The sequence below is a fragment of the Chamaea fasciata genome, unplaced genomic scaffold (genome assembly GCF_029207755.1).
Source record: "Chamaea fasciata isolate MVZ Bird 193981 ecotype frontalis unplaced genomic scaffold, bChaFas1.0.hap1 SCAF_17, whole genome shotgun sequence".
Classification (NCBI taxonomy): Eukaryota; Metazoa; Chordata; class Aves; order Passeriformes; family Sylviidae; genus Chamaea; species Chamaea fasciata.
The window spans coordinates 2,117,193-2,178,567 of record NW_027094102.1 but is presented as its reverse complement, the minus strand read 5'-3'; the positions used below and the strand labels follow the sequence as shown (position 1 = coordinate 2,178,567).

Sequence of the window (61,375 nt, the reverse complement as noted above, 5' to 3'; positions counted from 1 at the left end):
TGTTGTTTTTTGTTGGTTGGGTTTTTTTATGTGGGGTTTTTTGGGTTTCTTTTGGTTTAGTGTTTTTTTGTGTTTTTTGTGTTTTCAGGGTTTTTTTGTCTTTTTTGTTGCTTTTTGTTTGTTGGACTTTTCTTGTGCGTTTTTTTAGGGTTTGTTTTGGTTTGGGTTGGGTTTTTTGTTTGTTTTGTTTTGGGGTTTTTTGTCTTTTTTTGTTTGGGGTTTTGTTTGTTTTGGGTGGGTTTTTTTTGTTTCTTTATTTGTTTTGTTTTTTTGGGGGGAGCTTTTTGGGAGTTTTTTGGGGTTTTTTTGTTTCACGAGCCAGGAGGATTCCCGATTCTCCCTGCGCTGCCTGAAATTCCTGTTTTATTTCTCCCTCGCTGGTGTCACCCCAGGATTTGCCGCTGCAGTGTCTCTCCCCGCCAGGGAGCTGTGCTGGAGGACAGCGCTGCTCAGGGAACTCGGGAATTCTCCCGGAATAAACCTTTTTCCTCGCAGCAATGCAGAATTTGCTGAGCAATCCGGCGGGGTCACGGAGCTCGGGTGAGTTCAGAAAGAGGGGAAGGGACAACCACAGCTCCCGTCGGATATTCCAGGGGCAGCAATTAAACGATATCAAATCCCCATCCCTCACTAAGATTAATATTTCCTCCCCGGAGCTGCAGAGCTTTGATCCCTTCGGTGGAGCAGGGATATCCATCCTTGCCTCTCCACTCGGCAGAAGTTTAGCAAATCATGTTTTTGTTTTGTTTTGTTTTGTTTTTCCAGGGAGAAAAATTGGCTCCAGCTGTCCTAATCCTGCAGCGACCTGAAGGGTCTCTCCTGTGCTGGAGAGGAGCTTTAACCCTGTGCTGCAGGAATTCCCAGCTGGAATTGCAGGGAGGCTTCTCCCAGGTGAGCAGGGAGTATCAGGACACGGTGCCCCAGGCCATCGATGCCCTTTCTTGGGAAAAGTCCAAAGAAAATAGAAAAATATTCAAAGTTTTCCCTCAGCCCAAAGCCACGAGGGTGGGGAAACAAAGGTTTCAGGCCAGCCCCTGACAGCAGGGACAGTGTGGACATCACTTTATCCGCGTCCAGCTGGCACCAGGGATTTGCCAGGACACCCCTGGCTGGGGGGACTCTGCCAACCCCAGCTCGGAGCAGGCTCAGCCTCCTCGGGACAGGAGAACATCCTACACCTGACCCACGTGGATCCAACACCCCCCAAAAACCATCACCCTGCTGCAGGTCCGTGCTCGTGAACCTGCTGCAACCTCACTAAACTCAATAATTAAATACACAGTTTACAAGAAGAGGGTTGTTTTTTTTTTCTTTTCCACTTCTTTTTGTTTTAAGTAGCTGCAGCTCCTCAAATTGTCCATATTTCAGGCTTGGGAAGGGTGAAGCGCTGACAGGGGAAAGCAGAGCCTGGGGGTTCAAAGCAGAGGAAAGTTGTGAGGCAGGCTGTGCAGAAGCTGCATGAAGGAAGGGAATATTTGACATAGTATTGTTATCATCGCTGCATATTTGATAGAGACTTAAAGTGCTCCTACAGGAGAATAATTGTGGTTCAAATGCCTGTTCCACCCACTGAGGCACCACGTCTACAATAACTCTCTGTCTCAATCCCGACACAGGAACGTTTTTTCTGTTCTAGAAGCTCCCACATGGAGAAATAGCTGGTGTAGAGTCTGTAATTCTCCCCCTTTAAAAATCAAAGAATAGTGGCAGCAGGAACCTGGGGGATTTTTGCGATGGGGGAAGAAGAGACAATCAGATCGGCAGCTCCCTTCCTACATCAACACCGTGACTCACGGTCTGCAGAACCTCTGAGGCTGAAATATCATCTAAAAAGAGCTGCTCAGGCATCTCTGGGAGGCAGAATGAGGGAATGTTTCCCATCGAGCTCCAGCTGGAGCGTGTGAGCCAGAGGCTGCTGCCGCCCCAGCGTGGATCTGCGGGGATTCCTCTGGGTTTGGTGGAGCTGCTGCAGAGCCAGACCACAGGGACGGGCTGCAGCCTCACCCAGGGGCAGCAGGGGAATAATCAGGGATGGTGCTGCTCCCCCAGAGCCCGCACTGCAGCAATTATTCTCCTTTTCATTGCCCAGTCAGGCTGCACTGTGAAACACGAGACAGATCCGGCTATTAATGGGAATTCTGAGGCAGCGGGGAAATCCCACTTGCTGGAAACACAACCCTGGGCAACCACCAGGAGCCACCAGCTGTAAAGAAGCCAGGTCCAATAAAGCTCAGAACTTAAGCAGAACCAGTTTTTGCCTGGAGCCCCGAGGCAGGTTTTCAGGTTTGCAGGAACACGGGTTCAGAGGTGTTTTCCTTTTCCAGTTCCAAGCAGCACCTGCTCCCCCGAGAGGAGGGTGTTCGTGGTGCTGGGGTGATGGGGATGGCTTCACCTCTGCACCAGCTTCCCAGCTCATGTCTGTCCCAAGGATTCTGGATTTTGCCGTGGGTATCAGGGCTTTAGGAGTGCCGGCACCTTGCTTTGGGGCGTGTCAGATGTGGAAGCCCCAGCTGTGTAACAGCATCAGTCACTGCACTGCCTCGGGTGTTTTGGAAACTCACTCTGAGGAGGCTGAACCGGCAGTGTGGCCCTCAGAGTGTTTGAGGGGTGCAGTTCCATGTGAAGAACCAAACCCTGAGGATGTCAGAGGCCCAGGGGCTGGATCCGGCATTCAGGTGGCTCCCACAGCTCTCCCTGATGGATCCAGGATCCATCAATCCATGCAAATGTTTGGGCTCTCCCACCTGACAGAATCCCTGACTCACTCCATCCATCCATCCATCCATCCATCCCCTTGGGAGTGAACCATCAGAGCTGAGTCAAAACCTCATTTCTGTTTTGTTCCAAACTCTCGGAACTCCACTGTTGTTAGAGCACAGGAAATGAAGGACACGCACACAGTTGGTCGTTTGGGCAAAAAGAGGGAAGTTTATTTTTTGACTTCGATTTATATAGGTCCTGGACAATGACCAGGGATTGGAGGATTAGGTTGTCACCTCTCTGACCCCACTGGTTAAGCTAGAAGTTGATCAATTGTTTTTCCTCCAGAGAGGAATGATAAACAAAAAAAAAAAAAAAAAAAAAAAAAAAAAGAACAGTTTTTCAAACATCACTTTTGTTTACATGATAATCTGTGAAAACTCCACTGCAAAAAGGCAAACGTCAGAAGGCTGAGAAAAGATCAGGGCGACACTCCACTGGAGTTTTGCCTGATTTTGCTTTTCTGCTCGGCTGCTCTCCTGCAGGTTCCTTCTGCCCTCCCATTCTCGTGCTGCCAGAGGGGGTTTTGCTGCTCGTTCCCTCGTGCTCTGCTCAACGAACCACGGCAGCAGCAGCCAGATGGAAACCCTCACCTCAAAGCCACACATCAGCCCCTCTCCAGACCACGTGTGGCAAAAAGCAGCTGCAAATATAGACCAGGAGTCATCTGCTCCTCGCCCGTCAGTGTTTGAATGCTCTTGGCTCTCGTTCTGGACAGTAATAAAAGAAGCCGGTTAATCATTGATAATTGTTGGGAGCTCTGTGCCGTTAATGAACAGGAAGTTTTGTGCAGCTGTCAGATGCATGAGCTGAGCATTTCCTGCAGGGGAGGAAGATTTATTTGGTGACAGCTTCATTGGAGATTTTTAGAAAGGAAAAAAAAAAAAAAAAAAGCGTTTTGAGTGCTGAAAAATCATGAAAGCAACACGGTTTCCTGTGCTTTGGAGAAGATTTTTCGTGGCTGCCACCCAGCTAAATAAATCCCAGTTTGGCAACACAAAACTCACCGTGTGCCCCTCTGGCCTGTCCTTGATGAAAACATGGGATGGCTTTGGAATTACTGGAAAAGAATATTAAAGAGTTGAAAGACACCTGAAAGAACGGTTGGTTCATTGGTTCCTTCCACACAACTGGGAAAAATTAATCAGGATAAAGCTCACTGGGATGGCTCAGCTCAAGGAAAAGCCTTTTCTTGAGGAAAAGGAGCACAGTTATTCTTGTATTCACAGGTGAAGGAGACGATAATCCAAATTACTTCCTTCATGATGAATATTAAGGTCTTAAGGGTGAATTTGAAGATATTTTAGGAGCAAATAGATCCACGGAAGGCAAAATATGGTGTAAACTTATAGTGAATTTAATGACCTTCTCTTACAGAAATGAAGCGTTTCTGGAGTTAATATTTACAGCTTGCATTTCTAAACTGCGTCACGATAATTTTTTTAACGAAAAAATAAAAATAAAGAAGACAATTAGTCCAGCATTACTGCCTGAGTGAGGGGTTTCACAGCCAGGCTGGGATTCTGTGCCTCAGCCCAGGGATAAATTCTGTTCCCAGCCCCACATGAACAATCAGAGGCCATTCCTGGATCAGATTCTGTCTCTGCATGGAATTTTGTGACTCAACTCGTGGGATATCACCTGAGCTTGCAGCAGACAGGGATTTACACCAAGGAGAAGATGAGAAAGGTGCTTTACCCAGGGCTGAAGGAATCAGGATCTCCCCTCCCTTCCCACCTGCTGAGGTGCTGGATGCAGATTCCTGCTCCTCGCCATCCTCCCTGGACACACCTGCCACCCTCCACAGCCAGCACAGCCCCGGTGACAAATCTGTTTTCCTTTCCTTGTCATGGTTAATAACAGATTTATCCCCAAACCCATAAAGCAACCCCGAAACAAAAGTGGCAGCAGGATGATGATGCAAGGAAGTCAGTGAGGAAACAGATCCTGGGCATTGTGATGGTGCTCCTTCCAAACTGAAACGCTGGGAATTTTTTTTTGTTTCCTTGGTATTTTGCCTGTGGAAATTTCACTTTGCAAAGGCGGGTTTTATTGGCTGTGAAAACGGAGGACACGAAGCTCTCCCTGCTGCAGACACCCCCGGTGCCAGCGTGGGCGCCGTGACTCACCTGAGGGAGCAGCAAATCGTGACAATGCCTTCCAAAATATCAGCACTTAGTCAGTCTGCACACTTTGCAGGGGGATTAGGAGCCACGTTGACAACAGCAAACAGTCGAGCCAGCAAAAAACAACTTCGGGGGGTTTCTGGATTTTGGGGAAAGTCTGCGTTGGGAAGGGGGTTGTGGGTGTCCAGCACGATGTCACCATTCCCTGAGCAGTGTGGGGAGGGGCTGTCCCAGAGCCGGGGATCCGCAAGTGCCTTGGAGCAGGTTTGGGTGGCCAGAGAACAGAAAACTCCTGGAGAGGGCCGGGGAGGGGCATGGGGCTGCTCCACCCTGGCTGTGTTTGCGCCCAGTGTTTGTGAGCACTCCCTGGGCTGATTGTGGGGCAGAGCAGGGACAGGGACAGGGACAGAGGCAGAGCTGTCAGGGCTGGGTGAGCAGCACCTCACCTGGACCAGCTCCAGCATCCAGAGGCTGTCCCAGCCCCTCTCCCCCAGGTAACTCCTTCATATCCTTCCCACCCTTCCCATCCTTCCCCTCCTTCCCCCCTAATGTGCCGCTCTGCTGTGGCCGGTTTGGCTCTTCCTGGGTTTTCCTTTGGCAAAAGCATTTTTTTTTTTTTTTTGCGTTTGCTTTTTCACTTTTTGCCGCTCTGCTCCAGCTGTCCTGCCCGCGCTCTCCTGCTCGAGGATCCTGGGAGCTCCTGCGAGTCTCGTTTTCCTCGTTTGGGCTTTCAAGGCCCTGCTGTGCCTTTCCCCCCGCAGCGCCCCGGCTTTTCCTGCGGGAGGACAGCAGGATGGGCAGCACAGCTCCATGGCAGAGCCTTTCCCCCGGCCAACCTGGGGTTGATCGCTCACCTGGTGACATTGTGGCGCTGTGCCCTCCCCGAGAGCCCAGGGCGTGGATGTTTGAACTATTTTGCTTTTCCTACTTGGCTCCAGCGTGGAGTGGCTGAAGGAATTATATCAGACCGTCCCAAGAGCCTTAAGGACTGTAACTCGGCGTGTCCTGCGTGCCCAGCCCCTGCCAGGCTGGATTCGAGGTGCTCTCGGGTGTTCCTTGTTTGCTGTAGGTGACTCATCCCAAACCTTCCTCCTGCTGTCCCTGGTGTGCCCAGTGCTCCTCCTCAGGGCTCGGAGCCACCTGGCCCTGCTCTGCTCAGCCCCAGCACGTGTCCCAGAGCCTCTCTCTCCCTGCGGGACACGGCGGAGCTGCGCTCAAGGTAAGCACAATTACAACTTCTGAACCCTGCGCTGGGATCGGCCTTTTCTTCGCTCCACGTCCAGCAGAGCTGAAAATTCCGGTTTTTTTCCACCCGGACACGGCCGTGTCCTCCGGCCCAGCCGGGTTCCCAGGGCAGGGAAGTGGGTTGTTGTCTCTCTGATGTTTGAACACAACATATGGTGAGTTTTAGTGGGGAGTTTATTGTGGGTTTTGGCATTGATGGACAAGGGTGGTTGCAATATTCCAGGCTGGTCAATACATCAGGGAGGTGAGGCGTGGCTGCCTTTAGCAGTACACAGCAGATCAGGGATTTTGCTGTCATTTTCTCTCCGATTTTCAAAGCTTTTACCATTCTGCCAGGACCAAACCAATGATTTCTGAGAGAGTGAAAAAGGAGGATTTTCCCAAGCCTTGAACTTGGCATGCTACAGTTCACGTAACATTAAAACCAATTAAAAATACATTTCTTTTCCTTTTGAATTATTCTCTGTGTTACAATGGCAGCATAATTTGGGAGAGGGATTGTTTCAGAGCTGTGGGAGCTGGTAGTTCATGTTCCTTTTGGAACCAGCCAGGCTGGATTCCAGCTGGCCTGAGGAGCCCCCCACCAGGACAATATCCTTGGGACTTGGTGAAAAACCTGTACCTAGAAAAGAAGCTTAGGGACAGGAATTACTGCAGCTCCTCCTGGCTTTTAAGGGCTTTCCTCTCATCTTGAAGAATGTTCTTGTATCAGAATCATCTCTTTTCCCCTCTCTGTCCTCAAAATTTTTCTTCTATAAAAATTGTTGAATTTTCTCTCACAATGTGAGGAAGAATTTCTTGCCAAGAGCCCTGGAAGAGCTCCAGGGAGGGCGTGGATCTCCCTCTCTGGGACATCCCAAAGCCACCTGGATGAGCTCCCGTGTCACCTGCTGCAGGTGGCCCTGCCTGGGCAGGGCTTGGGCTGGGTGATCTCCGGAGAGCCCTTCCAACCCAATTCTCCCTGCAATTCCCTGATTATCTCACTCACAAACACATCGGGGGAGCCCCTTTGTTTCCCAGAAAACCTCTTTGCCCTCGCACTGAGTAGCTTCAGCTTCGTGATGTGATACGTCAGTTGAGGGAAAAATGAGGGAAAAACGGATCTGACCGTACAAACAGAGGTCTGAGCACTCCGGGAAAAGCAAAACCATCCCATGGGAATGGCAGGGCTGGAGCAGTCGGTTTGCAGCGCTCCGGAGTCACGCACGGGGACAATCAGCTGCAGGAGCTGCAGGAGCTGTGCTGGCAGAAGGGCAGAGCTGTGACATCAGCTGGAAACTCTGCCAGCCCCATTCCATTTTCCGTGTTTGTGTCATCGCTGCTGCTGCTGCTGCTGCTCACGTTTGTCTGTAGGTGGCAGCGACCTGTCATTTTTCTTTAAAATCGGGCACAAGTAGCACACACGGATGTTCTCTGTACCATACAGCGGTTTGGGGCTGGGAGCTGACCCTGCCCTCCCATTCCAATCCCAGGGAATGTGATTTATTAAAACTACTATTTCCCTTTTTTTTTTTTTTTTTTTTTTTTTTTCTCTGATGGCAGCAGTTATTTAATTAAAATTTAATATAATTGATTTAAAGGAGGTGTTCTCCCCTATTCTTTGCAGCTTCACCGATTCACGCGGGCAGGAAGCAGAGCAATAATAACTTTGGTGGCTGTGGCGGCTGTGCAGGACATCCCAAAGGATGAGCACAGCTCCAGCCTCCTCTCCTTGGGCACCTCCCTCTCTCCAGGTGTGGCTCGGGGAGAATTTCCTTTTGTTTATTCCCCTTTGTTTATTTGGGTGCTTCAAACAGCAAACACACATTTATATCCTAAGTCAATAGGAACTCCTCTCTTGCCTTGGCTCCGCTTTGCCCTTCCACCGTTTTTCACGGGTGTTCAGCCCCAAGAATTTACACGGCAAGCTCAGAGGGCACATAAACGTATTTTAAATGAAGGGGAAGAGAAGAGAAGAGAAGAGAAGAGAAGAGAAGAGAAGAGAAGAGAAGAGAAGAGAAGAGAAGAGAAGAGAAGAGAAGAGAAGAGAAGAGAAGAGAAGAGAAGAGAAGAGAAGAGAAGAGAAGAGAAGAGAAGAGAAGAGAAGAGAAGAGAAGAGAAGAGAAGAGAAGAGAAGAGAAGAGAAGAGAAGAGAAGAGACCTCCTAAATTGATTGGAAATTAAGAGGAAAAGAAAAGTAAAACAAACCAACCCCGCAGAAGATTTATGTGAATTTGTACTCAGGCTGCAGTTCAGGCTTTCCATGTGCGATCCCTTTCCACGCTGCCTCTTCTCCTTCTCTCTGCCTTTCATTAAAGACAAACCCAACGAAACCACACGAGCTGTTGTGATTTATGCCCACATTTCAGCCGGGTTCTGCTGCTCCCTCCTGAGCCCCGAGGGATTCTGCAGGTGGAACTGTTTGCCTCCACAAACCAGAAAAGTTTCTTAGTTTGTGCTGGTTTTGGGGAGCAGCAGCGAGCCCTGAGCACGATGGGTTTGTGTCAGACCGCTCGGGGCAGGTGCCTTGGGAAGGCAGGAGGGATTTTAAGGGTTTGGGAAGGCAGGAGGGATTTTAGGGGTTTGGGAAGGCAGGAGGGATTTTAGGGGTTTGGGAAGGCAGGAGGGATTTTAGGGGTTTGGGAAGGCAGGAGGGATTTTAAGGGTTTGGGAAGGCAGGAGGGATTTTAGGGGTTTGGGAAGGCAGGAGGGATTTTAAGGGTTTGGGAAGGCAGGAGGGATTTTAGGGGTTTTAACAGCCTGTCCCCTTTGCCCGTCTCGTATTGATGACAGAGAAAAGGTTATTTGGGGTTTTTTCTCTTCTCCACGTCCCCAGGAGTTATGGGGAACACCCCGGGCGTGCCAGAGGAAGCTGAGGATGACAACACCTGCACAGTGAAGAGTTACCAGGTGAGCAGCCCCACTCCCACCTCCCCTGGCTGCTGCCAGCGCAATCCCCTGACGTCCTAAAAACTCTTCGTTATTCCAGCCCCTCTCCGAGTCTCCTGATGGGATTAAAAATGGATCGGTGGTGTTTGTTCAGAGCCCTCCCCCGGCAGTGAATGGTGAAGGTAAGGTCTAGGAAGGGGGTTGGAAATATTTATTGTACTGAAGGCAAAATAAATATCAATGCCCAGCTTTGAAATAAGGGATGAACACGCTCCAGCTCTTACTTGTAAGTGTGGAAAGTTTAAACAGAACAAAAAGGAAAAGAGGGAATCCTTTCCAAAGTTCTCTGGACGCTGGTGAATAGTTCTGGGGATTTGGTTCTTCCCTGGCCCCCAAAAAGTGGATTTACAGAGGGCAGGGTTTGTGTGGAGCGTCATCAGGCAGGTTTGGTGCTGGGCCCCGCCGGGTTTGTGACAAACCCTGCCCAGGCTCTGCGGGAATTCCTGGGGGAATTCGTGCCTCCCACAACCCTGGGGGAATTGTAGCTGCAAGGAGCCCAAATTCAGGCTCTTGGGAAGGACAAAACGCGGCAGTGCAGGGGGATTCTGGACTCTTTGGGGTTTCTGGGGGACATCAGGAAATAATTTACGAGAAGAGAACCGTTCATGTGTTGGAAAGGGCTAAAAAAATCCCCGTCCTGGCTGCGTGTTCTGATCCACAGGATGATAAAATCTCAGAAAACACCTCTGCTTTTTTTTATACCAACCCGTATTTCTGACCTCTTCAGCAGCAATTTCCAACAACTGCAATTGTAGAAATGTTCATGATAGAATCTTCATCCACCTGAACATTTCCATCTCATTCCCTCTTTCCCGGTCCTGTGTTCTTGAGCAGGGGCGTTGCTTTGACTTGAAAGATACTGAGTAGTTATTTATCAATAATTACATTTTTATAGGGACGTTTTTCTGTCTTGTTTTTAATTTCTCATCAGCAGCATCCCTGTTCCCAGCTCTGAAATTCAGCCACTCTCCTTGTCCCTGCAGCTCCTTTTCTTTTCAGCATAAATAAACCCCAACAATCCCCCTGCAATCGTACAAGGGAAGAAAATACAATTCGATGCTGAGAAAAATACTTTGTGATTTGTTGTTAAGAAGACCCTCTCAGTCAGTCACAGGCGCTTGAAAAATTCTAAATTTGGGTTAAAATAATCCAAGGCCGGTGTGGGGATATGCAGATGGTTCTGATAACAGCTCAGTTCCTGTTCCGTGGCCCAAATTTCCCGGTGCATCCCACCATCAGTCACTCCAGGCAGTTGCCTACCAGCAAAGCCTCCCTCTGTGCGTTTTTTTCTGGTGTAAATCAGCAGAGTTCTGAGGAGGAAATAAAAGCCAGATGATTTACGCTGCCTGAAGACCCAGAAAATACATGGGCATTTCATTCCTCGCGCGTAAAACGGAGCATATGGGACTGCTTTGCTTAAATGGATTACCTAATTAATGTAATTGCTAAATCAGTTTAAGTAGCAAGTTGCAAAATTAGACGTTTCTGTGTTGATGTTTCTTGTATTTTAGCTTTTTTTTCCCCCCATTTGAAAAGCAGTTTAAATCACTGAGATACAATTGAAATCTCCATCTTTGTGCAATGTAATCCAGGTCTTGGAGAAATAAAAGTGATAGAAGTTATTACTATGGAAAACATAGCTCTAAAGTGAAATACTTCAATAAATAGAGGTTTTTTGGGGGCATAAAGTGAGGATTTTGGGGAGAGCCAGAGCTGAAAAAAGGGAACCTTTTTGTCCTTTCAGTAATAAAAGCGCTTGGTGAGCAACAGGTGAAGGGGGGAAGGTCGGAATGAAGTTTTCTGTCTCTGATTTGCATTACACAGAGCAGAAATGCAGCGGGAGGACAAAACGGGAACAACGGGGTGGGAATTCCACGAGGACTGAAACAACGACCCGCTCCTAAAAACAATTACAAAGGAGTTAAAAAGATTACAAAGGAGGAAAGTTGAGCGAAGGTGCAGCTCCTCTGTGCCGGAGGATAAATCCCATCCAGCAAATCCTGCAAGCAGCCAGAACCCAACAGAAATCCCGACTGCAGCAGCTCGGTCTGCCTGTGGGGCCTGAAATGTGAAATATTTCAGGGATGTTTTCAGAGAATGATCATTGCTGTTGTTGCTGCTGGCTCCTCTCCCCCCATCTCCATTAATTTCTGGAAATCTGTAGGTAAACAATGCAAGTTAAATAAGATGATTCTTGGAGAAAAAAAATCCATGGAACAGTGAAGTAAGATGGTGAAAGGATATTAGTGTGTTCTTTATTTTTTATTTTTTTTTAGGGAAGGAAGAATGTTTTATTTTGGATTAGTATTTGCTGCAGAAATTCATCCAGGGCTGTTGTACCCACTGTGCTGCCCTGCACTGCTGGAATTCCTGGTGCCAAATGTCGCCTTGGAGCCCTCGATGGTTTCTTCGGGGCCATGGAAGTATTTTCTCCACGTTTATCTGAAAACCAGGGGAGAAAAAAAAGTGCTGTGTGGCTCTGATTCCATGGCTGAGCAAAATATTTGTTTGTGGCCGCCTTGTAGTCAAGACAAAGGGATGGGATGAGCTTTAAGGTCCCTTCCAACCCAAACCACTCCACGGTTCTGTGATTTTGGATTAACCATCGATCTGCTCTATTTTTTTTTTTATTTCTTAAGTCAAGGAAAAAATGTTGGTCTAATTTGTCAAATTCCAGAAAAAAAACCAAAATCTCCTTGAGTGTGCTCTTACAGAAGAGGGACTTTGTGTGGCCACAAAATTTCCTTTTCAACACACCCTGGTGAAGGGAAGGGGAAAGGCAAATCCGCTGGAGTGTGACTGCCTTTTGTTAAAGAGTTGAAAGGCAAATGCCCGAGCAGGAGCAGCCTGAAATGCAGTCTGGAAATTGTGTATTGATTTTCATTTCAGAGCAGCTTTTAATCTCAGTCACAACAAGCGGCTTTGATCTGCTCAAAGACCCGGCCTAGAATTTGGGGGGGGGGATTTTGCTTATCTTTGCGATTCTGCCCCTGGATTGAGGAATAAATCTGGGGGAAAAATGGCACTGATGCATCTTTAAAAACAAAAATAACACTTTTCACCCAAATACCAGAATTCCAAGGCTTTTCTCCCTCAGTTTACCCAGCCCAGCACTGGTGGTGGGGTCTGTCCTGCCTCTGTGTGAGCAGATTTTCCTTGGAGCAGCTGGAGCTGTCCTGACACAACACACACACACACACACACGCAGCAGAGCCCGTGGCAGTGACATTTGCCAGGGCTTCCATCCCTTCCATGATAATCAGAGATAAAAGGAGCCCCGTGGGTTCCTGAGCTGCTGCTTGTTTAGCTGGTTTTCTTAATTCTGAGCTTCTACCCCTTCTTTTTTATGCTGAAGTCACTTTTCCTGTGGTGCATTTGCTATCTGTTACATAAAGCAGAGGCTCGGCACCTCTTACAATTACTTTCCAGTGGGTATTGTTGATCCTTCCTTTAGCTGCGGAAGAGTTTTTGATTTTTTTGCTTCCTTCCCAAGTTTCCAGCTATAATTAGAAGACCTTTTTTTCAAACATTACTTCAGGAGGCTCAGGAGACTACAGCTGATCCTTAGTGGCTCCAGCTGAGTATCTAAATAGGAGCTGGAGTAGCTGTAATTTTTATTTTTGCTGTGCCTGTCAGGACACTGAGATTGAAACTGGTGCTCATGGAATATCTCAGGAGGGAATTGCTGGCCAAGGATTCCTGCCAGTGGAGTTGCTTCCTTACAGGAACAGCAGAATCCAGGAAAAAAAAACCCAGTAATTCATGCCCAGGAAATGGAAATAAATCCCTTTGCCTGCCAGAACAGGTTGTGCTCAGGAGCTCCGGCCCCTCTGCCCAAAACACAGAGAGGGAGCAAAAGGCGCGTTAAAAATGATCCCAGGGGAGGAGTTGGGAGCCAGGTCCTGGCCGGACCTGCTGATGTTTTGTGGGGTTATCCAGAATCCCTGCGGAGGTGGGAAGCTGGGGGAAATCTGCTGTGAAAAGCCAAGGGGTACCTTTGAAAGCCGGCATCTAAAATTGTTCCGTTTTCCCAATCTCAAAGAATTTCACACTGAAGGTCTGTGCCGTGTGGAAGACGTGTTTCAGTCAGGTTTCTTTGGTATCTGGGGTTTTCTTTCTCTTAAAGGAAAATGTGAAAGGCATAATATTGACTAGACTATTACAATTATAATTCGAAATCATTTCGATTTTGCATTGAAACTGACAATTTTCCCCGTTCCAATTCAGCAAGTCGGTGTGAGCCTGTCAGTTTTCCGCAGTTATAATTAAATAGCTCTGAATTCATCCCTGCAACGTGGTGATGACTGACAGGGAAATCAGATCCATATTCCAGCCCAAGGAGGGAAGAGCAGCTGAAGCTCGGGGGGAGCTGTAAAATTTACCTCTCGACAAGACCCTTTCTTGTTGGGGTTTCACACCACATCATCCATGGCTCTGCCTCCCAGCCACAAAACAGAGCCAAGCAATTTCTTCTGTCTCTTGTTTCCTTCGCCTCGTGCAAAACAGGAGCTGCCTTTTCCTGCCTGTGAATCCCATACCAGGGGTTTTCCCCTCAACCATGTTTAATGAAATCATAAAATGTGATTTTAAATCAAAAGGGGTTTTTGCATCTAAGGTGTGATGGCCACGCGTGCGCGCGTGGAGTGATTCGTGCGAGGTTTGGGGGAGGAAATGTGATTCTGAGCCACAGTTTGTGGGTAAAGAGGAGAAATGTAAAGAGAGATGTAAGGATAAGAAACCTGGCTCGGATGTGATTTATCAGTATTCAAATCAGGCTTAAAATAACCCGCAGGCAAGGGAGGAGTGGAGGTGGGAGCCAGGGAACGGGATCAATCCTGGTGCTTTCCATTCTCTGTGCTTCTTTGGCTTTGACAGAGGAGAGGGTGATACGCTGATGTGTAACCCTCGAGTTTTACTGGGGTAAAACTTTATAAAAGTCTCAGGTTTTACTGGGGTGGTTTTATTTTGCACATCACCGTTTCAATTTGCTCTCCACTGGGCTGAGTAGTGCCAAACGGGGCTGGCAGCTGGCTTTGACACTGCGAGGGGGATGAGCAGAGGGTAAAATTTGCACTGATTTCAGGGCTCAGGGAAGCCAAAATCATCTCTGAGGGATGAGCAGCAGCACTGGGGTTCCCAAGGGTTCTCTTGTACATCTCCAAATTCCCTTTCTCGCTCTGTTCCAGGGGATGCCAGGGCAGGTACTGGCTGGGATGAAGCTGCTGCATTTCTCGGGGATAATTCCCTTTCTCGCTCTGTTCCAGGGGATGTCAAGGGATAACGCTGCTGCATTGCTGAGGGATAATTCCCTTTCTCCCTCTGTTGCAGGGGACGCCAAGGCTCACCGGGATAACGCTGGCGGGGCCATGGCGGGCGGGCAGAGCGGCGGGAGCGCTGCCAGCAGAGCCGTGCCAGCTGCCCGGCCCCGCTCCGTGCTGCCCTTTCCCTGGGCTGTACCAGGGCGTTCCGAGCAGCCAGCGGCGCCTCCAGCCCCCGCAGAGCCCGCTCCTGATGCCACCGGGCTGAACAAAGCCCCGAGTGAGGGCGCGGAGGGGCCCGGGGCAGCTGCGGGGAGCCATAAAACCCTGGGCCAGGCCCCGCTGCAGGACATCGAGCTCGCGGCGACACCTGAGGGACAGGATGCGGCCGCCCCAAAGGCCAAACAAGTGACGACGCTCTTCGACAGGATCTTCAAGGTGGAGAAAGGCAAGGGGAGGACACGAGGTGACCCTCAGGAGGGAAGGCAGGGCTCGGACGTTCCCAACGGGAGCATCGTCGCGGCCGGCGCAGCCAACGGGGTCCCGCTGGGCAAGGCAAGTGCTGCCGTTAAATAAGTATCCGTTAATTTCATTTCCAGTGACGGAGGCTCTTGGGAATGGTGGCAGAGTGGGATAACTCCATGTAGCGGTGGGAATAAATCCCTGTTTCGCTCTAAAATGACCACAGGTAACACCCCAGGGGCGGCTGGACAGAGGTGTGGAGGATGAACCTTGTGGCCAAGCTCTGTCTCATGACTCCATCACCTCCGGTTTAATTTAATTTATAATTCCCTGAAAGGGCTGGGCAACACTGCTCCGATTGCCAGCAGGAACAGCTGCCAGCTGCCAAGGAAAGCAAAAGTACCTGAAATTAAAACTCTTTCTTGTGCTTTAGGACCTTGGAGTTTGACACGGGATGGTTTTCTAAAAGTTCTTCGGTGCGTTTTGTGCCGTGCTTAAAGTAGTCCTACTTCCCGAGCAATGGATGCTGGATACCCCATCTATCGAAACAGGGAAAGGAATATTCCAAAAAAAGGAATATTGTGCAGCAACGATTTTTGTACTCCAGCTTATTCTGATGTTTTAGTCAAGGAAAAGTGGTTCATTGGAAAGGATTTTACAGGATGAGGATGTGATATAAGAAACTGTGGATCTTAACTGAACGAACACTCTGGTCAGAGGAGCTGAAAGTTCATGCGAGTTTAGAGTTTTGCACTTCCTGCTGAGACTGATCTCAGCAAGGGCATTATAAAATTAATTTTTGGGGAATTAACTACGGAAAAAGCCCATCCTCTGAAAGGGAACAATGGTGTAACTCTGAGCTCTGCTGGAGAGGTGGGATGCAGGAATTGGTGATCAAATTGAAACCCTGCCTATTGTCAGGAACAGGAGGGGAAAAACAACGTGTAAATACCATTTTAATAACTGCCTTTATTGGCCAGTTCAGCCTTACAAATAAGATTGTGGTCGCTGATGCCTTGGGTAGTGCTGAACTTAACTCACGAGATACTCACTGCTTACACAGCATTGCAAACTGCCCCAAAACTCTTTTATTTTTCATCTTTGCCTTCTCTATCTTGGACCTTCTCAAATTTGAAGATCACATTTCTTGTGTACATTTACCCGTTGTAATAATTTTCTGAGGGTTCATTTTTAAGAAAAAACCCAAAACAGTCTCATTTTTCAGCCCAGCTTTTCAACACCCCAGATTCCTGCGGATATTTTTGACTGTCGCACACACAACGAGTCTCCCCCGTGCCTTGCAGGAATTGTCTCTTTCCCCACCAAATTCTCTATTCTGCTGTCACTGCAGCGACGCTGCTTTCATTTACAGAGTGGGGAAGGTCACAGCTGGGGCTGTTGAAGGAACGGTGTGAAAGTCTAAGGAAAGAACAGTTTGGAGCAGTTGTAACTAAAATTCAGAGTTGAACTTTGCTGCGAGCAGTCCAGTTGAGAGCTCAGGTGAGGCAGTGCTGTATGAGCATCATCAGGGACAGAAGGGAGCTGAAATCATTCTCCCAGTTCAAACAGGGCAGCACTGCTAACCCAGATCAAGCTTTATCAGATCCATAACACCTGGATTTCTTCTTAATTCCTACTGATTTGCAGCTCTGCTCCTTGGGCCCATCCACATCCTGGAGGTCCCTGCTGGGAATAGCCTGGAAATCCCAGGCCCTGCTGAGCCCTGGGTGGTGTTGGGTCTGTCTGGGGGTGTCTGCAGGATCCCCGGAGCTTTTTGGAACCCAGGAGCATTCCTGAGGGCAGCTCTGGTTATCAAGAATGCCTCTGCATCTCTTAGGTGTGTGCTTAAAGCTGCACCGTGGCAGTCTTTGAGGACTCACAAAATCGAGGTTCACTGTAAATAAATGATAGATCTGGATCAGGGAGAGGAATTTTAACCTTATGCTTGAATTTTTGGGCTGTAAAGACACGGAAAGGAATATATGGTGGGGGCAGAGAGGAGTTAAGCACCTTTTCTGGGGAAAATGCATCAGCTAAACACTGACGTGTTGCCAAATTTAGCTCAATCCCTAAAACAAAGGCTGTGGCTCTGCCTTGCAGCACAGTCGCCTTCTGTTCCCTCTGAAGTTCCAATTCTCCCCTCGGATGGGAGAATGACCAAGCCTAATTTAATTACTGTTACTGCAGTAACTACAAACTGTTACCAAATAATCATACTAAAAATCAAGATATCGCTGCCAACAGCTCCTTTTTCTTCTCTCTCTCTCTCTCTGTGTCTCTTTTTTCTTTTTTTAATCTCTTTGTGGATTATGGCTTGTAGTATCTGCAAATGCTAAAAGCAAAGTTTCCCTGCACTGGGTGCCAAGACAAAACAAACAGCGTTGCTGGTGAGTAAGAGAGAGGCTCCACAGTTGTAGCTTAAGAGCTGCACAAACATTCTGTGTTTGCCGAGCCACTCTTTATTTTTGTGGTCTACAAAACTACATTCAGAGCGCAGCATAATTAAAACAAGGGCAGAATTCATGAATTCATGAAGCATTTACTATGTGAGCCAAAGAAAAGATAAATTATATGCCTGAAATGTTTCACTGAGCCATGATTCATGCAAACAAAAGTGCTGGCAGGAATACATTCTTTTGATATGTTTGGGGTTGTTTTATTTTTTTTTTTCCCCCCTGATGACTGAACTGAAACTACAGTATATATTTAAGGTGTTTATTACCCCCAAATTTAGCTTCTCAAAGGCATGAATTGAACATTTACATGGCATCTATTAACTCCTAATACTGATCTTGTGTTTTTCCGGGGGTTTTCTTTCATTATTTCCCCCCGGGGCTTTGGGCGGGGAGCAGCCACAGAGGCTTTTGTGGTGATCCTGTGGGGCTGTGCGTTCTCTGTGCCCGATTTTCAGGGCTCTTCCTGCAGGAATATTCCCCTGGGAGCACCGGATGGATCAGAGCCACCTCTCCCAGGTCACATTTGAGGGATTCTCTGTGGCCAAGGGAATCACGGAGAGGGATCCTCCAGCAGGGCACGGTCATTTTTAGTGGGGAAAAAATCAGAATAAAAGCGTTCTAAAGAACCTTTCCCTGTGCTGGGTGATTAAAATACCACCACAACTGTTTAATATGGATTTCTTTATGTCACCAGTGGAAGGAATTGACTTTAAATGCTTTAAAACTTCAGAGGGATCAGGAGAGCTGGGTGTGGGGTGGGCAGTGCCAACAGAGCACAGAGAGTTAGAGTGTACATTGAAAAGGGCACATCAAATGGGGCACGCCTGAGCTCTGGAGTTGGAGTTCAGGGATTTGGGGATAGCCCCAGCTCTTAGGATCTGCAGGGGCTTTCTCCTCTTTGTCAGGGAGATGTCCTGGATCAGCCAGAGGTGCTGGAAAGAGCCTTTGTGCAGCTGTCTCCTGAAATGCATCCCAAAGCCAGCGCTTGGGATTGCCTAGAATTAAAAAAAAAAAAAAAAAATAAAAAAAAAAAAAAATTAATCTGTTTATTTTTCTTGATTGCATCCAGCACTAAAGAGTTGGATGGCACCAAGCACTGGGGCTGTGAAGCTGGTTTTGTTTAGCAGCACATCAGCCACCACCTCCTCCTCCTCCTCCTCGTCCTCCTCCTCTCAGATGTCCCTCTAACAGCTGGAGCAGAGCCAGCCTTTCCCATGGCCCCAGAGCTCTGTGGGTGTCCCCCCGGGCCGGCGTGGCCACGCGTGTCCCACACGGGACAGATTGTTCCTGGGGCCGCTCTGGGGCTGGCAGCAGCACCCAGTGCTGGGTGAGAGCCGCCAGCGGCCCGCTGAGCGCTCCGGCACTGCCCTGCTGCTTCCTGGGCCAGCTTGGAGAACTCGGTGGGTGGGGAATTGCACTGAAGTCCCTTCTGGCATTTCGATGGACACATTAACTCCCTGGGCTCTGTTGGCACTGCCCACCCCACAGCCAGCTCTCCTCATCCCTCTGAAGTTTTAGAGCATTTGGAGTCTATTCCTTCCACTGGTGGCATAAAGAAATCCATATTATAAAATTATCGTGCTATTTTAATCACCCAGCACAGGGAAAGGCTCTTTAGAACGCTTTTACTCTGATTTTTCCCACTCAAAGAAGCACTGAGCTCTAATGGGCTCGTTAGGGAAAAACCCTTTGATGTCATTCGGGCCCTCTTTGGTGTCACTCGCTGCTGCACAACACTTGTGTTGAGTTTTCCTGTGCAGGCTCGAGGCAAAGGTGGCCAAAATGGAAAGTAAATTCAGTGTGAGAGGTGCCAAACTCTCCAAAACTGGTTCAAAAAGTGGTTTTGTTGTACCAGACCCTTGTCTGGGTGTCTAAACAGAAAACAAGTATCTTAATATTACCCACCTGTGAGTGCTTGAGCACTGCAAAACCTTTAGGGGCTCTGGGAACTGTAATTCCATGAAGAGAAGAGGCAGCTCCATCTGGCTAAGGGGAATTACTTGGATTTGTTGCCTTTTTCCTTCTTTTAATGCAAGTCGCAATTGTGTAAAATAGATATAGATAGATTTCATTGCTTTTATTTTGATAAAAATGACTCCTGGCGTGGCAGAAAAGAGAATCAGAAGCCACTCCTGTGGGGTGCACTCCGACACGGGGCTGGCAGAGCCCAAAATCTCAACATTTGCTCCCATTTTTCCACAAGCTCAGCCTTGAAAAGAGAAAAGTGGAGTTTGGGACTCGCCCTGTGCTTGTTGTGGCTGAGAACAACGTTCCCCCAGCAGCAGCAAGTGCTGAATGTGTGAGGAACGAGGGCAAGGAGGGGGATAAATGCTGGATTGTTCCGAGCCCGTGGGCTGGGCAGGAATGGTTGGAATTGCTGCTGTGACTCCCGAGCGAGTCACAAAAGTCACTTTCGCATTCCGCCAGCAATCGGGCAAGCTGGCAGCCAGCAAAAATAAACCCCCTTTTATTGTTGTTTTTTTTTTTAGGAGATAGATGAGTGCAGCCAGCAGGAGCCTGGGCAGGACTCTGCAGGTGAACAGGTCCCAGCTGCTGCTGCAGCACCTGGCAGGGCACAGGCACAGCAGGACAGTCCCCAGGCAGCTGCTGCAGGACAGGGCTCAGTCATGAGCTTCCTCAGAACACTGGTAAGTTCTGCCTTGCCTTTCCATCTCCTTGTGGTTCAGTTGCTTCCAAAAATCCACCCGAGGGATTGAAAAAATTGGATAAATAAGGTGGAAATGTCTAAATAAATGTGGAATGTTCTCTGTGCTGGGCACTGGAGGGATGAGTGAGGGGTTGTGAAATGCTCAAGTGAGCACCGCCTGCTCTGCAGACTCCACTTCTGCACGGATACTCACAGATCTTTAACTCTCCCAAAGACTTTCTGCTTGATATTCCTTTTGCAGCACCTCTAAAAGTTCGTTTTTATTAATTGATCAGAAGCTGGAACAGTAAATATTCGATCCAGGCATTTTTCATTTTAGCCGTTACGTTGTTCTCAGGGAATACTTGTATTATAAATTTTCCGTTTGGGGGAAGCAATGCTTGTGTTTTCCCTTTGTGCAAAGAAAAAAAAAACCTGCTGATTTCGAATCTATCTTTTTGATCCTTTAAAAGGCTGGGTTGAGTGACTGCTTTTTTCTCAAATTCTTTTAAGGTCTCGCCAGGCAAAGCTGAAGCCAAAAGTGATTCTGAAGACAAGGTAGGCAGTGCCTCGTTCACTGGTCATTCGGTGTTTTTCAGGGATTTCCTCTTCATTTTGTTGGGTTTTTTCCCCAGCTGATATCATCATTTAAAGTAATTTCTAATCTTTTTCCCCTGGATAAATCGAAAAGAAGGAGACTCAACAGTGCAGTTCTCAATATCATCTGTTACGATCAAAATCTGTTGTGTTTTCTGCAAGCTTGGTGATGATTGGTGACACTTTTGGTTATTTCTCTGACTTGTCCTTGATCTAAAATTTCAGTGAGAACTTTGAGTCCACAAAAATTTCCGTTTGCTCATACAACAGTTTTCCTTGTGCCTTGAAAAAAGTTTATTAAGAAACAAGGAATAAAACCCTAAAAGTGGAAGTGGTTTTTCCATGCAGATATTAGCCAAAATCACAACATTTTTGGGTTTTCTCCTATTTTTTCATTCTTTTATCTTATTCAATGATCAGTCTTTGCAGCAAGCTCGGTGAGTACACGGGGGATTTAATTCTGAATAAGCCTGAAAATTACTCTCAGTAATACTGAATAAAATCATCAAATAGAGCGAAGATCTTCCAAGCTATGCAGAAAATGGAGTTATTAAATCACCCTGGCTCTGGGAGACTTGAAGCTCTTCCCAGAGGTGGTGAACAATCCGGTTTGGATGGAAACAATCCAATTTGGATGGAAACAATTTGGTTTGGATGGAAACAATCCAATTTGGATGGAAACAATTTGGTTTGGATGGAAACAACCCCATTTCCACCCCTGACTCTGTCACCTGTCGCTGTGCCAGGTGACTGCTGCTGCTGCTGTAATTTGGGCTCCAATATTCGGGGTGGGTTTGCTTTGCTGGCACACCTGGCTGGGCAAACAAATCCAGGTGACTTGCAGGATGTGCAAACTCCTTCCAGGAGATTAACTGGGAGTTCTCCTTTACTGGGAATTCCTTTATCTGATATGGCGTTTCATAAAGGGGAAATACGTTTAGGAGGTTGATTTATCAGCTCCCAGGTAGAAAGGCTGCAGATTTTTTGGCTGATAGGAAATAATGGTCTTTTTTTTTTTCTCAAAAAAACCCAACTTGTGACGCTGTTTGACATCACAATGACACAGACTCTGAGTTTCAGAAGGCTGAAATGACTCTTTTATTTTTGGGATGTGTCTCCCTTTTATACTGTTTTACAAAGACCAATCTGATTGGTGACACAAAGACAAAGCTCTTCACTCACATTGGTCAGAGCAGAGGGACATCAAGAATTCCCTCCTAGGAAAAGGAATGAAAAACAAAGTTACAGCTACAAAAACATTTCTCTTGTTTGCAGAATATTCCTTGGGAAAAGAATTTCAGGAAACCAAAACGCCTCAGGCACGGAACCAGGGCTGCAAACTTGTGTGTTTAAGCTTTGCTAAGTTAAGTTTTCCCGAGTGCTGTGGGACTGTTGGGTGGCTGTTGTGCCTTCAAGTCATGGAATATCCTGGAGCTGGAAGGGATCCAAAGGAACCTCCAACCCCTGGCCCTGCACAGACCCCCGACAATCCCAATGAGAGCGTTGTCCCAGCGCTCCTGTGTAGCCGTTGTTTGTGCCTGACGTCTTTTGGTTTCTGAAATTCCATTCCCAGGGAATTTTTTGTAAGCAAGAGACATGTTTTGGTAACAGCAAGAATGCTTACATCCTTTCTCTAGGAGGGACTCGATGTCCCTCTGGTCTGACCAATGTGATTGAAGAGCTTTGTCTTTGTGTCACCGGTGGAATTGGTCTGTGTAAAATGGTATAAAAAGGGAAATGCTTCCCGAGAATGAGTCGCCTTTTCAGCCTTCTGAAGTCTTTGTGTCGTTGTGGTGTACAGCTCCTGGAGTTCTGGAAGGTTTGGAGCAGGGGACAATCTCTGGGGAGTTCCCCAGCACCCTCTGCAGGGGAAGAACCTTCTGTTTTTGTAGGATCAGGCTCTTATCAGCGCTGGCTCCAGCCCTAATCAGCTGCTGGGCCACGTGTGCTGCCGGCAGCCAGGCACACCCTCCTGCCTGTCCCTTTGTCCCTTCTTCTGTCCCAGCCCGGTCACACGGGTCGTTGTAGGACACGGAATAAAGATGAGAGACTCCAAATATTTCAGCAGGCAAAGAGCACAGAAAAAAAAGGCTTTTATTGTGTAATTCTTACTGCCTTTTATAAGGTGTTCCCACACAGACTGAACATGGTTGGTGAACAGGAACGACACCTCTCTGATCCCATGGGTTAAACCAGAGAAACAGCAAAACACCACCTGGAGAAAGATGGTTTGGAGAAAGGAGAGTTGTCTGCCAAGGTTGTTTTGAGAAGAAGCTTCCTTGAGGAATTTTTCCTGGGGAAAACGTTAGCAGCTGCCAGCAGGCTGAAATCTCTCAGGTCCAGAGATATCAGGCCCACACAAACCTCCTCGGGCACTTCCTACAAACCAGGAGGTTCTTTGCACAAGGTCTGCCCCAAATCACTGCCCTGACCCTCCTGTGGCAGACCCTGAGCTGGTCCCGTGTCACTCTGTGTTGGGGAATTGTGAGAATTTTGCAGGGAAAAGGGTCAATTTTGCTGTAAGAATTAGTAAGGGATAATCCTTCATCCTCCTCCGTGCCAGGTAGTCAAAGGCATCTTCCTGCTTTAAAGCCTGAGACCTCGGACGATTAATTAATTAATTTCAAGGACATTAATGCAAGCTTGAAATATTTCAGGCAGTGTATATCATGAATATTCACACTGCCCTTTTCCTAAATAATGCATTATATAAAACGTTTTCAAGTCCCTATTATGCTGCAATAAAAAGACTGAAGGTTCCTCCAAAGATTTCTAAATTTGCCTGGTTTAAAATTATAAATCCTAAATTGTTTCTTCATGGCTCAAAAAGACAGATAGGGTGGGATTTTGGTTTCAGTTTAGTGGATATTTTAGAAGGAAGGTTCCGGTTTAATTTGGAATCAGGTGGATTGCCTTGGCTTTTATTTTGCTGCTCACGTGAAAGAAACTCTGAGGAGAGCTGAGAAATCACTCAGGAAAAAAACAAAACAACACGACTGCTCCAGGGCTAAGAGGGAATATTCTCCTTTAACCCCACGTGTGTGAGTGATGGAATAATGTCTTTGAAGCAAATAAACACCTGCAATAAACACTCACCTGCCCCCGCTGTTGTGCACAAGGTGGAGAAGGGCCCGGGGGGGCAGCCTGGCCCGAAGGCAGCGGCAGAATCCCCCTCCAAAGGAGCCAAGAAAAAGAAGGCAGAGAGCCCCAAGCTGGGCCACAGCACCTTTAGCAAACTCTTTAGGCACAAGGTCGGTGTGAAGCTCCAGGAGGAGCAGAACCCTGAGAAATCACAGCTGGCTGCTGGCGCAGAGAGAGGAGAGATCTTTCCCAACATCTGGCCAGATGTGCAGAGCTCTGGAAATCCCCAAAAACGCATTTCTGTGCCGAGGGGGATGGAAGGCATCCTGAGCTGCAGCATTCCTCTCATTGGGCCCTCTGTGAGCTCCGGGTTCTGCAGCAACTCCTGGAGTAATTCCTATAACAGCTCCTACAACAGTTCCTACAACAGTTCCTATAACAATTCCTGGAATTATTCCTAGAACAGTTCCTAGAACAGTTCCTACAACAATTCCTACAATAACTCCTACAACAATTCCCACAACAATTCCTGTAACAATTCCTGCCCCGGTTACTAACACGGACTAAACCCTCCCTGGTCACTAAAACCCAGAATCAAACCCGAGGTGCTGACAAACAATGAATTGTGCAGAGGTGAAAAGAGCCTGAAACCAGAGAGGTTTGGGGGCTCAGCCCAGCCACGGTTCAGGTTTTCTGTCATTAATGTGCACCAGAACCTGGCTAAAACTGGCATTTTGGGGCATCTGATCCAGCATCTGGAACACGGAATTTCCTGCAGGAATAGGGATTTCTCCCTGCAAGGCAAGAAAATTAATTTATTTTAGTCCCACTTTAGTTTGAAGTAAAAAAAAAGTTTGGGTTTGATGGGTACTTTAAAGTGCTCAAAATGCACAGTCAAGCCAATGGATGTTTCAGAGGATGTGAGCTTTTATATCAAAACTCAGAAATCACCAAAAACTTTTGGTTTCAAACTCTATATTTGGGGATTTCTGCCCTCTCTGGAGATAATCATGGCAGGGAAGCAGAGAACTGCAGCTTTTTAACCCAGAGAATGCAGAAGCAGAGATCCCTCCAGTGGGGGAGGAACATAATTAATATTTAATTCTCCCTCCAGACACCCACGTGGAATTTCTGGTGAGTAGGGGGCTTTATAATCAGGGGCATAGGCCATTCTTTAATACATTTTAAAACCAAAAATGTTCTTTCCACTATCCCATTTCTGAGGAAAAAAAAAAAAAAAGTCATCTGCATATTACTGAAGGAATAATACTCCAAATGAATTAAAGTGTGCAGTTCTTGCCAAAAACTTTAATGTGAGATATCAGCTTCATTTCTTAATAAAATTAAAATATGAATTATTTGTTCATAATGAGTTGAGGCTTCCTGGTAAAAACCAAACCTGCCTGGCATTTCTTAAAGATTCAGTTCCAACAATTAATCTTGCAATAGGTTGCAGTGAGAAAATTCCCTGGAATATTTAATGGAAGTTTAAATATTTTTTTGTCTGGAATGACAGCACTTATCTTGAAGGAATGCAAGAGTAGTAGGTTTTTACATCAGTAAAATCTTTTTTTTTTTAATAAAATATGGCTTCTAAAATAGTTTTTTTCTCATTTCTACATTTATTTTCACAGTTTTCTTTCCACACCCAAAATACAGAAGCAGGAGCTGAGATATCATTTGTGACCTATTAGGAATCAAGGGGAGGGATTAAAATCGTCCAAATAATTTGCTTTTAAGGCTGATTAAAAGTGGGAATTCAACTCAGAGCAGGGATGTGACAGGCAGGCCCTGGAGTTGCCACTTCTAGAAAAACAAAACAAAAAAAAATTGAAAATATAGTTTATATCTTTAAGTTTGCAATGCTTTCCATGCTGTACGAATTGGATGAATAGATAAGCATTTCCTTTATTTGAAATGATCATTTTAATCGATATATTTGTGTTTAAACACTTGGCTGTCTCCTCTGACAGAGCTTTCCCTGCATGTCCAAAATATACTTTGCTGCCTAAATCCAGCTTAGACTGGCTTTGAGTTAACAGAAACGTTGTTTTTCAGCCTCTTGTGTTAAAAAATCCGAACTCTGAAGCAGCTTGTGATGCTTTTCCCATCCATGCATATTTCCCTTCATTCCATGCTAATTTTGAGGTATAACTGCGCTGATTTATGGAATTTTGCCTTGGAAGAGAAGGGTGAATGCCTCACTCCCAGCACTAAGTGCTGAAGCCAGCCTGTGGCATCCTCACCTTTGTTCTCACCTCCCGTTCTGGATGTTGTTTGTCAGAGCTGACCACCAAAAAAAAAAAATTTTTGGCTCCTGCAAAATATCTCAGCTGCCCTGAAAATCTCTCACCTGTTCTGTCCAGAACTTCCCAAAGTGCTGGAACTTGCCAGGCTGCTGGAAGCTGGCCTCAGGCTGTGGCTGGATGTTTTGGGGGTTTTTGAGGTTTTTTACAGCTCAGGTAATTCTTCATCGTGAGCTCTGCTGGGTGAGGGGTGAGGTTTGCAGGGTGACATCCCTGGCCGAGGAGGAATTTAACTGGGTCTCCTCCAGGGTTTGTGGATTCTGATGAAATCAGGAGCCCCATCACCGAATGCTTTTTTACAAAAAAAGAAATCCCACCTCCCTCGTGCCCAAAGATATGAGAGGATGGGTGGAACCAACCTCCAGCACGTGCAGAGCTGCAGCTCCGAGTTCCAAAGGCAGGGCTGTTCCTGGGTTTCCAGGATTTTCTGTTCTCCCTGAGTTTTGGATCCCAGAAATCCAAGCTGGAAGGTGGCGGGAGCACATCCCTGTTGGTGGTGTAGGATTCCCATGGGAAACACCCAGCCCTGGTGTCCCTGAGCACTGCAAGCTGCAGGCACAGAAAAAACTGTTAATTTAATGCCTTTAAATTCTCTTTATTCTCTTTAAATTCTCTCTAATGATTTGCCCGAGCTGAATGGGAATGCAAATATGGCAATACCTATATAAAGACACAGATTTTTAAAGAACAGGTTGAGGGCTACGAGCACAAAGAATGCAGCACCAGGCTGGTGCAGGTACAAGGATGGGACCTGGCATTCCCTCCTCTCTTCCAGGGATCAGTTTCCATGGCTGCAGGAGCCAGGACTTGCACACACATTCACGGAAAAAACCAAATAACTGGTGCCACAGACAATTCGTGGCCTGTGGAGCTGCAGTTGCCTCAGACAGACTCATCTTTGTGTTCTGTTTCCCTGCAGGCTGCGAAAGAAACCCAGCAGACAACCAACACCAAAGTGAGTAGGAGGGGTTGGATTAGCTGTGCAATGCAGGAAAAAAAGGGGAATTCTCGCTGGCGTGTTCAGTCTCTATAAACGTTTGGATTTCTTTATCAGTGTTCTGCGTTTGCTGGATCTTTTCCTTCCTCTGCTCAAGCAGGGATGGAAGGGCAGGGATGCAGCCGAGTGGGGAGAGGTGGTGCTCACCTGCCCCAGGTGATGCCTGAGCACGCTGGATTTGTTCTCCACAACGTCCCTGTCGTTATGAACGCATATTATAAAGTTGGCTTTTGGCAAAAAATATTAGGATGAATCCTGTATGTATCATTGTACTGTATTACGTTTTATTAACGGAGTTTAGAAAAGTGAAGAAGGTGTTTTCCGATTGTGACGTTGTGCAAATAGTAAAAAGGTTTTTTTTTTCTTCATTGTAACATCTAAACTGACCAAACCAGAAGGTGTGGGAGAAGGGTGGTCACCTCGTAACCCTGCACTAAAACTGCTAACTTTCTGGGGTTTTTATCAAAATAACCAAAAAACCTCAAGAGAAAAATTTATAAGACCCGTGTTACCAGAGAGAGTGGAGCCACCCACAAATAAATCTATCAGATGAGATAGTTGGGGATACTTGAAACAGATAAAAACTCAAAAAGGATGCATTAATATCTCTTGAATATGTAAAACAGCAATCCTTAAAACACAGTGAGTAAAAGAAAAGTGTTTTCTAGTGAGGCGCCCCAGCTGCAACTTTTGCATTTCTGTCTCCTAATCGTCTATTTTTAATTTTTATTAAACTTATAAATTTTTCTAAGAGAGCGAAACTCGTTTTTATCGCACCTGTCCTGTTTTGATTCCCAGAGCCCCGAGCAGGCTGCTGTGAGCTGTGCCAAAGCAGACAGAAATGTCCCAAATGTCCCTCCCTCCCAGGAGCCGCCGTCCAAGCAGAACCCGAAGGCGCCCGAGGCCGCGGCGCCTCCGCAGGGAGTGACCAGCGATCCCCCCCGGGAGGCCACCAAGGACAAGGGCCCGGCCACTCCTCTGCCCCTGAGCAAACTCTTCTGGAAAAAGGTACTGGAGCTGGGAAATCGATCCCTGCAGGGGTTGGAGTTAATGCGGCAAACTGGCCAAACCCACTGCGGGCAGCAGTGTGAAGCACCAGGGGCATGAATTTATCTGGGGTATTTTTCTTGGTTTTTATGGGATCAGGAATGTTGTTCTTTCTCAGTTCAACGCTTCTGTTAAATATCCCCCAGACGCCACAGCGATTCTTGGTAAATTAGATTTACTAAGATTTATCATGAATAGAGATAAAGCTCTAAAACCTTGTTTCGTTTCTTTGCTTTAAATGTCTGGAAAGCTGGGATCAGGTGGGTCAGTTCTTACTCAGCAGAAAATGTTCTGTGACTCTGAGTTTGGGGTCTCAGTTAGTTAGGAAGACACATTGTTCCTCAGGTTAAATGATTTTAACCAAATTTAGGGCTAACACAGTTTTTTCCACAATCCTTCTGGGTTTTATAAGCTGGAGTTTATTCATTCTTCATTTCATTTCATGGAAGGGCTGTATGAAGCTTTACGGAGTCACTGGATGTTGACTAATTGCTTTTCTGGGCTTCTCCTCAAGCTGAAATCCCAGAAATTTGTTGCTTCCAAACACCCAGTCAGCTCGAAACTAAAGAAAATGAGGAGAGATGTACAAAAAACCGCCAAAAGACATCAGGTTGGCCTCAAACTCAGCTTGGTTTGAAGATTCTGTGGGGTGTTCTGCAGTGAATTGATCTTTTCCTGGCACACTTAATGCACTGTCCTTTTGCTAGGACAGAGAATCCAAGCACAAATAGGTGGAGAGCTCAGAGTCAGGAGCAGCTTTGCTTTTGAACTCACAAACAGCAACCACAACACTCAGTAGCTCCAGGATTCAGCTCCAGTTTCTCTTTCCAGGCAGTCTCTTAAATATCCATCTTCTGATGAGCTTTCACTTCAAAGCGCAGCTAATGAAGTGCCTGTCAACACGTGGCAGTGAAGGCTGCTGCTCTGCCTGCAGATGAATAAATATGGAAAGGGAAAATGCAAAATTCCTTATTCAGCTTCTCAGCTGGGAGCCACTTTGTATTTGCCCCATTTCCTGATCAGTCTTCACGAGAATTTGCAGAACTGTTACTCAAATATTTGCTGTGCCAGCATTTTTCTTCTTTTTTTTTTAATCTTTTTTTCTTTTTTTTTTTTTTTCAGGAGGAACGCTAATAGGGAATTACAGTGGGCAATTTCCAATATTTGTGTTGGAAAGCTGCTTTGGAGGCCTCGTAGATATCTGATCAGGGCAGGGAAACATGATGCTTCACATTTATCCGATCAAAGCAGGCCAGGCCAGGGTGGAAGGTGATCAAGGCAGCGTTATTCACACTGCTCTGGGATCTGTCTTTACAAGCAAATGTGTTTGCTTTAAAAACTTGAATTTTAAGCAATTCTTGCCATGCAACTGCAGGGAAATCGTGTTCTTTTTGCTGATGTGCACACAGCAAACGGGCTAATTCCTGGGTGAAGCAGAAAATGGAATCCCAGGATGGTTTGGGTTGGAGGGACCTCAAAGCCCATCCAGTCCCATGGCAGGGACACCTCCCTCTGCCCCAGGGTGTCCAAGCCCTGTCCAGGGACACTGCCAGGGATCCAGAACAGCCACAGCCTCTCTGGGAAACTGTGCCGGGCCCTCAGCACCCTCACAGGGAGGAATTTCCTCTGTCTATCCAACCTACATTTCCCCTCTTCCAGTGTGAGGCCATTCCCCCTTGTCCTGGGGAAGAATTTCCTGAAGAAATGTGCAAAAAAATCCCCGATACTTCAAACAACTCAATCCTGAACAGCTGACTGACCCTCATTTAACTGCACAGTACTTTTTGGAGGTTGGCATTTGGTCCCAGGGTGCTTTTGTTGGTTGTGCCACCAATTCCAGTGCAGGGACAAAACTCCTTTGGGATGCAGCAGCGTGATCCCAACCTGCCCCCTGGGAGTGCTGAGGTCCCAGGAGCAGCCATCCCAGGCAGCAGGGGATAAGGAATATTTATTCCCTCATCATTCTTCTCCCCACCCCCAAAAATGTTGTTTCTCCCACAAAAGAGGAGTCAGGAACAAAGTAAAAATCTCTCCTGCTGCTGTAGGGGTCCATGGTGAGTCCCTTTCCTGAACGTGGAGTCGCCTGCAACTCAAAAATACGACACTAAAAGGTGTAATAGAATGCTGAGTAAATGTATTGGATGGCTTCTGTAGGAAGGACTAAATAAATTGGGGTTTTATTTGCTCAGAAAGGGAGATGGCGACAGCACACAGAAAAACCGCTGTCAAGGGGAACAGAGAATATCAGTGCTCACGAGAAAAGTGGCGGAGCCCAAATGAAAGAATGTGGTGATAAATAAGAATAAACAAGAGACAGGACAGGGGGAATGGCTTCAAACTGACACAGAGGAGGTTAAATGGGATATTGGGGAGGAATTCTTCCCTGTGAGGGGGGTGAGGTGCTGACGCAGATTCCCAGAGAAGCTGTGGCTGTCCCATCTCTGGAAGTGTCCAAGGCCAGGTTTCAGCAGTTAATAGTGTCCATAGCGTGTTTTAAATGATCTTAATTCTGCTTTTGAGTGCAAATTCCTGAGTATGATTTTCCTCATATTTACTGGATTTACTTCAGCCTTGTCTCCTCAGGACACGCATTGCTGTGTGTAATTTCATTTTCATTCTTTTCACACTGTAATCAAAGCTGGACTCTTGTGACTGGGAACCAGCAACTCAAGAAAGGTTATTTCTTTCATTTGTATAAACTGGTGGGGTTTTAACACTTATTACTTCTTTTCAGTCGGGATTAATCAAGTTCCTGAAGCAACACGAAGAGCGCAGCGAAGCCGAGGACGCTTTCATGCTCCGTTTGATTGTAAAATTTTAAAAAATCAACCATCTCCTCACGGATAGAGTTCTGAATGTCTTCCCCGCCTTCTTTCCCAACCCCAGAACTCCTCAGAGGAAGCAGAGGCTGTGGGCAATGAGAAGGCAGAGGTGGCTCCCGAGGCCGTGGCTCCCGACAGGGAGGAGAGCAGGAGCGCGGAGAGCGCCGAGGGCAAACCGCGAGGGGCCGAGAGCAAAACGCCCAAGGCAAACCTCAGGAAGTTCTTTAAGCTGGTGAGAGCGGATCTTCCCTCTGGAAATTCAGAGGGCTGGGGGGAGAGGCTGGGGAAACACTTTGTCTGGGAGGGCGCAGGGGTGCTCAGGGATGAGCAGGGCTCACAGGGATGCTCAGGGATGAGCAGGGATGAGGAATGCTCAGGGATGAGGATGCTCAGAGATGCTCAAGGATGAGGAATGCTCAGGGATGCTCAGGGATGCTCAGGGATGAGGGTGCTCAGGGATGCTCAGGGATGCTCAGGGATGCTCAGGGATGCTCGGGGATGAGGGTGCTCAGGGATGCTCAGGGATGCTCAGGGATGCTCAGGGATGCTCAGGGATGCTCAGGGATGCTCAGGGATGAGGGTGCTCAGGGATGCTCAGGGATGCTCAGGGATGCTCAGGGATGCTCAGGGATGAGGGTGCTCAGGGATGCTCAGGGATGCTCAGGGATGCTCAGGGATGCTCAAGGATGCTCAGGGATGAGGGTGCTCAGGGATGCTCAGGGATGAGCGGTTCTCAGGGATGCTCAAGGATGAGGGTGCTCAGGGATGAGGGTGCTCAGGGATGCTCAGGGACGAGTGGTGCTCAGGTCTGCGCGGCTGGGACTTGTCCCCGCCTCCCCCCCCCGCGCATTCCCCGTCCTGCATCTCCCTCTCGCGGCTCCTCCCGGAACGTCCCGAGGGCTCCGGTGGCCCTTTGCCCTCCCAGGCGACCCAGGGAGCTCCAGGGGGCGCGGCACCGAGGATGCTCCGCTTCACAAACCCACCTCCGGTGGGATGCTCCCGGAGGAACCCACCTCCAAACCCGCCTCCAAATCCCTCTCCCGCTGGCCGCGGCCCTGTCAGAGCTCCCTGCGCTGTGTCCTGCCCTGCGCTGGCCCCGGGGAGTTGTATTTTGAGCGGCACAAGTATTTTCTGGCAGTTCATGTGGGTTAGGTGAACTGAAAGGAAAGGAGGCAGTCACTCCTGCGAAGGTCCATCAGGTGGGGAAAAGGAAAGGCAGAAAGTAGAATCTAATCCTGCTTCCCAGAGGAAAATTGTTCCCAAATCATCTGCAGCGCCTGTGCTGCCCTGCTTCCCCACATAATCCAACTTTTAGGCAATAAACAGCATTTAGAATCGAGAATCGCTGTTTTATGTTGTCACAAGTATTCAGGAAAACGTGGCAGGGTCTTGGCTGTGCCCACCCTCCTCCATTTAAAAACATCCCAACCCACCCTGCTCGCTGCAGGGAACTTTTTGGGAAGCCTCGGCCAGCCCGAGCGACCAGAGGCAAGGATAAAAGGTCAGCAGTGCCCTGGAGAGAAATCCTTGGGATTGTTTCATCCTCGTCTCACTGGCAGCAAGGGGGAGCTTTGTCTAGACCTCAAGGTCTTTGTCATTTTTGGTTCAAAATAATAATAACAATAATTAAAAAATAGGAGGTGGATTAGAGAGATTGGCTAATGCAGGGTTATTTTTATCTGAGTTTGGGGTGTTTGTAGGGGAAAAGGTAACACTGAGGGCTGTTAGAGCAGAATTTTGTTCTCTCTAAAGGCATTTGAGGACCTGTAAAACACAAATGCAGAGTAGATCTTATCACAGCCCATCTTCATGCGCTCTGGACCGGGTTTGTCTCCAGCACAGACCGCACTGTGCTTCCTCCCCTCCCGCACAGATAAAGCTCCACGGGCACAAACCCGTGCCAGGCTCAGCAGCGGCACCTCCCAGGGACAGGAATTTCCCCACAAAAGCCATGAATTGTCATGGGGCGGTTTCCTTTTCTCTCCTGCTGCTGCCAGGTAGTGACTGTTGTGGTTTGGTAGGAAAATCAGGCTCGGAGTTGCAGTAAGCCCATCCGTGGGAGCGGGCTGGAGCTGCTGTGCCTCACCTCACAAATGCAGAGTCGCAGCAAACCACAATTCCGCCTGAGATAAATTTAGAACAGAAAGTCACATCCTTTCATTGTTTTCATTGAACTTCTGCAATGAACGATGACATTTGAATTTTGGGCACTCTGAAATCCTGGGCTTTATTTCACGCTTTGCTGCTGAGCTCTGTGCCTCCCGTGGCACCCAGGAGAGCACAGTGAACCCTCCAACACATATTTAAACACAAATCCTCATTCTTGTTGGGGTTTTTTTTTTTTTTTTTTTTTTTTTTTTTTTTGTAGCGCTAATTGTAATTTAAGCTTAACCTAATTCCCACAAAGCTTGTGCTGTTTACTCAGTTTGGTCAAACTGGGGGTTCTCATTTTTAAATCTAGATGGAAACAGGAGATTTTACCTTTAAAAGATATTTCAGAGTCAAGGTTTGCTCTGAGTGACCTTCCAGTGCTGCAGCCTCGGGCTCTGCTTGGATTGTCCTGGCTGGGAAGAGTGGGAATCAAGGAGAATTATTATTTAGAGGTTTAAGGACTGCAGGAACAAACTGGAAAGCAAAGATCAGGAATGAAATGGATGCTGATGACAAAAATATAAAAACATCTCTCTAGAGCTGAGTGGGCTTTAATTATTCACAGCACAGGCACTTAGTTGGGTGGATAAATAGAGAGCAAGTCCCACTAGGTGTTGTAGGACAGATTTGGCTCTGAAAAGCAAGGGAAAGCTCTTCCCTAGAATATTCCAGCAGCAGGGCTGCAACAGTGGGATTTTCAGTGCCTGAAATGATCCCTAGAATGGGAAACCTGCCTGGCAAGAGACAATCCCACAGAACCACAACAAAATCCACCCTGGGGACGGGGATATTTCCAAGGTGCCTTCAGACATCCATTCCTGTGGGTTTCCATCCTGGCTCAATGCCTCAAACAGGACCCTTTGCTATTTTAGTCAGTCAAGGGTGATGGAGGCACCCCCAGCTCAGAAGAGGGAGATGGGCCCAGCCCCAGACCCCACGTAAGTGGATTTTTTTTATTTTTGGCCTGGACTTTTTCACCCTCTGGTGTGGGGTTCTTGTCGCCTCCTCCCACCCAGCTCAGCCCCTTGAAATGTAAAAGTCATTGAGAGAAAAGTGCTGCACTCATTGAGCTTCATCTGTTTGCACATAACTTCTCTGTTTCTTTTAGCTAGTCATAATATTAATATTTTAAAGAGTCAACATCTTTTTTTTTTTTTTTTTTAAAGAAAAAAAAGCTTTTTTCCGGGTGTGTTTCTTTTCTTAAAATAATTAGTGGGTTTATGTTCAGCCTTCTTCCTCTCTCTTGCTGCTTTTTGATGTTCTGCAAGTGCCTTGGCTCAGGCAGTGGAACTAAATACACACAGAATTCTTTTTACTTTGTTGATTTACTTGTCTTCTGAGGAAAGAATCATTTAGGTGGAAACTCTGCAGAAGAGAAATGGAAGTGAGAATGAAAACTGCTCAGTGCAATGTAACAAAAGCCATGAAAATGCTTGTTTCTTGTTCTGGTTTTATTTCTTTCGTTCTGTGTTCATAAAACCCAACCTTTGGGTGTGATATTTGCGTTCCACTCTTCATGGCTTTCAAAATGCTTCAGGAAAAATCGTATTTTCGTCAGAAATACAAATTCTGCTAATTTGAGAGCCAAACCCTCATCTGCTGCAAGAGAAGACATCCAGAAGAATTAACTCTCTGTAATGAGACATAAAACAAGGTTCTGTCTATAGACAGTTTCCTTTAAGAGGAAAACTGAAGTTGCATTCAAAACTGACATTTCAGAATTTCCTTTTTTTTAAATAGCTGTAAAATTGTATCTCCCTCTTCCTCTTTTCACAGTGTCTGATGACACCAAGGTTAAATTTTATGAATTATGTCTCTAAAAACATCCTAAATATAGAAGGGCCTTGTCCTGTGGCACTTAATCCTTATTTCATACAAGACTTTTGTGATCTGGGTAAGACACCAAAAGTTTCAGCCCCAGATCTATTTTATTTTATTTTATTTTATTTTATTTTATTTTATTAAGAAATGAGCAGCCAGCTAATTTATTTTAATGTTTTAATGAGCAGCCAGCTTTCTTCCATTTTTGTAAATCAGTTTGTTGTTCTTCCTCCTTCTCTCCCTTGCCCTGGTGTAAAGTAGAACAGTTTTATTCCACGAAGGAGCCCAAGGAAAACTGGATCTGCTGCTGACTTCTTCCTTTTTTGGGGATTTCTTTGAAAAGATTTCCTTGAAAGGATTTCCTTCATTTATACCATAGTGTCTCTGGAATTCTAGGATTCTTCTCCCCTTCCCATCCCTGCCCCTCCAGAAATTTCAGCACCAAGACCCGCAGAGATCCTGGGCTTAAAAATCAGCCTTGGGCCAAGGCCTCCTGTGAGATAACGTGGAAAACACTGTCCATTTTTCCTTTTTTATTTCAGTGGCACTGCTGATGTTGAGGGAGGCAGAGCAGGAGCAGCTCCCCTTTGGAACAGGGAGCATTAACATCTTTCATTTTTCATTCAGCTCCCTCTGCATTTCCTGAGCTGCTCCCGTCAATATCAAACATGCCAATTTCCTGCCTTTCAAGGCTAATATGAAACACCTCCAAGGGATTATCTGATAGGGTTTGGGTTTTTGGTGGTTTTTTTTTTTTTTTTTTGGCCTGGAAAATGTATTATGAATATTTTTTTAAGGAGTGTTTTGTCTGACTGACATCAAAGGCCCCACCTGCTCTCAGCCACGGGACCGTTCTGCCTTGGCTGTGGCACTGTCTCAGGCACGTGTGGGGAGGAAAACTCTAATTTTACACCCACAGAGCAAAGCCACAGATTCCACCGGGTGTTTCTGAGGCTTCCAGGCTCTCCTGGCTCCTCTGAACTCGGCCGTGCCTGGGCTCAGCCCCAGAGCTGTGGTTTGTAATTTCACCAAAGGATCGTTTCAAAGGTGAGCTGAGGCAAATCACGGGGAGAAAAGTCTCGGGAACTCTGCAGCTCAGAGCTCCCAGGGACAACGTTAATTTGGTTTTTTTGTCAATCCTTGGTGCCCATCCCTGTGCTGGGAGAGCTCCTGCATCCCCTGGGCACTGCAAAGTGGCATTTCCCAGGTGAGGTGACAAGGACGCAGGTGGGGTGTGGGAGGTGTCTGTGCAGCCCCAGCCCACGCCTCTGCCCTCCTCTGACCCTACTGATGGACTGTAACTATATTACAAACTACATTGGATGGACTAGAAAATATAACATGAGCTCTGTTATCAACTGTATTATAAACTCTATTATCAACTGCATAAACTAAAATAAAAAATATAAAATAGGAACTACATATAAAAATATATTTATATATTTTCATATTTAGTATGATATAATATTATTATATTATATATTATTATATATACTATATGGTCGTATATTATATATCATTGTATATTATTATAGTATATTATATATTTATATAGTATATTATTATTCTAATTATATAATATATATTATATATATCATATTATATATAATATATACAGTATATTAGTATATATTTATATATATAATATATTATATATATTATATAGTATTATATATTAATTTATATATCAGTATATATATTAGTACATATATTATTATAGTATTTTTATTATATATTATATCGTATACTGTAGTATATTATATATTTATAATATATATTTTATTTATTATATGTATATTTATATAAAATATAAATATGAACCATAAATCCACTGATCCCCTCCTTCACCTTCTCCTGCACAAGGACAGGCTGCTGACTGGAATTTTTAAGTCTAAGATCAGAGAAATCCAGGTGTGAGGAAATATTTACCCACGTATATCTGTCTCTGGATAAAGAAATCATTCCAAAAACTCATATTTAGTGAGAGTTGAGTCTCCTGGTCAAGCCTGCATGTATTAAATGGGCTCTGTGATTTAAACATGGAACTTTTTTAAGGTCGGGTAGCGAGAAGAGGTGAATAGAGTGGAAAAGGCAAGGAGTAGGATTGTTGCCCCCCCTCATTCTTGTTTCCCCAAAATGAGACAGGCTCGAACATTTTTTTATTTTGGACTCCAAGAGGTATATTTGCATTCTGTTTCTCTGGAGTTTCTGCTTTCAGGGTTTCCTCTGAAATCATGAGATCTAAAAATGTTTTTGTTTGGAATGAAAGCTAAGCCTGGCGTGTGAGCACATAACCCTCAGGCCTCCAGAAGAACACCAAATATTTCAGTACTAATGGTAAAATTCCCAGAGCTGGAAAAATACACAGCATTAAGCTTGGGCCATGGCCCGAGGGCAGATGTGAGTTCCAGCTTTTCAACATGGTAAATTTGTGCTGTTTTAATGATGGTAATAAATAAAGACATATGGTTTGGGTTTTGGGTTTTTTTGTTTTTTCCCCATAAGAAAAAAGAAAATCCTATTTGCAAACAGATTTCCTGGCAAAACCCACCCTCATTTACTGCCTTCCAAACAGTGACAAGTTCATTGTCTGCTCCTTTCGTTGCCAGATACGATTTTTCTTGTGTGAACTTCAAATATATCCTGAACTTCTCTGAGATCCAGAACCTTCCCCTTTACTCTAGACAGGTGCTTTGGTGATTGTGGTTTTCTGGAAGATTTCCTGTCTCTCCTTTTGCACTTGTACATGGAATTTTTCTATGATGTTCTGGCCTTCCGCAGCCAAACCCTGTATTGTTAAATTTTGGGTGGAGTGTTGCTCATTTCAGGGAATTTCAGGGGATTTGTTGCTCATGTCAGGGAATTTGTTTTCATCCTTTGCTTTATGGGGCCTTTTGATTTTTGTCTTCTCTCAGATCTCTTCCCTGCACTTTTTGGGGTGCAAACACTGGGGGTATTTCAGTGGGACTCTCTGTGTGTTCCTCGAGCAGCCCCAGCAGACACATCAGTGAAGTTGCTCCTCTCAGGGATGGTCCCACCTCGCAGTCTTTGCTCACGGAATTCCAGCAGCTCCCTGGGAGCCCTTCCCTGAGCCAACACTGCAGGAGCTCATCCCAACCTCTGCAAAGGAAAACCTGCTGGGGCAGCAGGATTCCTCCCTGCCAGGTGCCCTTTCATTTGTGGGGTTTTTTAAAAAATTTTTACGTCTCTCCTTCTGAACTCTCCCCATTCCCCGCTACAACTAACCCCCGTTTGAAACCCCTGCAGACTCTAAACGCCACGGAGAAGCCTCTTGCCCCATCTGAGAGCGACCCCGGCGGCCAAAGGAGCAAAGAGGGCTCCAGGGACAAGAAAGCCACGGTGGAGCCGGGCAGGCAGAAGGGCAGGGAGCAGCCGGAGCCCCGGGAGCCGCCGGCAGCCGACCCCGACTCCGTCCACAACGGCGGGGACACCAAGGAACCCTCCTACAAGAAGACAGAGAAGAGGCAGTCCCTGGGAGGGTTCTTTAAAGGCCTTGTACGTTCATTTCTCTTCCTTTTTTTTTTTTTTTTAATGTCGTTTTCCAGCTGGTCGAATCAGGCAAGCCCCGTTTTGTATTTTAACACCCCCCCGCAGGGGGAAATGGGCCACTGAGTAACCGAACCAATGCGGTTCCAGCAGAAGCTGTTTATTGTTTGCGTGGCATGGCAGATACAGATTCTAGGCCTGCTGTCCAGGGGGGCACACGCCTCTGGGTTGGCCGGGCTGCTTCTTCAGGAGGCAGGCACACAACCCTCAGGACATCCAGCTGGTCAATGTCCATCCTCACCTTGTGCTTCCCCTATCCAGGGTTTACATTTTTTGCAGACATTTTCTCAAGCTCTCTCTTCTTATTTTTTGATCCTGTTGTTTTCTCAGCAACCTTGATGAACTCCTGAGAGCTCTAACAACAAAACTGCAAGTAGTTTGATAACGTTACTCACAACCAGTTTGGCTCGGGCATCGGAATAGCCCGTTATACAGATAGATTGCTACACCCCCCTCTGCTGGACCCTGATTCCCCTGGGAACGGCACAGAGCAGGAATGCAGATTAGAACACTGCAGCTCCAGCCTCTGCTCCCAGCTGGGCTAAAAATGCTGGGATTTTGGCCACAAACGCTGAAATTTTGGCTACAACTGGAGCCGTTGATGCAAGCATACGGCATCACTGCCTGGCTGCAGGGTTTGAGCACAGATAAGGTTGTTCCTGTGGTAAAAGAGATTAATTTGTAAGCTGTAGCAAATGTATTTAGGGAGTCATTCAAAGATTAGATTAGAAAGAAGAAGAAAGGGGGGGAAAAGATGAATAACATTGTTTCCTGAGCTGGAATAACTCATAGTCCAGTTGTCAGGAGCTGGGAGTGCTCAGCACGTGGAAAGTATTCAGATTTATTCTGATCAGAGTGTGTGCTGCACTGGCCCAGGCTTCTCCTGAGCAAAATCTGGGGGAAAAAAAATACTCCAGCACCTCGATTTTTCTGTGTGTGCACTTTTAAATGCTCTGCCCAAACCATCACTGTCACAAAGCCCTGAGCTGCTGGGACCTGAGCTCCTGAATCCCAGGGCAGAGTTGGAATCTTTTCCGTTTAAAAAAAAAAAAAGGCAGAACAAAGTTCTTTCTGTCACACCGGGCTTGGAAATTCCAGTTCAACGAGAATCATCAGCCAGCCTGATCTTCCTGCTTTAATCAGCCACCACCTTGAAAATGGGTGCAGCAGGAGACTGCAGTGAGCACATAACGTGACCTCTGCTAGATGAGCGCCAAGTGCGGCAAAACGGGAATTCTCTCCTCTCCCGTCTCCCCCCTCCACCCTTTTATGGGAAGAAAGGCAAATTGGATCATTTTATTCCCGCGATCAGTTTAGAAGCGACTTCATCGTGCTCAGACAGGAGCTGGAGCTGGCTGACCCCATCACTCCTGTGATGGGGGAAACCTTTACCTGATGTGGAGGTTTTTAGGGCTTTCTGGGTAAATTTGGAACGAGCAGCTCACGTAGTGTTGGTTGATGGATAAATGATGGATTTGCTTCTACCTGTAAATGGCCAAAGCTTTTTATTTTATTTCTTATATTTATTCTGCTCTAGAGCATCCTCTGCAGTCAACATCAGGGGAAGCAGAAGCAAAACCGCTGCAGCCAGCTGAGCTGCACGAGGTTAAAATCAGTTTTAGATGGGGTTTTTCAGTCGCTCTTTTTCATCCTTAGATCCTCCAAGGTGAAACGTTAGAAGAAGATCAGTGAGGTGGAGCCTAATCAGTGTAAAAACCTCGCTGTCTTTACTTCCCTGGAGGGGACGAGGAAGTCGAGAGAGATCTTTCATTCTCCGTGTGTAACACAGAACGGTCCTAAAGTGGTGACTCAGGGTTCCAGGAAAGGACAATTCACACGTCATCCTGCCCGGTTCCTATCCTAGGGAAAGCACAGAGCCACCTTTGGCTTTGTCACGCTGCATTTTGTGCTCAGCAAGGCACGATTTGGGTTACGAACAGCACCGACACCCCACAGTGGTAGCAGTGACCTCAAACACGGCTTGTGGCTCCGTTTTGCCGAAGTTTTGGCAGCTTCAAGGCCAGCAAAATTAGGTCAAGCACCTTAAACCGGAGCCAAGTTTTTATCAGCTAGTGAAAAATGCAGTTGGTGTAGTTAGAGCTATACATTTCCTTCACCTAAGCTGGATTAGTGTCTTGGAGCGGCTCCAAACCCAGAATTAGGTTTGCAGTGTAAAAAAAGCTTTATCACTCCAACATTGTCGAATACCTGTCATGCATAAAAGTATTTAATGTTCCTTTAACCCAGAGCAGAGCAGCGCTGGCTATAATACACCATTCATCATGCCTGAAGGGCTCTGAGCAGGGTTGCACTGAAGCGTTCAGGGCAGGGAAATTTTAGGGAAAGTTATGCCAAAACTCCAATACTACAGAAGTGCAGCAGCCTGGCTCTGCTAGGTGAGCCCAGACCCTGAAAACCATGGTTTCCATGCCAGGTGAGACAATTATATTAAAATTATCCCCCACGTTTAGGCAGAGTCACAGGCAGGAGTTTTGCGTGGTTCTCGTGATGCAGATGGCGCTCAGAAATCCGCGCATATTAAATAAAGGGCAAACGAGGAGGAGCAGGGGGATGAGATCAGTGGGAAATGTCCGGCAGCAGAAGCCTTGAGACACCTGGCCATTCTGAAATGCTTGGAAACGTTTCTAAAGGTGTCCCCCTCGTTCCCACAGGGCTCCAAAAGGATGTCGGATGCAGAAGTGCAGACAGATCCCGTGTCCATCCTCCCTGCTGGCAAATCCAAGTAGCGCCCGGCCGTGGCTGCTGGAGGGAGGCTCAGCAGCTCTCTGGGAGCTCCTGGCAGCAGAAACGGCTCCTTTTTTTCCTCCCGTGGCTGTCAGAAACGCCTGATGCTGAAGCGAACGCCGGGGTATCACTGCAGGTTGTCACCGGCAGGGTTTGCTCCTCACCTGTAGAAAGCAGCTCTAAAGATTCCCCAAGAAACGTGTTTGAAGTCAGGTGGTGTGTGGATGGTTTGAAGCGTGGAGAAGTCAGGTACGAGGGTGGCAGAGAATTGGATAAATAAATGGCAGAAAAACAAAGTATGTGACCAAGGAGGGCAGCGAGGCGCGGGCGGCCAATCCTCCGCTTTAGAGAGCTCGAAAGCAGCCAGGAAAACCACAAATCCCCCCGGAGAAACGTTCTGCTTCGACGTGAAAACAGCCCAGTCACTTCTGGGGGGGTTTTCGACAGAGCTGAAATTAGAGCTGAACCCTTCGGCCCCCGATAGAACCCGCGGTGATCAAATCCTGCTCCCTGTCCGTTATTAATGGAAATTAAAACGCTAAAATGCAAAGGCTTGACGTGATTGAGGCGGCTCCTGTCTGGGCCGAGCCAGGTGGGATAACAAATTAAAAGCTATTTCAGGTTCTAATAGGACACAAGAGGGCACCCACGTCCCCTAACGCCGGGCTGTGCCTGCCAGCCGGGAATTAATGTTCCTTAGGTCATAGGAAACTTAGTTGTTCGTCCTGATACCTGTTTATATCCGTACTTGGAATTAATCCTAATAAAAGAAACCAAAATCAAAGCTGCCCAGGCAGCTCTCTGCTTCACAAGACTCCTGTAATAACTGTACTTAATAAATTTTACAGAAAATTTAAGTTTTCTGTTGGTTCAGTCCTAGCCTGTACAGGGAACCGTGGGCCTGACGTTTTAATCCACACTGATCTTAATGAAACAATATTGTATATTTCGACATCCTTCTCTTTAAATAAACTAACACCTATCCTTTGAAACAAACAAAAAAAAAATCCGTTGCTGCTTCAATTTTCAGACAAAGTTTGTGGTTTACGTGCCTGTGCTCTGGTGGTTGATGTGACATTGAGGCATAAATCAGCACAGACAAACCTTGCCTGTGGAGGGAAGAGTTGTCATTCTCTCTTTATTTGAGTGAAGATTACACCTGGAATGCCAGGGAGAATTCTGTAAATCCTGCAGGATTCTGTTCCTAACTACTCAGAGAGGACAGAGGTGAAAAGCCCCTGCAGTTCAGTGGGATTTTTGCTCTGGGTTCTGCAAACCCAGAGGTTTGGGGTGCCCGACCAGAACTTGCTGCCGATTCTGTGCACAGAGAGCGCAGAGCAAAAGTTCTTTAGTTATAATTAGTTCTTTAGTTATTATTTAGTAATAATTCTGCTCCCCTCCCTGGCATTTCCATGCCTTACAAAGGAATATCAATCCAAAGGAATATCAATCGCCCCCTGCCATGGCAGGGACACCTTCCCCTATCCCAGGATGTCAGATCTGGCCTGGGACACTTCCAGGGATCCAGAACAGCCACAGCTTCTCTGGGAATTCCATCCCAGCCCCTCCCCACCCCCACAGCCAGGAATTCCTCCCCACAGAGGTTTCTCTGCCCCTCAGGAAGAGCAGGGTCCCAGGGAGGTTCTCCCTCTGTGCCAGGTGTCCATCCCGCTCTGATCCCACTCTGCATTCCCAGGGAGGGCTGCAGAGCCATGAACTCCTCTGAGAGTGCCTGGAAAGCATCAAATCTCCTCCTGCTGACCCTGCCAGAGCTGTGCCCACCCTCTGAGCAGGGAATCTGAGCAGGATCTTGCCCCTTGGAAGTTTAAGATCCTTCCCTTTAGGAGCTGAGTCTGCTCCCAGGGAGCCAGGACCTGACTTCACAGCTCTGCACCCACAGAGAGAGCGTTTGAAGAGCACCCGAATACTTTTTCCAGATGTAAATACAATTTACAGCTGGCTTTAAAGCCACTCAATGCAAGAAAATCCATGGTTTCCTGCCCGGCAGGATGGATGTGACAGGAGATGAACACTGCGGGGACTGAGGCTGGAGGTGGAATAACTCTGAATTCTGTGCAGTCACACGCTCTTTGAGAGTATCAGTGAAAAATCTGGATTTGTGATAGGCTCCACCTCTTCTGGATAACACACCCTGGGCTTTACTGGCAACTTCAGCAGTTCTGAGAACACAAAAACAGGAAATTCTGCAGCAGCCCTGACGGAGGCTGAAGATGCACACGGATTCCTTAAAGAAGCGCCACTTTCTGAAAACAAATTACCAAAAGCCTCGGAGAAGAATAAACCTCTTATCACCGCTCTTTGCTTTTCCTTAATCATTTCCTATTAAATCCGTCACCTGCTGGAGGGCAAGAGGAAAGAACCTCCTGCACAGGAAGCGCCAGAGATTTGACTTTTAACCGGAAAGGGACAAAGTCCAAATTCCTTCTTTTATCACATCCCGGAGCGAGCAGGTGATGCAGAATCCAGCCCTGCCCCTTCACCCACCTTCACACACACACAGCAAGGTCCTTTATTCTTGGCACAGGGATTGATAAAGAGCAAACCCTGCACGCAAAGGCGTTTGAAACGCAAAGTAGAATTTTGCAGACTCATCTTTGTTCGCCAGTTTCAGGGATGTTTGTGATTACTTCACCGGAGTTGTTTGGAACACAGAAGGGAAGTGGGGATTAAGTTGTAGAGTTTTCACTTTTTTTTTTGCTGTCAGCGGTTTCGGGTCCACTGGAGAAATAGATTCTGAGCTGGCATAGGCTGGAGTTTTATTACTTTGGTGAATTAAACTGAAGTAGCCCGGAATGTTGGGACTCTGTCATCACAGGAAGCTTTTTCTCTGCAGCTTTTGAGCCCTGGCAATGGCGGCCATGAGTGAAGGAAAAGGATTGCTTGTGAAAATTTTCCTCGTAAAATTGAATTGAAGCAACATTTTATTTTATTTTATTTTATTTATTTTAATTTTATTTCTATTTTTAACCACCGCTTCACTTATTAAAAAGGCATGTAATTATCCAGTGGCCTGTTCAGGAATCCTTCATCAAACTCCGTAATCAGGGCTAGATAACTTTATTACTCCCTGTTTATTGCCACGAAATGCTGTATCAATATTCACAACCCCAGTCACGGAGCAGAACCAGCCTTAGATGTTATAGAAAAAATTCTCTTTACCCCAAGATCCCAGGATTGGGCCACACCAGAAAGATTTTGGTGCTCCCAGCAGTGAGTGGGGCAGCCCTGCCAGACACACAACCACACAAATTTCATTCCAGCGAGACTAAACCCATGCAAAGGCTTTTATTGCCACTGTGACTACACTTGAAACTAATTTTTTTCTCTCTCTCTTCTCCCACTCTGCTGCCTCCACACTGTCCTACCACAGTAAAACCGCCAGGTAAAAACGAGATTTTACCCGTGTCAATGTGCTGAGGGGGTCTGCAGGTGCCAGAAGGGGTTAAGGGCTGCTCTGGGGTCAGCCCAGTTGAGTTCATCTGGGAGGTGATGAGGAGCTTTAATCCCCTGAAAGGGATGGGGAGGGAGGCAGAGCTCCAGGAGCTGCTGGAGGAAGGGCTGGATTTTCCCAGGAGCAGGTAAGGGCTGTGCCCAGCCGGCTCTGGGGAGCGTTTGTGTGTTTGGGGCATTTTCGGTCTTTTTGTGCCTTCCCAAGGAGACAGCAGTAAGGTGTGGATGAGGTTTTATGGCTCCAGCTTTCCCTGGAGTTTGTGGGGTGGTTCCCTTGTGGTTTGTGGGGTGATTCCCCTGTGGTTTGTGGAGTCATGCCCCTGGAGTTTGTGGGGTGAATCCTTTGGAGTTTGTGGGGTGGTTCCCCTGTGGTTTGTGGGGTGGTTCCTCTGGAATTTGTGGGATGATTCCCCTGTGGTTTGTGGGGCGGTTCCCCTGGCAGTCCCTTGGCTCCATCCCCAGCTATGCCCCAGCTCATCCCTCTGCTCTTCCACCTTTGTGCTGGGAGCCAAAACGTGCCCTTGGCCACCTAATCCAACCCTGAGAGCACCAACACCTCTGACTTCCTTAAATATCCATTTAAAGGGGAACAGCAATGCTAAAATGTGAATTTAGTGGAGCCTGGAAGCACAGGGCAACATTTAGCACAGAAATAACGAGTTTTTAAAGTTCCCTTTCCCTGTGAAATGTGCTGGGAAGGAGGAAATGTGACACAAAAGCCTCTGAGAGACCCAAACAGGGCAGGTATTGAGAGTCTCGGTGTGAAAGAAATGATGGATTTTGGTGCGTCAGCATCAGAAAAGCTTCCATGGTGAAGGAAATTGCGAAATGTTCCTTCTTGGGTTCACTTTCGTGGGAAATTGTTTCTGGTTTATATATTGTTACTCTGGTTTATTTATATCAGCATCTCTCAAGTTTGTAACTGCCTTGATTAGTGCAAAAATGTCAAGGAATGGTGTAAAAAGAAGCTGAACTTCAGCACCAGAAAAGCTTTCACGGTGAAGGAAATGGTGAAATGCTCCTTCTTGGGTTAATCTTGGTTGGAAACTGTTTCTGGTTAATTCTGGTTTATTTATATCAGCATCTCTCAAATTTGTAACTGCCTTGATTAGTGCAGAGAGATTAAGGAATGGTGTAAAAGGAAGCCGAATTCTGCGTTCAGAGCACACAGGGGCTGTGGCAAGGTGAGGGTTAAGGGAAATCTCCTTTTTTTCCCCTGGTCCCGTGTGTCAGTCACGGAGCTGACCTGCAGTGATGTAGCATAATATGGACACCGAGGAGGCTTTTACCAGACGTCACTTTGAAGCAAAGCATGTGCTTTTAGAGAAAGTTGTTTGGTTTAAACTGAGCCCCACATTAAGCATTCATCATCTTGTCTCCTGTACAGCATATTGTTCTAGCTCGGGGGAAAAAAACAAAACAAAACAAAACCAACAAAAAAACCCCCTTGAAACTGAACCATATGCTGAAAGGGGAAGAATTCTGAAAAATTTCCTCACTTTCCCTCCAGTCTGTGCCTCGTTTTCTGAGCTTCAAGGGCGGGGGGGAAAATGTAATTGCTGCAGACAGGGTAAAGATGGTAGCTGCCATTCCCAGCCCTTTACACAGGGTAGGTGCTTTCGAGAACTTGGAAACAAACATTGCACTAAAAATGACTGCTGGCTCCTGGCAGAATTGCTTGTAAATGTCTGCGCTGGAGGCTGGAAATAGAATTTAGGGGTTTGCAGAACGTGCTCCTCGGGCTTGTTGTTCACAGATGTAGCTTTGTTCTCACGGGCACGCGGCTGCCAAGAATTTCCTAAGCAACTACAGGCTTCAAATTTTGGGGGGTTCTGCCTGTGATTTCTCCAAGAACTGAATATTTTCTAAATGCAGATCCTTTGGTGGTGAGATGTTGTGGGGGTCACCCCGAATTGATGTTATCAGCTCGTTTTCAACTTCTCCTTCACCTTGAATTTACTCCTGACTCACTCTTGGTGAGATTGTTCTGTTAGTTCCTATAAAAGGTGAAATATCTGAAGTTAGTTTGGAGCTGGGTTTGGAAGTTTGGGGAGAAATCACTGTTTTTGTGGAATATTGTCTGTTTTCGATTTATTGTTGGACTCCACATTTTTCTAAGTGCTTTTTTTTTATTTCTGACTTCTTAATACATTTAGTTGAGCTCTGCCCTGGCAACAGGAGAACACAAAGTACTCCTGAAAGATCTCAATTTGCCATCTGAGCTTGAAAAAACTAATGCAGCAGCCTGGTTGTTATCACCGACAGCCATCTCAGATATTTAAAGTGAGATTTTTTTATTCCAGTTGTTAGCCTGAATTTAGATTTTGCTGTTAACTGTCTGTGGGGGAAAAAAAAATAAAATTAATTGGCAGTTTTTGCAAGTTATTGCAGTGTTGACTCCAAAACAGACACCTCCAGGAGGAGAATGCTTTATTCTTCCTACACTTATTTGTCCTTCTTGGATGTCTTTGGTTGTTTTTTTTACATTCAAGGCAGAGATATAGAGACAATAAGAGAGCTACATCTGCTGTTTAATTTTCCTTTTCCCAGGAAATTAATAAATCATTTCCTTTATCGCACCTGAGCTGTTTCTCCACAAGCCAGAGCTCTGATTCACCATTCAGCCGAGAGATGCCCACACTTAGGCAAGACAGGCTTTTCCTTTCTTTGCTTTTTATTTCCTTTCCTTCTTGTTGCACATTTAACTTCGATCATCAGAAGCAGTCTTGAGCTGATTTAATTTGATTAAATTAAATAATAGTCCTATTTCTGATTTAATACCCAGCCCAGAGGGAGGTTTAGGCTGGGCCAGGTGATGAAGAGGGTGGAAAAGCTCAGCTCAGGTGGGTCAGTGAGGTGCCAAAAGGGAGGTGTCCACCCCGAGCTGGCCTGGACACCATCACAGGCAGGAATCAAACACCAAAGTGTGCTCCAGGCAGAAAGAGACCCTGAGCTCGCTGCTGAGCACAGGAACTCTTGGCTTTATTTTTATATCACGAAGATGAGTGAGATTTGAAGCTTCTTTAGGCTGCTCCAGTGCTGGTTACCTGGAATTCCGCGTGATTCTGACAAATTCCAATCTAACAAATGCAAAATAGAGTTTTGGGCTGTTTGGTTGGTTTTCGGGGGTTTTTTTGGGTTTTTTTTTTCCATTAAAAAGTCTAATGCATGAACCCAGGTTCACACGAAGTCCTGTCACTCCTTCAGGCAGGTTTGGATGCGTGGCAGGATAATTTAGATGTCCAAAAGTACTTCGCTTTTGTTGCCTTAAATGGGTGTGCACCAGGATTCCCCAAACTGAATCCAGCAGAGTGCAGAAACAGAAGCAGTGCTGCAAATTCAACTGCAAATTTAACCGCAGATTTATCACCTCCCAGGGTGACAAATATCGCAGACACTTCCTGAGTTACGGGGCTGTGCCGAGCGTGGAGCTGCAGCTGGGCAGGGCAGGGAGCGGGGCACAGACCCGCAGTGAGTGACCCCAGTGCCAGGCAGGCTGCGCAGGGCAGCTCCTCCCGCCCTGCTGCCACAAACCCCGGCAGGATTTGCCACTTCCCGAGCTCTTCCTCGGGCAGCAGCTCAATCCCAGCGCCGTCCAGCTCTGCCTTTGTCTTGGCAGTGTTTGGGCTCCATCCCCGGCACAAACTCTGAAAAACGTCACTGGTGTTATTACACGACTGGGAAATTGTTCCCCCAGAATTATATCTACTTTTAACCACCAGTTTATCCAAATTTGCTGCTTTTTAATTTTTTTTTTTTTAATATAACCCTGCTGTTGGTACTGCAGTTAAACTATAATATACGTATCTATAATATCATTCTATAATAACATTAGTTTGGTTGAAGTTTTACGGAGGCAATGCAGAGGATCCTGTGGATCACTCCGCTCAATAAAATCTCAACGCTGTTTATCAAAGTTTGCTGCTTTATTATTATTATTATTATTATTATTTTTAACCATAGCCCTGCTGTTGGTACTGCAGTTAATCTATAATATATATCTATAATATAATTCTGTAATAACGTTGGTTTGGTTGAAGTTTTATGGAGGCAGTGCAGAGGATCCTGTGGATCACTGAGCTCAACAAAATCTCCGTGCCCTACAGTTCTGTTGGACACAGGACTTCTCCATCCTGCAAACTCAATGTCAGCAATAAAATCAGAGAGGCTGCTTTTCTATCAGGGCAGGAAGGAGTTGCTCTGTGCAGAAATTTCTGTTCTATGCAGAAATTTCTGTTCTATGCAGAAATTTCTGTTCTATGCAGAAGTGTCTGCCTGAAGCAGATTTTCCACGAAGTGCTTTGTCAGTGTGCGCGCACACTCCCCACCCCGGCATTCCTGGGACCTCAGGGATTCAGTTCCCATAAGCACAGATGATAGAATTTCTTCCAGGATTCACGTGGCAATGTCCTTGTTACACAACTCAGCTTTAAAACAACGACACCAAGTGCTAAAAAATCAAAAAGGTTTCTTCTTCCTTGCCTCCACCACTATTTTTTCCAATGAGAAATTGAAAAGGCGATTTTTTTTTTTAATGTAAAAACATCGAGTGATATTCTGTCCTAACGCAGACATGACACCAAAAAGAGTTTTGTCATCTCCCCTTCCCCGCCCCCGAAGCAGTTCCCAGACCCCGCCTGGCCCCGCTCTCACACAGCAAAATGTTCTTTACTGCCAATGTCTTGGGCATGTCCCGAGCACTGCAGCCCAGCCCGGGACAGCTCTGCCGGCCGAGCGGAGCTCTCAGCCGGCCCCACTCCACTGACACAATTTCCTTTGAGTCCCGTCTCACATCACTTCCCTCCTCCCTCCCCGCTCTCAGCCCCAGCTCTCCCTCCAGTGCCGGCAGAGGGCACTTGGATTTAATTTCTCCGGTGGCTCGGGCTCTACAACTCTCCCGGCAGTTGCACTCAAAGGTTTTTGGGTTTTGTTTGTTGGAATTTATTTTTTTTTTCCTGTCGTCCCATTCGTAGAAACGTGGAGAGAAAACCCAAAGCCCCAAATAAACCAATAATCCCAACCTGCAGGACCCCGGGATAGGATGCAGGATCCTGGTTTTAGGTTTAGGGTGCAGGATCCCGGTTTAGGGTGCAGGATCCCAGTTTAGGCTGTGTGATCCCGGTTCAGGATGCAGGATCCCAGTCTGGGATGCAGGATCCCAGTTCAGGGTGCAGGATCCCAGTTCAGGATGCAGGATCCCGGTTCAGGATTCAGGATCCCAGTTCAGGATGCAGGATCCCAGTTCAGGATGCAGGATCCCAGTTCAGGGTGCAGGATCCCAGTTCAGGATGCAGGATCCCAGTTCAGGATGCAGGATCCCGGTTCAGGATGCAGGATCCCGGTTCAGGATGCAGGATCCCAGTTCAGGATGCAGGATCCCAGTTCAGGGTGCAGGATCCCAGTTCAGGATGCAGGATCCCAGTTTGGGATGCAGGATCCCAGTTCAGGATGCAGGATCCCAGTTCAGGGTGCAGGATCCCAGTTCAGGATGCAGGATCCCAGTTCAGGGTGCAGGATCCCAGTCTGGGATGCAGGATCCCAGTTCAGGGTGCAGGATCCCAGTCTGGGATGCAGGATCCCAGTTCAGGGTGCAGGATCCCAGTCTGGGATGCAGGATCCCAGTTCAGGGTGCAGGATCCCAGTCTGGGATGCAGGATCCCAGTTCACGATGCAGGATCTCAGTTCAGGATGCAGGGTCCCGGTTTAGGGTGCAGGATCCCAGTCTGGGATGCAGGATCCCAGTTCACGATGCAGGATCCCAGTTCAGGATGCAGGGTCCCGGTTTAGGGTGCTGGATCTCAGTCTGGGATGCAGGATCCCAGTTCAGGGTGCAGGATCCCAGTCTGGGATGCAGGATCCCACTCGCAGCCCCGGGAGGAGCAGGGACTGGCCGTGCAGGGCTCACCCTCGTGCTGAATTCCAGCTCCTCTGTTTTCTCCGGGCTAATCTCTCCCATCCCGGGGAGAAGACCATCAAAGGCTCCTCCGAGATGTTTTCGGAGCAGTTTCTGCACAGCTCTGGGGAAATAAACTTCTGCAGCCTCAGCGAGACCAGGGCTCAGCACCCCCCACACCTCCCTGGCCATCTTTTGGGATGCTCTTTTGGGATATTTTGATGTTTTCCAGGATTTACAGTTCAGGTTGTGTCTGGTGATCCCTGTTCAGGTTTCCTGCGGATCCTCCCCTCCCTCATGAGGAGCAGAGCAGTGCCCCTGGATGGTTTAATCCCAATTTCTGGCCCAGGGAGCTCCTGCCTGGCACTGCTGGGGCCTCACTGGGGTTTCGTTTGGTGCCTTTTTTGGGATCCCACTGGTTAAAAGCTGATGTGGGGCAGACAAAAGCCGGGAAAGGGGTGATGATAAAGCGGAAATGAGAGGCCGATCCTTGCAAAAACTAAGATGCTTAGGGCAGAAAAAAAACCCAAATAACGCAACTAAAACTAAAAAATGTAACTCTGGACAGCGTGACAGAATGCTAAGCAAGCACCACAGAAGTGCTTTTAAATTAAAACCAGAGAGGATAAATGAGAATAAGTGCCTGATGTATACGAAAGGATTTATTCCCCTGCTCCATTCCCCGTCTGTCTTTCAAACGCAGAAGAAACAAAAAGGTCAGGAGCGATGTGGGCGATGCCGTAACACGGAAGTCACTTTCTGTGCCGCTGTGAATGTGGCATTGTTCTGCTCCTACGGTCCCGTTGAGAGTCAGAACGAAATTAAAACAATGCTGCTGCCGAGGAGAGGGACAGAGCCCGCGGCGGGGAGGAAACGCGCTCACCTGAGAGCCCCACCGCAGGGCTTTGAAGGAGAAACTGCTGCTTGTTCTCAGCAGAACCTGCTCAGGATGCCGCCTGCAACCTGCCCTGAAACCTCTCGGTGTGAGATTCCCCCAGCACGGCCACCCACCCGGGAAAGCCGCAACCCCCTGGCAATTACTGAGGGCGCTTCATACAAAATAGAAATCGTGTTGATGGCTGACGATGGCACACGGGGAAGCAAAGAGAACTATTTGTGGTTTATATGTGATTTACGGGCCACGAATGTATTTATTTCCGCTTGTACAGTCAGGTGTGTGCTCTCGGCTCAGGCCGCGGCCAGGGAACTGCATGGCTGCTCTGTGAGGTCCAGAATTGCCAGGTTATGGCCGTAATTAATTAATTGGGCATTGGTGCAATGGCAGCTGCCTGAGGTTTACTGGAACCAAACCATCGATGTTGGGCAGGGTGATTGTGATTTATTCTGTGGAGCAAGAGCAGCACTTCCTCCCTCAAAGCCTATGGAGGGACAACAGAATCGAGGCACAAACCCCAGCTCTGGAACTCCATCCAGAAGATTTGGGGATCTCTTCCCCAGCCTGTGTGCTCAAATAGCCAAAAAAGGTAAATCTCCCAGTATTGGAGTAGGGGAAGGGACGTTTATAATGTCAGTGAGGGTCGGGTTTGGGTTTGGAATGAGCAGATTGGGCTGAGTAAGAGAAGTGACCCAAATCCAAACCGCAAGAGGCTCAAAACTTCGTTCTTCTTCGCTTAAAATCTCACCCATTGTGTCTCACTTTACCATTTCATGTTTAAATGACCTCAATATAGGCATTGGATAGTTTAGATGAAAAATAATATTTTACGGAATAAGACAAAATAAGGAAATTATTGACACAGCCATGATGAATAATCTCATCTAACCCTTTCTTCATTTAAAATCACCTGATTCAAATTGGTTTATTCACAAAGATTTGTCAAATCATTCGTGCAAACAAGGCCAGCCCTGTGATTTTTCCGTCGATGGTCCAGGAGCAGCTTCACATTGTTCAGGGGGTTTTTTTTGTCACACGAGCCGCCACAAGTCACATTCTGTTATTTCTGTTTCCTGTTTGATGACAGAAATAAGAGAATTGCAGACCTTGCATATTATCTGATCTATTATGCAAATAACCCCCAGCTCCTGAGAACTGACCCGAGAACACTTTCCCTGCCGACTGCTGCACCCAAAAGGAGTTTGGCTCCAGGAGCTCCTGCTGGAGCTGCTTTTCCTCGGCGTCCTGGAGAGCAGCAGTGCACAAACCTTTCTTTTTTTTCTTTGTATTCCCACACCTTTGGTTTCAAGCTCCACCTGAGCAGTTGTTTGTTTGGTTTATCACCTTCATCTCCTGTGTCCTGCGCCAGTTTCTTTTGTCTCCCTGTGCAAAAGCGGTTTGAGGATCCCGGGTAAAGCAGCTCCAGGGACATTTTGGGGTGTTTGGCCACTGAATTCACACACCAGTTTGGGTCCATGGAGTGGGTTGGGTTGGAAGGTGCCACTGTAGGACATGAAAGAAAGACTCCAAATATTTCAGAATGCAAAAAGCACAGAAAAAAGGCTTTTATTGTCTAATTCTCACTGCCTTTTATAAGGTGTTCCCATAAGACTTCACGTGGTTGGTGAACAGGAACGACACCTCTCTGATCCCGTGGGTTAAACCAGAGAAACAGCAAAACTCCACCTGGAGAAAGATGGTTTGGAGAGAGAGTTGTCTGCCAAGGTTGTCTTGAGAAGAAGCTTTCCTGGGATTTTTTTCCTTGGGAAAAAGTTCGCAGCTGCCAGCAGGCTGAAATCTCTCAGGCCCAGAGATATCAGGCCCACAGGAAGGGACCTCAAAGGTCTTCTCAGCCCACCCCTGCCATGGCAGGGACACCCCCCACTGTCCCAGGCTGCTCCAATGTCCAGCCCAGCCTTGGGCACTTCCAGGGATCCAGAACAGCCACAACTCCTCTGGGAATTCCACCCCAGCCCCTCCCCACCCTCTCATTAAAGGTTCCAGCAGCTCCATGTGGCACCCCAGAGCTGGATGCAGGATTCCAGGTGGGGCCAACTTCACCTGGACCAGGAGCTGCTGGTGCAATCCCACAGGAACGTCTCATCCCAAAACAGCCCCTTTCATTTCCAGGCTGTCCCTGGTGTTGTTGTCAATCAGGAATTGAGCTAAAATTAGACAAAAGTAGCACAAATGGGTGATGGCTGAGGAAGGGATTCATTCTCTGGAGCCCACAGAACCCCGCTTTTAATGAGCTCAGCCACAGCATTCACCATCGCCTCAAACTGAAACGGAAGAGCAGAGATCACCCTAAAAAGGAAGGGCACTAAACTGGTTCGGTGCCAGCTCACAAGAGACATTTTTGTGAAGGATGTTCAGCAAAAAGCAAAGGTTCAAGCAGTGTCTGGCGTTTGAACCTGGACTTGCTGGTTGTTGCCCACTTTCAGGTACCTCTGGAAATTCAGGGGCTGGGGAAGGCACAAAGGAAATCCCGTCACGGGGAATAGATTGTGAGAATAACACAAAATTCCCTTTACATTCCTGCTTGGAAAGCATCCAGCAGTAAATCAGGACAGGCAGAGAGCTCTGTGCCACCCCCTCAGCAGCCAGGGCTGCTCCTGGGGGTGATCCCCAAACTGGGCAATTCACCCAGAGGAAACCAGGAGCTGACCATCTGCAGGACTTGGAGCTGAAGTGCTTTATGAAACCACACCCCTGTAACCAGAATTCTGCTCAGGTCAAACCCACAGAGGTTTGACCAAGTGACATTTCGTGCGGTTTGGTTTTGTCTATTTGCTTTGTAGTTTAGACTACAACGCTATCAGTTCTTGAAAGAAAAAAAATAAGAGTTTTCAAGTCTGGACAGGTGAGACTTTTTTAACATTTGGAATAGCTCCAGCAATTCAGTGTCTTAATCCAAAGTCAAGCTTTCTGCAGCGCTTTAGTTTTATTTTTTGTGCTCTAGGTGGCTCTGGGAAGGGGGAAAGAACGAGCTGAATTTTGTTGTGATTCAGATAGAACAAAACACAACCCCTTGAAGCTGCAGTGCCTAAAATAAATCTGCCTGGCTAGGCTGGGTTTATGCAACATAAATATAACAAAACAATGCCAGCAAACTTTGATTTGGTGGCATAAACACAGACTTGGTGAAAATCAGTAAATGCTTCCATTCATGTTCATTCAATACCCTGATTTTAAACAGTGTTTTTAAATAGACAATTATAAAATTCTATTTTTAAATTGAAAATGAGATGAGTTAGGAAAATGGGGAACCTGTGACAGTATTTATATATGGAAATCAACTCCCAGGAAAGATTTATTTATCAGTTCTGCTGAGATAGCTCCAGTTTTGAAGTGAGGAGTTCTGCTCCGAGAGCCTGCAGTGGATTTCTGAGTGTTGGATCATTTCTGCATTTCAGGATCAGAGCTGTGCTGGGATAAGATCTTTTTTTCTGGAGGAGAGGGTCGATGATGTGTTTGGGTGTTGTTTTTTCTTTATTCTCTCCCTCTTTGGAGTGAGTTGGTGGCACTTTGGGAGCAGAAGGAACTGTCAGCATCTCCCTCATCTCCCGCTGGATCCACTTTAGGGAACCTTGTTTCAGAATTATTATCAAAATTTAATACCAGAATAAATCCAGAATGAATCTTGTGCCAGTCTCTAAAGCTTGAGACACATCAAATATTTTAGGTTGGTGTCATATCCTCCCTGAGTCATCATTTGGCCAAGTCAGACTCATTCAACCTATCTCTTGTTGCCTTTTTTTTTTTTTTTTTTTTTGGCTTTTTAATAGATTAATTTACTTAATTTACTTTCTACTCCCTGAATTAGCAATAGAGCTCTATAAACAAATGGACATTAAGGGGGAGAAAGGGAGAATTTTAAAAATCAAATTGAGTTAATATAGAAACATTAGAGGTATTTTTAATTGAAAGTGATCAGACTGGGGGTTTTTTTAATTCTGTCTGAAGGCTGCAACAGTTGTGCAAATTAATCCTGGGGAGGGAGGTGGATTGTGTGATTTTTTTGTTTGTTTTGTGTTTTTAAACAATCCTGTTAAAAAAAAAAAAAAGCTCCTGAATGTTTCTAAAATTAATCAGTGACTTCTATTAATTTTTTTTTCCTGGGCTCTCTGACGGTGATTTAATTTGAGGACACTTATGATCTAGGTGAGACAATAAATTGAAATTTCAAACAAGAGCCTGGCTTTGGGACAGGAACAAGCAGATAACGCTGGAGAAGCTGCCTGGAATTTTGGGGACGGCTTTGGGGCAGGCAGGGCTGCCCTGATGGGCTTTCCTGATCGCTCCAGAAATAGCCAGGAATAGGAAATTCCTGCCCCGGGGAGAGGCAAAAAACGCTCCAAGGCCTCCAAAGGAGGGAGATGGAGCCGAGGTGGCTCCTGTCACTTCTCAGAGGTTTGGGGTCTCTGGGCTGTCCTCGCTGGGAGGGATGAGGGTCCCACTCCCCATCCCGTGTCTGGCAACAAATAAAACCCCAAAACTGATTCATCCTTTCTCCCACAAAATCTGCCTTTCTCCCCCTTGCCAGTCTCTTTTTCAAACGCCCAACTGTCAATTAAAAATCACAGCGTTTCTTCCAATGGTTCGGGAAATGCTGTTTTCCAGGGGGAAGTGGTGTCCTCCATGGGGAAATGCTGTTTTCCAGGGGGAAATATTGTTTTCCAAAGGGAAATGCTATTTTCCAGGGGGAAGTGGTGTCTTCCATGGGGAAATGCCGTTTTCCAGGGGGAAATGCTGTTTTCCGGGAGGAAAAGCCATTTTCCAGGGGGAAATGAGAAGCAAACTTCACAGGCTGGGGGAAGGGAACAACAACAAAGCATTTGTTCTTCCCTTTCCCCTCCCCCAGGAGAGGGAGGAAGCAGAGGAGTGGTGGTAGAAGTAGGAAGAAGAAGAAAGGAATTAAAAAATAAAGAGAAAACTCGAAAGCGGCTCAAGGGAAGGAATTTAAAGGGGAACTGCGCGATTTTAGCAGGAGGGCTGAAAATTCCGGGAGATAACAACACCTCTGCCTTCAGCGAGCCAGTTACTCGAATTTAAATTTATTTTAACTTTACGTGCGCTGTCCTGCTGACAGCAGCTCGGCTCCCGGGATCGATTCCAAGCCAGGGTGTGGCCTGGAGGTTGAGGATAAAGCACGGAGGGGATGGTTTGTGTAACATCCCCGCTGCTCAGGAGAGTTTCGCCGCCGAGGTTTCATAACCTTTAAGCTGTTGGGTGTGTTGGTGATTCCGAGCAGCAAAAGCAGCGTTCAGAATGAGCCCGGCTTTGTGTGTGTGTGTGCCGAGGGTTGGTTTTGAGGATTAACCCAACCACCTGTTGCTAAAACGTGAAACTCGGGCGGCAAAACAACCCGACCTTTCCAGAGGCTCACCTTGGGGGCAAGGATGGAGGGAACAAAACTTTTGTTTTTCGGCGTGGAACTTTGCTGACACAAAGCTGTTGTCATATCCTCCCTTAGTCATAGTTTGGTCAAGTCGCACTCATCCAGCCTTCCTCTTGTTGTCCTCTTGGTGCTTTTCAATAGATTACTTTTTAATTTTTAATGGAATTCAAGTCGCCAGCTTTGCGTTTCTGTGATTTCTGCACCCTGCCTTCGTGCACACACACGTGTGGGGACACATGAGCACACACAGCTTGGGCTCAGCCCACTGCTCCCTGAGCCCTCTGTCTGGGCACATTTGTGCTGCTCAGGCTGGTGATAAGCAAAGTTTGTGCTCCACGCTTGAAATCACGTGCCTTTCCAGCTGTGGATGTAAGTGCAGCTTAGGAAAAATAGATAAAATGTATTCTATATAAAATATATTATATATTAGATTTTATTTATTTATTTATGTGGTATGTTATATACGTTATATATTATATGCTTTATATATATTATATATTTATATTTTTATATATATAATATATATCATATTGGCCATTGGTCAGAATCTCTCCTGACCGATTTTCCTCTTAAATCCCAGTTTTAAACACGGAGCTCTTGTTTCCTTCGGATGGAATTACTCCTGAGTACAGCTGCCTTGAAAAGGAGGGTTTGCAATTCACAAGGTTTCCTTTCCCTTGTTTGTTTCCTTTCCCTTTTTTTGCCTTTTTTTTTTTTTTTTTTTTTTGATTTGGTTTGGTCGCTCATTCCCAACTTGCTTTGGGTGCCGAGAAGATGGAGATTTTTGGTTTCTTTTTTTTAATTTGGCTCCACAGCCCTCCAGGAATATTGACAAGGACAGCAGGGAAAAGGCAGAACTGCAGTGGCCCAGCAGCTGCCCCAGGCCGCGGTTGGAGCTGCCCCAGCCTCGTCAAACCCAGGATGTTTGAAATAACAGATCCCAGGCTCGGCAAACTGTGATTGCCCAACAAAACCTTGCTCTGTCAGGGACTTTCTGCCCGGCTTTACTTTTGAGTGACGTGCTCCATCTGAGTCAAGAGAGTAAAATCCTCTTTCTTGGGGCAGGGAAAGTATCAAGAACTGATAATGCATGCCCAAAGTTCTCCCACTGGGATTCAGTGCAGTCCACAAACGTTGTTCCCTCGATTTAGACCTGGAGCCATGGTTCGGTGTTGAACAGAATCAAACCTGCTTTAACCATATTTGTATTTGGGCCTGAATTTCTGGTCTGGGAGCTCTCAGAGCAGAGGCTCAGTGACAACAGCGCTGAAAACTAAAACCAGGAGGGTTCCTCATTCCTTGTTCCTCCCTGCGGGGCAGAACACTTTGTTTCTGACAGTGACCTGCACGAGCATACCAGCCTGTTTACTCGCTGTTGGAAACCGGTTGTAGGGCCTTTGTGCATGGACTTAGTAGCTGTAACAGGAGCCAGGGGTGTGTGGAAGCTCAGCCTCCTCCTCTTCCTCATTCCCTGGCAAAGCTGCACCAGCACCAAGCTGTGACTGCCTGTGCAGCCTCAGGTTGGCTTTTCCCCATTTCCTTAACAGCGAGGTTTGGGGTTAAAAGAGGAAATCAAAATGTGCAGCTATTCCTGTCTGAAAACCAGACCTTAGCTCCCGGTGGTTGTTTTCCTTTCAAAGCACCAGCAAGATTAAAAATAAAGAAGTGTCAGTGTGCTAATGTTTCAGTTTCTAATCAGTTCACAAATGGCAGGAAATTAACTGGCTTTTCATGAACATCTGTTCCACTTCTGGCTTGAAAGGTTGGAGGCAAATGCTATCTGTCAAATCTCATCGTGAGAATCAGCAATAAATACACTTTTCATTTCCCACCCCCATTTCTCTATCAGCCATTCGAAATAGGACATTGTAGCCAACTGCACTGGTTTCTTTTCCTCTGGTATTTGGGTTTTTTTTAGGGGGTGGTTGGTACTGGAGAGGATGATGAGCTGCCTCAGAATAAGGGTCAAGAAAAAAGTGATGATTACAGCCCGGTACACCTGCTGGATGTGTACACCACCACTCATCCCCAGTTCTCCTCAGGTGAATTGTGCTTTTTTTGGGACATCTCACAAGGGCTTGGGAAGCAGAATCTCCTTTTCCTGGAATTATTTATCTTCAAGTGACTCGAGGAACTAAAGGTCTTGTTGCTGCAGCAACAGTCTCTATGGGGATGTCACATCCAAGTGACTTTATTTAATCACCTTTCCGTGCCTGGCGTGCCCAGGTTCTCCAGGCTGCAGCAGCTCCACAGGACGGGTGTAACTCACCTTGTGCTGAGATTATTTTCTTCAGTTTGTGGGGAATTAATGGACATCCAACCACTCTGGGGGTGACTTTGTCCCCCAGGAGAGACTTTGCTGCCACACTGCCTCACACTGGGGCTGGAATCCTGGCACATTCTGCTTTTTTCAGTGCTGCCTCCTCCTTTTAAACCTGGACAAACATCCCGGTTTTCCTGCTCACTGGAAAGGCTGATAGGGAATTCACAAGCCCAAAGTATCTGGAGCTGGTAACAGCTGTGCTTTTCTTGGTTCCCTGCACAGACAGAGCTTGGAATCCTTGGCTGAGGAGACTTTGGGATTTCTCCAGTAAAGTCTTGTAACAGCTGATTATTCCTGAAATTGGTTTCAGTAGCAATTCAGAGAAAAGCTGCTCTGGAGAGCAGAGAAGCTGAGCAAACCCTTGAGCAACGCGCAGACCACTGGGCTTTGAGCAATCCGCAGCTGAAATAGAGAATGACAGCCCAGATCATGCAACAAGTGGCCTAAAAAGCACCAAAAGCTTCCCAGATTCCCTGGTGGGGTCCAGAGAGGAGGGCATGAATCAGGCCAGACAGAGGGATCTGTAACCAAACACGTTTGGCCATTACACAAGAATACCACGCAAACATGAAACTGGAGGAAAAGATCTTTATCAGCCCCTCGCATGCAAAACCAATCCAGGGAAACTCGGGGTGATCTGTGCAGTGATCCTGCTGCAGAGGGAGCTGGGACCTTCTTTTCTCTCCTTGCTGGCGGCAAATCCTGGCCCCCCGTGGAACACCGAGGAGAAATTCCCCTGATTCCCTGCCCAGCATCAGCGCGGCTTTCCCCACCGTTCTGGCTGCTTGAATTGAAAAAGGGCTGGGGCTTTATGGGACGAAAAGGGCTCCAGAGCTGGAAATTCGTCTTGAGGAGAGTTATGAGCTTTTAGAGAAATTGGTGCACGCCGTCTTTAATCACAGGATGAGGTCACTGCTGATGTGCAGAGCTCAGCCAAGGGGGCAAGGCTGGTTTGGTATTTCAGGCTGCAGCAGGTGCCTTGAACTGCCTGTGGAGCTGATGCTGTGTCTGTTACCCACGGGAGCACTTCCCTGATTTGCCCTTTTGGTTTTGCCTTTTGAACCTTTTTGGTTCTCCTTAACCTCATCCAAACCTGGCATCCCCCAGCGGGAGTGTGGCTGAAACATTTCACTGCTGCTTCCAGCCACATAAATCCCCGCAGGAGCTCTTGGCTTCCTCTTGGAAAGACTTTTCAGAGAAGTCTTGTGGTGGAAAGGGTGGCAAAAGACACCCCAGGATGCTGGTCACTGCTGCTGGTTTTTTCTTCTTTTCTGTCACAGTTGGGATTAAATGCTCGAGACATGCAGTTCATGTTTATTAATTCTTATCTCTGTTGCAGTCTCACAAGCTGTGAGTTCTGGCTAACAAAGTAAAAAATGGCCTCCATCTCTTTTTTTACAAGGCCTTTTAAGGATGAACTCTCTATTTATGAAATGGCACCTAAATTATTTTTACTTTTAACCCAATAACCAACCACCCGTGGCTGCAATGAGGATTTTTCTACCCAATTGCAAACACCACTCACACCCATGAAGATGAAGGTGGAAAAGTACTCAGCCTCTGCCCTAAATCCTCCATCTTGCTTTACATCTATATTACTGTATCCTAAACCCTTAAGCTCTAAGTTTTCCACCCTGTGATATCTCACAAACCCCACACCCACAATCCCAGCGCTGTCACTCAATTTCGGGAGCCTTTTCCACGGCCTCAGGTCAATGCAGTGTTTGTCTGGGGCTCAGTGCCTGTCAGCACAGAAAGCCTGGAATTCTCAGTGCCCGGGGTTCCAACACCCTGCCACAGCTCCTCCCCTGCTGGGACCAAAAATCCCCTGGGACTGCAGAGGCACCCGTCCCTCTGTCCCTCTTGCCTTATCATCGTGTCTTATCACTGCTCAGCACTGCCTGGCAGGGCTTTCAAAAGAGTATTAGTAATTTATTATTGCTCAGCACTAAATTCTCAGAGCTCCCTACGAGGGCTGGGGAATTACTGTCCTTGCCTGACTTGTGGGAAAGTGGAGTGGAGCAGATGTGCTGAGAGATAGAGGTTTGCTCACGCCACCAGAGTCAGGTTTCCTCCGTTTATTGAAGAGTGCCAGGCTCAGATTGTTCTCAACAGTTCAACAAAATAATATAAACTCTGTGCTGCAGGGCTGCTGATTTATATACCCTTATTCAAACAGATGCACAGATCTGGCTTAATGAAAGGACAAGAAATATTGTCTATTAATGAACTCTGAATAATTACATCATGCTCTAAGCATTGAGTACAACAGGGCTCACTAGGGGAGGGAGAAGCGCTGGGCAAGGAAAATAATTGTCTCACTAGCAATTACCGTGGAAGTATTAAAGAAACTGATGCACTTCTCATTAAATAATC

The 61,375-nt window shown here is 46.8% G+C and overlaps 1 protein-coding gene across 6 annotated transcripts; it reads left to right on the top strand.

Moving 5' to 3' along the window:
- Positions 1 to 5,264: 5,264 nt before the first annotated feature.
- BCAS1 (brain enriched myelin associated protein 1) lies at positions 5,265 to 41,873 on the top strand. 6 transcript variants are annotated; one of them, XM_066198586.1, is made up of 15 exons: positions 5,266 to 5,380; positions 5,956 to 6,105; positions 7,738 to 7,864; positions 8,947 to 9,020; positions 9,100 to 9,181; positions 14,388 to 14,872; positions 19,725 to 19,883; positions 20,396 to 20,440; positions 23,599 to 23,730; positions 26,786 to 26,821; positions 27,662 to 27,871; positions 30,797 to 30,964; positions 33,756 to 33,821; positions 37,972 to 38,220; positions 40,944 to 41,873. In XM_066198586.1, exons 4-15 carry the CDS (start codon positions 8,952 to 8,954, stop codon positions 41,016 to 41,018), a joined length of 1,776 nt encoding a protein of 591 aa, XP_066054683.1. In that variant the 5' UTR covers positions 5,266 to 5,380; positions 5,956 to 6,105; positions 7,738 to 7,864; positions 8,947 to 8,951; the 3' UTR covers positions 41,019 to 41,873. The 6 variants fall into 6 exon arrangements, with proteins under 6 accessions (XP_066054685.1, XP_066054687.1, XP_066054686.1 ...); XM_066198588.1 differs by lacking the exon at positions 7,738 to 7,864 and having other exon boundaries at positions 5,265 to 5,380; positions 27,731 to 27,871; XM_066198585.1 differs by lacking the exon at positions 7,738 to 7,864.
- Positions 41,874 to 61,375: the final 19,502 nt, after the last annotated feature.

Excerpts from the sequence above, each read along its gene's own strand:
- BCAS1 (XM_066198585.1), top strand. The coding sequence starts at position 8,952 with ATGGGGAACACCCCGGGCGTGCCAGAGGAAGCTGAGGATGACAACACC. Across the intron at positions 30,965-33,755 it reads TCAGGAAGTTCTTTAAGCTG|TCAGTCAAGGGTGATGGAGG; the intron begins GTGAGAGCGGAT and ends TTGCTATTTTAG. Across the intron at positions 38,221-40,943 it reads GAGGGTTCTTTAAAGGCCTT|GGCTCCAAAAGGATGTCGGA; the intron begins GTACGTTCATTT and ends TCGTTCCCACAG.